The 72,089-nt window shown below is 41.1% G+C and overlaps 1 protein-coding gene across 3 annotated transcripts; it reads left to right on the top strand.

The window, feature by feature from the left end:
- Positions 1-11,842: 11,842 nt before the first annotated feature.
- cxxc4 (CXXC finger 4) lies at positions 11,843-71,139 on the top strand. Of its 3 annotated transcripts, none has more exons than XM_063884422.1 (3): positions 11,843-12,137; positions 14,067-14,993; positions 70,964-71,139. In XM_063884422.1, exons 2-3 carry the CDS (start codon positions 14,181-14,183, stop codon positions 71,060-71,062), a joined length of 912 nt encoding a protein of 303 aa, XP_063740492.1. In that variant the 5' UTR covers positions 11,843-12,137; positions 14,067-14,180; the 3' UTR covers positions 71,063-71,139. The 3 variants fall into 3 exon arrangements, with proteins under 3 accessions (XP_063740492.1, XP_063740494.1, XP_063740493.1); XM_063884424.1 differs by lacking the exon at positions 70,964-71,139 and adding an exon at positions 37,363-38,361; XM_063884423.1 differs by lacking the exon at positions 11,843-12,137 and adding an exon at positions 12,200-12,397.
- The last annotated feature ends 950 nt before the right edge of the window (positions 71,140-72,089 follow it).

Below are 72,089 nucleotides of genomic sequence, written 5' to 3'. Positions count from 1 at the left end.
CACCAGAACATTTAAAAAAACATGTCCATGAAATTATGAGTTAAACAACATGAAATGGACTTCATCTTCAATATCACGTAACAAAAAAAGGCCTTCTCTCTACAGGGAGACCAATAAGCCTGCCTGTTTCTAGGTATTTTACCTAAACGCTACTCGAAATAATTCACTTTTGGATGAATTCTTGTACACATAACTCTCTACGCTGTGGTTGGTAATCTAATAGTCTTGTAAGCAACAGAAAAGCAAGCCGGGGAGCAGTTTAGTTAAGTCCAGTCTCGTTTTGAATACATCTCCTCAAAAAAAAAAACACTTTGGAACAGCGGGCTTTCAGCTCACTTTAACAGAGAGCATCACCATAATGATATTTTTATTCTGGGAGACATGGCCTAAATGATTTCATGTGCTAATGCAATGGGCTTGGCCATCCCCAAGGCAACAGCACTAGTCTCATTAGGGTTTCTAGTCATGAAAGTGAGGGAAAAGGAAACGCGCTGAATGGGGTCGTTAAATACATCATCAAAGAGGTGTGTCTCTGCTCTCTCGTTATAACTTAAGATAACGCAAAAAGCTCCCCGGTTTAGGGAGGGGGGGGGGGGGGGATGTAGGGCTGCATTTTTATTTTTGTATTTATTACTGAACTAATGATTTTTCCATGTCTAAGAAAATTATTTAATTTCGTAGCAGCTAAAGACACCAGTTGCTAGATTGGATGTTTTCAAGTTTAAAAACCCTTTTAGCTCGTATTTACATTATTTACACCTCCTCAATAGGAACTTAATGAGATAAATCCATAATAAATAACTACTTGTACCTGGATCCATGATTATAGGGGACAAATGATTAGAAATGTATTTTTTAATGATTACTATAAACACATTTGTATTCAGATATATATGCTATTATGATTGCTCCTAACCACAGAGGACACTATAACTCATTTATTATTAATCTCACTCCATTAACATCTGCTGTTTAAATGAACTTCTGCAGGATAGAAGATGAAGAAAAGACGTCCTATGTGATATACATTGTCTGCATACATCACATGTCCACTAGAGGGCAATGTGTCCAATGCATTCAGTCAGATGTCACACGTTTCATAAGGACGAGAAACCACACAAAGAGAAATGACAAAGAGTCAGTTATCACACCGTGTGCAGATTAGAAGAGTGAAGCACCCTGAAATCTGATCATTACCTTGATATGAAATAAGGTGGGTTTTTTATCAGCTCTCCTTCAAGGTGTCACATTATTTTTTGCCGTTGCTCTTTGCACCTGATTATGGAACAATTTTCAGGTAGTGTTTTTTACACTGTCCACCTTACAATGTCAAACTGCAAATTAAATCCAGTAATGATCCAGCTTTCAGTGGATGATTTATTAAAAAGAAAAATTAAAAAGAGGATGAAGGATCTAAAATACAGTTTCAAAACATGTTTTACCTGTTTATTAGTATGACTGTAGTAGAGGGATATTAATTTCAAATCTGTTGAATGAAGAATATAGAAAATGGCAATAAAGAAATCAGATTTAGTGAAATAATAATCAATACACTTTATTTCATATTTGTGTTTCCAACAAAGAGGAAGCTGGCTGCCTTCTCTTTCAGTATCTTTTTCTATTCCTCTCTCTCTCTCCTTGTCCCCTTCGTCCCCCCTCCTGCTATCTGCCCCCTCCTCCTCCTGTGGGATCATGGGAATTGTGCAAGTAGCGTGGCGTTCCACGCTCTGCCCGCGGCGCTCCGGGAGGAGGCGTGCAGTAATGACCTGCTCCTCAGCTCGCTCGCCATCATCGCCCTCACAATTAATTCCCGCCTTGCGTTCCTTCGTGGTGGCGGGGGGGATGAGAGTGTGGGCTCCCTCATTAGAGCTCCTTGTAATGTGTCTGGCATCAGTTCCCATCCTGCCACTTCTGCCCTTCCACTGCTGCAACCATGTTTGTTTTATAGATGCATCCCTCTATGCTTTCCTGCCTCACAGAATGACTGACACCCAGTGTAAAAGTGAGCCTGGTCTATGTTTCTTATCCATCAGGGTCTCTAGGAAACACATGAAAACACCTTTCACATGCATGACATGGAGGAGAATATTTTCAGCAGGATATTCCAGGTTCATCCGACCAGTGTGGGAGCTTTCACAACAAACACAATTCATGGAAATGTCCACTGCACTGTCACATCAAAATGCCTTCATAAAAGCTGGTGACATTTTGAACGATTGGTCAAACCAAACTCAGGCTCAACACTGAACTTTTAAAACCAAGTGGAGCATGGTCTGACCTGGATTTCAACTCTGAGCTTGACCAGGGACATTTTACAGTTACAATCAGAAATGTACTGGGAGTGAAATTCAGACTGGGGCTTGACAGGTTATTTTAAGGGTGTGCCTTAAGGGCGCAGGCTAATAAATATTGGAAGTCACTTCAACAACACAACATTTTTTGTGGCATAAAGATAAAGTTATAATGCAGAAGACCTCCAATACATGTTAGGATGCCTTGTGGACACCTGCCTCGTGAGTTTGGGTAAGCATGCACTGCACCAAATCCGCCAAGAACACAAGTCACACTATACTGCCAACTTCTGCAAACTCGGTCACGCTTGGTCTTAGCTCACATGAATGGAGGAGGGAAAATAACACTTGGAAGTTAATTTACTTTTATTTTAAAATCGCCTTTACAGCTGTATCTTTCCCAATATAAGTCATTGGTAAAAGTTTGGGTCCCATGTCATAGCGTAACTGACACTCAAGTTGTGACTCCACCATTTGGCCACTATAAAAAATTACTTTGAAGCCAGGCGCATTTCATAGCGGCATGTTATATCCACACTTAAAAGATACAATCAAAAACTAAAATGCTCTCCCAATAAAATTGTGAAATCAGGTTTCAATCAAAACAAGGATCAGTCCAAGTTGGGAGGAGCCGCTAGTTTCCCCCCTCAATACCGAACATATTGGATTGGCCCGGCATCATGGGCAGCGCTGTGTTTTCTGAGACGGCAAGGGCCAGGCTGACCCATGCAACTGGGAACAAGTTCAATAAATCACTTTATAAGGTGTTAATTTGTCAATGTTGTGTTCAGAACTTGTTGCCGCTGCCCCCAAGTGGCCAAAAAGCATTTCCGCAACATGTCCTAATGGTCTTCGAAATAGGCCATAAACACGTTATTCCTAAAATTAGTTATTTCTACTTTGAAGATTACTTCATTTATATCGACAGAATATCTAAGATGCAAAAAAAATGCAACATAATACAAGTTAACAAGGTCCTGACCAAGACGGCATCGTTTTTACTGCTGTTTGCACACATTTTAGAGGCGCACAGTGAGCAAACACAAAGCAAAGCAAACACTGTACATTACAATGACTTGTCCACAGTCATTACAAAAAAGGAGCATATGCAATTATTTTGGGAACACTGACCATAAAGAAACTAGGGAACACATTAAGTATTCTGCTTGTGATGTATGTTGAGGACACAAACTAAGACACCATAAGCTGAAAGTATTTAACAGCCCTCAGAACAAAATGTCACGCAATTATGTCTCGAAAGTCGTGAAGACGGGTAAGTTTGATATTTGAGATTCAATTTCATTTAATATATTTATGTAGCACCAAATTATACCCAATGTTTTCTAAGCTCTCCTTATACTGAGCAGGTCTAGTAGTTCTGCAATAGATGAGTTTTAGACCTTTGGGGATAATAGTTTTAAGATGTCATGTATCTTAAAACACTCATAAAGTAGGTGAACTGTCATGGTAACTGGTGGGAACCACAAGGAACACTTGCTGTATCAATAAAGCTCATCCTGACAATACCAAGATTGTCAGAACCTTGTAAATACCACGAGCAAAGAGGCAGCCTTCTTCACACAAACACTTGTATGCTTCTTGATGCTTCTTGTAACAAAGGGTTCATTCACTGTAACAGTAGTTCAAAACTCTGTTGCCCTCCTGCATTGGTTTTTAGCTCAATGATATATTGTGCAGGAGACAGATTCCGCATCTGCAATTGTTGACTTTATCAAAGCCAAGGCTGCAGCTCAGGTTGAGTCACACAGATAAATAGAGGCTAGTTCTGGTTGAGAGTGACGAGAAGGGTCTTGAGTTTTTGTATTTTATAAAAAAAATAAAATAAGCTTTTAAAAAATGCATCTTAAGAGCAGGTGTAAAGCATCATAGAACATTTTGTAATCAGATGTAATTGGGTTGAGTGCAATCTTAGCCAGGGAAAAAGCAATCTGTGCCATTTGGATAGAGTCTAACAAGTTAGAGAGGCACTTTTTTGGGTTTTGCCTTTCCTGTAGTGGGTTATATACGTTTTCGTGCATGTAAATGGTCTGCAAAGGCTAAAATCCCAGAGAGGGAGCTTACATCCCACAAACTCCGCTGCCTGAAAACGCCTCCATTGTTTGTCTTCTTTCTCTGGGACATCTCTAAGCGGTTGACCAAACACAACAGAGCTGGCCAGCTAACCAATCAGAGCAGACTGACTGACCTTTTTTGAACAGTTAATCAAACGAAATATCTAAATATGTCACAGTACAAAATACAAATCTGAATCTGAAGCATAGTATGTCCTCTTCAAAAGGTCCTTCAACTCACACTCTTGCTGTCATCTCAAGCGAGCATTTATTCATTAAATACAACTTTATCCAAATGCAAAGGGGCTGACCCAGAGCAAAGGAAAAGCAGAAGCCCTTGCAGACACAATCACTTTCCTTTACTTGACCTGGTGTATGCATGTTGATAAGTCCTCATGCTAAATCAATTTGCATATCAAGTTGTGATGTGCTCCGATAATGCTGGATTGAGATAACGAGAAGGCTTATTAACAACAGGTGTAAGTGCATAGGCTTGCAATCAGATGTCATTATAGCCAACCCAGATACAGATCACATGTTGATAACAGGTGTAAATCGGATCTTCCATTTAATTGGTCATAATTTAATACATTGGTGTCAAAATTGCAACATTCTAATAACCACCTGTCGAACAACTTCCGGTTGTGTAATGGCCAAATGTTAACACATAAGTCTAACCAGTCCGAGTGCAACGAAAAGTGGTGTGGATCACTTTAAATGTCACACGCTGAATGTGACTTACAGTTTTTAGAGTTGCTCCCAAGATGTTTGGGTTTGCATAAGCTGTTTGCTCGCCCTCGCTGACAAATGAGCGTGTGTTTGCACACACATGAGCACAAAACCAAAAGTGTCCCCAATTTTAAGGACACTTGGAGTAGAATCACTTGTCTGATCATTTTAGTTTTTGTGTTTGTTAAAACAGATTTTTGTGGGAAAACTGCCCAAAAAAAGGACACATATTGAGAAATGTTTTAAAATTAGTTCTGCACTGTAGAGTTTCTCAACTTTTGGTTCTAGATCCATTGGAGGTCTCTTGATAAGTCAGTGGTTAATGTACCTGACTGGGTGGGAAATAGAGGATCCTTTCTCTAAAATCTATTTAAAGTTCCCACTTAGAAAACAATCATACTGAATTTCACATGATATGAACATGAGAATGTGGGGATCTTATAAAGGTCACTGGCCAGAAAACGTGGAGAAACTTAAATAAGTAAAAGTAATCTTTTTGTGTTGGTTATTGGCAATAATGTCTTGGAGTGAGATGGATTACAGCTGCCGAAACAAGACAATGATCAACACTGTTTGACACTAATTCCAACAAAGCACAGGTTAGTTGTTTTATAGACACCTAACCCTTTCACCACACACTCCTGTTTATTGTCTCTGGCCAGTTTAATACCTTCTGACATCCCCAGAAGGATCATTATTGTCTGAGTGTTTACATTCATGTAGCAGGACAGCCCCGGGATCGGTGAGAGCAAATATTGATTGTGGGCGGACGGTGGCTTTTAATTCCAGCTGCTGACCTTTGTCACCTGCAAATCCTGTCTGTGAGGCAGCAATCATTTGTGCACCGGAGCCAAAGATAAATCTGGTCCTCACAACCCTAAAACATTAAAGAATAGTTACATGTTTTGTTCAGCAGGATATTCTCTGCATGCCCTTAAAGTGATTATAAGACTTCGGAGGACGTAAAGGTGTACTAAAGGTATGATCAAATATAATAACAATAACTTAAGTCTAAGACTAACTCCAATATATTGAATGCGGACCTTTCACTTGAGATGGAGTACTGACATTGTGGTATTGCTACAGTAGTGTTTTCACCAAAAGTTGCTTGGGGAACCATACAGCACATGCCCCTTTCACCAGTTCAATATTTCAGTATTTTTACCCTGGTGAATTAATACATTTTAACAAAAACACACAACACATCTGTTTAAATGCAGGGTAATGTATACCTTTGCTACACTACTTGTTCTTGAACTGAACTGTATGCATCTCCCACTGCAGATCACATTCAAATAAATGTGTAATTGGTTATTTCTCAGGCTGCGGATTCAACCCTGAAGAGAACACACCTAAAAAGACAGTTTATGTAACACGCTCATAAACAGTGATGGATGGATCCGAAGAGAGAATGCAAATTTTACAGTTCTTGATAAAAAAAGAAATATCTTAAAATAAAAAAACCCAGAAATCTCCGGTGTCGTTCCTTCTTCCCGAAGAAAGTTTGAAAAGCAGATCATCTACACAATGTGACTGTGTGCTTTCATTCACACGGCCTACATGCAGACGCAGGGCTTTCTATCTACATGTTACTTGATGTTTTCTGTGCAAGGTGCTGTCATCGGTACCAGACTCTGCCAAGAGTCAGCTTTCTTACAGCAGAGCTACTAACTGGATAATTGGGGGGTGGGGGGCTATACACTCCAATTAGCAGGCGATGCGAAAGGGAGGAGGGATCACTCGACTGTATCCGAGGAAAGCAGCGTAAAACCGGGTGATACATATCAGATCGCAGCAAAGGCTAATGTGTGTGAGCTGAGGGCATCATATATTACAGCCTATAGGAGGAAATGAGTCAGGTCTCTAAATAAATACTGCCAAGGTTGCTGCTGCACTGTGAAGCATCACTGCCAAACCCGAGATCTCACACTGTTTATTTTCCTAAGTTCCTCTCTGTCTTCCCTCTCTTTCTGTCAGTGGATTTCTCTTCCTGATCTAAAGGCCTCAGAGGAATGCTGTTTACCATAACAGACTGTGTGAGCCCATCTGAAACACCTCCAGGAGACACCGTCAGACTCCTCCCTTTTCCTGGTCAGATTTGTTTTCACCATTATTCCCTAAACAAACAACTGTGACTATGCGTTTTCTTGGCTTGCATACAAAGATATATACATCCTGCACATGCCTGCAGACAAAAACAGGTGGAGATATAGGGCTTATCCCTCTATTCCACCCTGTATTTTTCAACAAAATAAGCCATTTGACTTCTGTAGCAGCTAAATCATAAAGAAATGAACCAGAAAATAAACTCAAACTAAAATGTCCACTGAGGGACCAGATAGCTTATCTTAAGCAGGGAATTGATCCAATGTCCAGGCAAGAACGTCCTTTGTGTTATTCCAATAATCCAACAGGATAATGACAATGTTCTTTTTTGCATTTCCTGTGGCTTTTCCTGGTAAAAAAAAAACATATGCACATTTCGGTGTGCAAATCCCAGCTCCACCTGTCTCCAATAAACACTTAATCCTCCTCTGTCCAAAGCTGCATTCAAAAATAAAAGCATGACAAATCACTTTGACTACCTAAGTAATAACAGTAAAATCAAGATATATTTATTGTAATCACAAACTGCAAGAAAATACATGTCAGACTTTTAAATAACAACATCAATGTAAACACCACTATGGGCTTTAAGAAAATTGTGATTTTCGTTGGTACTATTTTCTGATTCTGTGACGATTAACGAAGAACATAAACTGCAAATGAATCCATTCATGTCCCAATTGGCACTTTAAGGAAGATGCGCTACCACTTTATGGAGGATTTCTAAGATGCAACCATCAGATTCATAAAGGGTTAATAATTCTGGTATTTTGTATGGATAAGAATAATTGTTGAGTTGTAAATAGTACGTTCGGCCATCAAAATCCTTTGTTGATTTACATTTAAAACTAAAGACACATAAATAGACATAGGGCTTATTCCCATCTGGTTTTGTGTATTTTTCTTGATTTATCTTTAAGTGATCAATTAGTTGTTTAATTGAAATTGCAGTATTTTCATATCTCACGAGAAGAGAAAGGCAGAATGGATGTATCTTCACAGTTTCTTGTGGCAGATGTGAACGCAGTGCTCGCATCAAATTGAGACAGATGAATCAATGGATTCACACCATCACCACTCAAACACCCATGTCTTATGACTACGCTCCTCTGTGATTCTATTCCCATCGACTAAATGCGGGCTACGTTTAAATCTCGGGTCATGGTTATTAATTACTCCTCCCAGTGCAGTTGAAAGCCTAGTGAAAGGGGGTGGGGAGTAGATGCACGGGGAGCGAGGCGGGAGCACGCAGGCAGGAACAAAGGCCCGCCACGAGGGTTCATGCCTCCCACTGCTAGAGACCCACATACTGCCGTGGATCTGCAGACGGAGGTTAGGACCACCTAGGCAGATTTCCCCTGGGGGCTATTATCGCCCGGAAGATAAAATGAGTTTCAGGCAGAGGAGCTTCCACACACACAGATGCAAAGGGTCTGATACTGCTGGGTGTAACGCTTCAAGGATGGTTCCTTTCTCTACTTTGTAATGTAACTGCCAATCATGTCTAAGAACAAAAGAGCTGATTCATCATTATTTTGGGTAAAGAGAAAATGATTAAAAAAAGCTCAATGTGATTTGTATAGTAAATACCTTCCAAAGTAAGAGTTAATGAGCTGGAAAGGGGGAAAAGGATAACGTTACTATGAGTTGAGGTTAAAGGCAGACAGACCACACTAATTACAAGTATTTTCATATTTTTTAATCCAGAAACTACATTTTTTATAAAGGTACACGTATTCAGACTACGAAATGTCACTACACGGAATATCTGATAACAAGGTCGTTAGATAACCACAATTGTAGTGGAATAATAATAAATTTTCTGTAAAGAAATGTTGAGTGTTTGTCAGCTGGTACTTACGTCTTTACTCATCACTTCGCCTTGAATAAAGTTAGTATTGTATGGTGAATGTGTTTTTATTGCTTGAATAACCTTTACTCTACCATTATACTGAATATCAAATACAAGGACTGTTGAATGAGAAAAATAAACTATAGTAAGAAACAACCTTTAGCTTTGGCATCACGTCTTTTTCTTTTCAAACAGTATCAGGTATGTAAATAATGTCTTGGAAAAAGAAAACACTTTAGAAAAGTTAGTTTGCTCATTCCATAGGTACATATTATACGTGATGTTGTACATAGGCACTGAATGGACGTACCCCCCTGATGGTGAATTGTTACTAAAAGCTAGGTCCCATGGCAATCATCTATTTATTCAAGTTTATCTTTTATAAAATCACACTAATCAAGAAGTAAAAGAAAATTTGAATAAAGCTCCTGTGAGATATGACAAAAGGTGTACTATGGTAGGATGAGAGTTACAGTCGGATGAGGGAAGTTCTGTGCACTCAGTGATCACAGCTTACAGGTGCGTTGACAGACCTGACTGTATTTTATGAAGTCTTTACGACTCCAAACCTTAAAACCGTTATATTTTGACACTTACTTCTGTCGAACTGTTTCTGTTAACACGCCCACTCGCCGTCGCCGCCGCTGCTGCTGCTTTGGGGCTTCAGTGACGAGTATCTGTTGCGTTCCTCAAAAAAGTCTTTCCAGGCACGAGTTGTTTGTACGTCACAACACCCCCGATGATTGACAGCCATTGAGAGAGACATGTTCTGGCAGCTGTTGAAAGAAGAAGAGGACATTTTAGGGTCAAGGTCTTTCATGTCAGGTCAACACAATCACCAAAAACAAGACCTAAGCCCACATTATCACATTACATGTCATCTGCGCAAGGAAACTTCCGCATGCTGACTGCAGAGGCTTGGGATTGGGCCATTGACCTTCTGATTAGAGGTTGCCCATTTAGCCACAGCCACCAGCACCCCCATACCATGTGTTATTAGATCAGCATCCTTGGCATCCCAATTTGTTTAAGAACGAAATCTCACTTCTAGAATAAGTTAGGTATGAACAGATCTTTACAGATAATCGTAAAACATTTAGCTATACCTCTTCTTTGTCCTCTCCATTGCCAGCTCTCAATACATTCCTCAAAGTGTAGCCTTCAGCTGCCTATAGGCCTGTGTCACACGGCTCACCTGGAGGGGCTGCGTCACTTAGAGATGTGTCAGTGCTGCTGTCACTGTGTTTACTCTTAAAGCTGAAAGCAGAGGCAATGCAGAGATTGTTTATTCCTCTGAGGCATGATGTCATTTTAAGTGATTTATTGATTTGATTCATTTGACAGGAAAAAAAAGCTGCTAATTGGTTTAACGGTAAAGTACCAACAATTAACTCGTATAGCTTCTGATCGAGCAGCAAATAGGAATATTTAAAGGCTTTTCTCGTTTTTATATGATACAAAGGTTAATTATTGTTGGTATTGGTGCCATAAAATAAGTAATTTGACATCAGTTTGGGCTATATATTTCATAATCAAATAACAGGAACAAGTTGATAATCTTTTTGACCATCTGACCATTTATTCTTAGCTACAAGTGACCTGGACCCTAATCCATCTCATAAATGACTGCGTAGACCTGCAGATTTCATGGATCAAACCCTTCATTATAACCTTATTAAGATTAATAACTGCAGACTTGAGTTCTAACTAGAAAAGGAGAAAACCCATAAGCATTTGTACATGTGTTGACGATATTTATAACTGCATTAAAACAAATGGAGTAACCCCAGACAGTGGGATTTGTTTTTCTGGTTTATAACTGATCTAAAGAAAAATTCTAAATGACTTTTTAAGAATGAGTTACGCCCTTAACATAAAGTGTTAGTTTGTCTGACCTTATAGTAAGCTACCTTTTTCCATTATGCTGTTTCAGTGTATAATCTTTTTGTAGTTAGTGTACGTCATAATACAAAATTACAAAACGTGGTGTTTTTCTCCAAAATCCTTTATATGGTTACGCAAATCGTTGTGTAAGGGTGTGAATCAGTAATGAGCCTCAGGGTGGAGTTACAGAGGTGAAGGTCTGGTGTTAACTTTTTTTCTGAACTACACCCTTAGGCTCATAGATAAATGCTGATGTGAGAAAAAAATAATCCGGGATGCTGCTTGGAGTAATAATTTCCTTTTAAGTCATAGCTTATAGGCTTCAACATGAATGAACGCACATGTGACACACACACACACACACACACACACGCGCGCGCGCGCGCGCGCGCGGGCTCGTGGAATAAATGTGCCATGCGTGGCCTTGTTGTCAGCCTGTGGGAGCTGTAGGCATGGGTGGCCAGCAGGCGGGATTTATAATGGTGATGAATCCCGGAGGTCTTAGTAATTATGGCTGTCGCTGGACGGAGAGGGGGGGGGGGGGGACAACCCAGCGGAGGCATTTTATCTTAATCACAGCTCAGCTCCATTCAAATTAATTTGACAAGTTTTCCCAATCCTTATTAAAAGACGCATCTTACAAATGACAACCCCCTCCTCCCTTATTTAAATGCCTAGTCATGAAAGAGATATATGAAAAAATATTTGTTGGAAGAAAAAAAAGGGGGCACTATAAGGTTGCAGAGATATTTCCCGGTGATATTTCCCCCCCTGCAGGGCGCCCTGAGCCATCCATCCCTCCCACCTCCCGAGTGTTTCTATAGTAATTTCCAGCCAATGATCAGTAGGTGTCCACATCCCTGCTTCCTCACCTCAGCACCAATCAGCCACACACAGCGACAGGAGACACGAGCGCAGAGAGCAGGCAGACACACAATACAGAGGAGAGGAAACACTCTGCGATTTTTACCCGTTTGGCTTATTTATGCACTTTCCATAACATTTTTTTTAACGTGACAAGAAAGTCGATAAAAATGCTCCTTTTGTTTTGAGCGCGCACACATACACACGCTCTCCCCCGGCAGCTCGTGCGTCTTCTCCCATCTTTGCGATATTATCCCCCCACGTATCGCCTCGCGGTAATGTGCCGTCACACGGTCGCAGGCTGGTAGCACCTTGGGAGCTCTTCTCAACAGGAACCTGGTAGGTGATGCTCTCCCTCTTCCTCCCTCTCTCTCCCTCTCTTTCTGTGTCCGTCCATATTTCTGCCGTCCACTTGCATGCGTTTTTACCTCCTTTTCCCCCGTCCGGATTGCGTGGCTGCAAAGTGATCCAGGCAATGTCAGATTATTTTTTATAGGGTTTTATTTTGTCTTCTTCCCTCTTCGGATTATCTATGCATGACTTTTGCTCTGAATATCTACCAAAGAGTGTAATTAATGGCTTCGCGGTGCAGCACAATGGTTCGTCATCGGACGTGGCTTTCTTTTTTTTTTTTACTTTTCTTTCTTCAATCTCCTTCCCGCACTCTCCACCTTCCTCCTCTCTCTCTATCTCCCCACCTCTCCTTGTGTCTCTCTCCAGCAAGTATTGAACATTTCTGTCTCTCTAAACTTTGTTTACAGGCTGAAAATCAATGTCCGTGACTTGATTGCCTTTGGGCTGCGTATTTCGCTCCGGGGGTGAATTGATTAAGTAATAATGACCCTGAGGAGGGCTGATCATTAAGCCGAGGAGGGTTTTGTTTACTGGTGGCTGCGGGTTGTTTTCGGATGCCACGTCGACATTGAACCTGCAGAGCTTGTGTTGGATGATGGATAGGACTCTTGGTGACACATTTTTGTAGAGAAACAAGAATAGTTAAAATAGAAACAATTCTGGGTAGTTTAGTGTGTGTTAGAAAGTGCAGTGTGAGATGCATCATTTCTGGAAAAGCCACTGGAAGTTCTTCAATATTTAGATATTTTTCAGGTTTAAAAGGAGAGGGACTTTACTGTTTAGGGGTCTTTAATATTTCCACCCATATATCTCCAGTGCTATGTATATTTATACTTCTTTTTTTTTGGAGACAGCTGCTGGTTAGCACCATGGAAGTGATTTGAAATGCTTTAGTGCTCCAGCAATGGATCAGCTTTGGCAATTAAGAGAGAAAGCCCAGAAAAAGGTAATGGAAGTAGGGGGAGATGTGTCTAATGGGCTTTTATCTGTGGAAACCAAATCCAGACACACTGGTGGAGAGAGAGAGAGAGAGAGAGAGAGAGAGAGAGTGGGGGGGGGGGGGAATAGAGAGGTGGGGGGTGGGGTGAATGGAGCAACCCCATACATACACACACACCTACAGACACACCATCCTGAGGCAGCTGACACTGTTGTTCTGGTCCATGATCTGGATGTAAACTCACCGCTGGCTATCTGTGCTGTCATTGAGTTAATGTAATAGAGCTGACCATGAATGAATACCAGGTGCTCTTAAGAGCTGGACAGAGTCGTGTTTACATGGACGAAGTCACCTCTACTATTTGGATTAGATGGAAAATGTGAAAATATTAAAACTTCGTTCCTCCTGGCTCCCAAAGCAGATTATTTTTAAGAGCTTATATTGCCAGCCTAAGGTAAAAAATCTTTGTGTTTGTAGCTGTCTTAATCTGAATCGTGGTGGGGCTCTGCTCTAACTTTTCTAAAATAGTGGTATTTTCGATTGAATATTACATTTTTATGTTTTGATGAAGCTCACTCTTGTGTATTAAAATGCATTATTCATTCTGTGAAGTAGACGACTGGACTTTCTTTAAAAAATATGTAACAATACTTTGACAAGACATCTTAAAAATATGTTGAAAACGTGGCACCTTCTTTGAAGCATGCTAATTCTTGTCCCCATTATAATAATGGCATGGGGGTCTGTCACAGCTATCACGTTACTGTCACCAGATGAAGATCAGTTCTGAGTATTTGTGATAGTTACATTAGAAAACGTACGGCGTAAACAATGTGTCACGAGATTCTTCAAATGTTCCGCTGTTATCTTTGGAGAAAAGTTGACGCAGAGAAATGAAAACTGATGAGGATGAAAACATTTGCCTCTTTTGTGTGTAACTGTTGTTTTTTTGTGTGTTTGTATTTTACTTTTAGCACTGGAGAAGATACACCAGGATGGTATCACGCTGTTGGTAACCAGCTCCAGTTCCACAAAGGCCGCTGTAACCTCACTCTCTTCTCCTGAACACTGACAACCATCCCTCAGCCATGGCGAACATAAGCAATGCGCTTTGCATTGAAAACGTACAGAACGCAGATATTTCTCTCTTACAAAAGGATAATCTCCAGGATGGTGGATTAAGCCAGCTTTTGGATTATAACGCTGAAATGGAAAGGTACAGGTCTTTTGCAAACTTTTATAAAACCAATGGGGCATTTCCACAGACTGCTAAGATTGCCCGCATCACAACGCCCATTTTTCCCAGTGCCAGAATTGGCATGTCCCCTTGGAACTGCGATAACGCCATGCTCTGGGGAAGGAAATCAGCGGCAATAAACCCTAATAGGACCAGCATGCATAGAAATGACTCCCAGAGGCCGGGGAAGCCAGAGACGCTGCAAATGGCAAATAATAATTTCCTCTCTACCTTATCCCCCGAACACTGCAGACCTTTAGCAGGAGAATGCATGAACAAGCTGAAATGCGGCGCTGCTGAAGCAGAGATAATGAATCTCCAAGAACGCGTTGGAACTTTTTCCGCTATCCCGGCTTTGGGGGGCATCTCATTACCTCCCGGGGTCATCGTCATGACAGCCCTTCACTCCCCCGCAGCCTCAGCAGCCGTTACAGACAGTGCGTTTCAAATTGCCAATCTGGCAGACTGCCCACAGAATAATTCCTCGGTATCCAGTGGAAACCCAGCGAAGAAGAAAAGGAAAAGGTGTGGGGTCTGTGCACCCTGCAGGCGGCTAATCAACTGTGGTGTCTGCAGCAGTTGTCGGAACCGCAAAACGGGCCACCAGATCTGCAAATTTAGGAAATGTGAGGAGCTGAAGAAGAAGCCAGGCTCGTCGCTGGAGGTGAGAACCGGGGCTCTGCTTCCCCTTCTTTTGTTATTATCCCCTTGCACTCCAAAGCATTAACCTTTTCATCCAGTCACGTTCTAAGCCCTTGAAAATTGTTTCCATGCCCACCCATGCCTGAACATCCCCCCGGCTTCTCAAATCTGCCTACCCGCCTAGCCTAATTGGCAGTAATTAGGGGTGTTTGTGTGGAGCGCAAGCTGAGCTTGGCTCAGACACCCCTAATTGCTGCCAGTCAGGCTGGGGCTGGAACGCATCCGAACAACCCCGAGCTTGGCTCAGCTCCAAGCAGGGCTGGGAAATGGTTTTCAGCAGAGAGCCATCCCTCTCTGCACCCGGTCATTTTAACCAATTATGGAAACCGTCTCTGGATGGGGAGAATCAATATCCCACAAAGCCTCAGCCTCCGACCACCAAGAGATGGTGAGAGTGATGGCAGGGCTGCTGATGGCGCTTCTCAAAACATAACCCAAGTTCTGTGTGGGGAGGGGAGAATGATCTCTCCCACTGATCCTGTATGAATTGATTGTGAATATACAGTAGGGTTGAGATTAAATCATTTTTGTATTATATTTGTGACATTGTGGCCAATTATGGATCAATCTAGGGCATACTGCATACCAAGAAAGATGCAGAAAAACACTGTCACTTCAGAAAGAGAAAGCATTACACTCTGGCTTAACTGACAGGCAGCAAGAGGCTTCATTAGGACACAATCAGAGGGCCATGTTGTTTTTAAAGGTTCGTTTTAATTGATTTATTTAGGGCCTGACATTTGGTTATCAAAGGCAAAGACAGAATATGAATGCTAAGTTGAAGGTATGGCTCTCTTCACCCTGGAAGTTTGAACCTGCTAAATGACTAAACTTAAGCTTGTGGGGATGAGTCACCAACAAATGCAACCTGAGGGTCTGATGATTGGCTATTAATTAAGTGATTACATAGAGAGGGAAAAGAGGTTAATTATAAAATATCACCTAATCTAGTCATGGAAAAACACCATGTATGGATTCCTTTGTTGATTGTGAACTTTTGCCATGATTGATTTTTAAAGAAAAACACATTTTTGCAGATTCCATCTCCTCAAGTTCATTTAGGAGTTTTTCTTATATTTTAATATGTAGATAGGACATGTGCTTGCTCATTTCAAGAGAAATAATGTCAATATTTTGTGATTGATATTGTGCCTGAATGCAAAAAGTTGCATCTTATTAACAATTAGTGTTTACAAGCTCAATGTGCAGACATGTTTTTATTTTTTCATTTGATTCCCATCATTGTCTCATTTACAAATCTAGTGCAGGTTTTCTGTCAAGTGACTCCCAGTTTGACAGCCAAAGCTAATATCCCTGATTAAAATCTTAGTTACTTTCCCCAGGCATCAAACACTTTCCTATTTTGCAACTTAATACAATTCAAGGACTAAATCAGGGTGTTTTTTGTTTGTATGATAGGGTGTCAGTCATATAAACACCAGCTGTGTAGACAGGGCAGGTCGAACCTACACAGCTGTATTTTCTATTTGAGTTACCATCTCAAAGTTTTGAAAAGTTCCTACCAGGAGGAACTTTGGTAAAACATATCTACACCTCCCAAACAATCTGAAATCAGTGTTTGTAAGAATCTGAATTTAATCTTTTTAAAGAAGCTGCCACAAAACAAGAAGCCTTAAAGAACTCAAATAAAGATGAATGAAATGACCTGATCACGTCAAACGCGATCAAATCCATTGAGAGCAGCCATAAAAAGTGTCATATTGTATGTAATCATTTGCAGAGTAGCTTGAATTGAGTTTTAGAACAAGCTGATACACAACATGTGTTGGAATGTTTAATACAGAAGGAAAAACTCTTATTGCAAAATGTGATCAAATCGGGGTTTAAGAGGTTAAATAATGGGGGTCAATGATTGGTTACAGGTGTGACGTGTAGACCATCGATGTGACAATCGGATGCTTCTTTTACGTTGACTCTACATATCTTGTACTAACAGGTGTCCTGGAACAGGTGTCCAGGAAGCTGGCCTCACATTCATAATGCCTGGGTAGACTCACTTTTGGAAAACATCCATTTGCAAAGACGGGTAGAATTACCGAGGGTGTGAAAACCCCTCAAACAAATCCACACATGCTCTTAAAAAGCTCCTTCAGTAATTCATATTATGGACTTCTCCAGCAGTAATTGTTATTTTTGAGTCTGCATCTGTAATTACGGGCGCACCTTCTGCTGCGGAAATGGGTTGGAGTTTAACGGCATCTCAGAGGTGTGAAGATCTGCTTTTGCTCGGACAAACTTTTAGATTTACAGGGAGGGCTTTTTTTTTTTTACTGTTGTTGTTGCTGGTGCTTATAGTCTCTCCATAGTTGAGTAAAGATTGGATTTAGGAAGTGTTAGGAACCAGGAGGAAAATGTACAGCCCATGCGTGCAAATTCACATGTGAACAGTCCCACGTTCACACACTCTTTAGCACACACACAGATGAACACAAACAATCTTACCCTGAGAAAACACACACACAAAACAGTGTACCTCGCGCCTTGGAAGAGACGATAAGCTACTGGCAGCCAGTTAGATTTGGCTGTCAGTGTTTTCCACATGGGAATCACCCTGAACTAATTATATCTTAAGCAGCGGTGGAAAATGCAAATCAGAATTTTACTCACACCCCTGAAATCGGAGAGCCAATTTAATCTAATACCCCCTTTAATTTAGCGCGCTAATGCAAGGCCCTAGAGAATTGCCCCGTGTCACTGCTGTGCTGCAGATTCTGCTCTTGCTCTGTCTCCGTGCTGCTCTCAGGCTCCAGGATGGATTAGTCTGGCAGAGGAATCTCATCTAACCTAACATTTCCCGAGCCGTTACCTTTGCGTAGCTTGAGCTCCTATGGCTCAAAGGTCCTTCATTAACTTTCAAATGCAATAATACCTTGCGTGTGGGCATGCTGCGCCCTAACCTCTGTTTACCTCGCCTGTTTACCTCGACTTTGCTGATTTCTGCAGAGAGAGTCTCAATTCTGTAAATGTAAAAGTACTGCCAGCTTGTTCTGCTCCACAGATGGATTCACATTGTAGCACTGAGATTAACACGGTGTGAGGACATCCATGTGTGCTTGTACGCAGTGCTGGAACGTACATATTACATCTACTCAAAGTATCGTAGACTTTGTGGTACTTGTAGCTGAGAATTTTCATTTTAAGATATTCTACATTTCTATTCTACTGCATTTTAAAGTCAGTATTGAAACGTTTACACCGTTACATTTATAGTACCACTTTAGATTCTTTAAAAATTATAATTATAAGCCACTACAAAATGTGAATATACAAATAAATAACCATTGACTTATAATTCTAGGTCAAAGGCATTCAGTAGTAGTAAAGAAAGAAGTACTTTTACCAATAAGGCATCAATAATCCTAGTGCAGTAATTTCATTTATTGGATTCTGAACTTTTAATTTTCGTCATTTAGTGCGTTTCTTTTGCAAATACTTTTTGGAACAATTTGAGTCAGAATCAGAAATACTTTATTTATCCCAAACTGGGAGATTTTTGTCGAATGCTGGACTTTTACTTTTAATAGGGTATATGCTACTTTTACTTTAGTATTTGAGTATTTGTTCCAGCACTGACTGTATGATTCCTACTCTTTTTGGCTTGTGGTGCCTTAAAGTGAAGCAGTGTGTAGTTCTGACCCGTTATCAAAGGTTATAGTTTGCTGTGCATGTGACCTGAGAGCAGATTTGTCCATTTCAGATCGTTGCATTGAAGGATTTATATGCCTGAAGCGGTGAGCAAAAAAGGTGTAAAAATGACAGGATAGACAGAAAAATTAAACATCATTTTGTGTTAATTATCTTGTGACCCTACATATTTATCTTGGGACCCTGAAGCTGTTCTGAGGTACTTTGTATTCAGCATCCAACAAGTGGCTCAATGGTTCCACCCTGTTCTGAAATAATGAAATAATCTTAGAAAAAGTCAAACATGTTCTCACTGCAGCCCCACAGAGAGGTTAATTATGGCCTTTGAGGTATTTTTCAAAGTTTATAATACAAATTAAATATATAATATCAGTTTTTATTCCAATTGAATTCAATTTTATCTGAGACATTTGACGTGCTTTTAGGCTAATGTAGGAGGTTGCCTTCATAAATAAATAGGAATTTCCACATTTCCACATGTTTGTGGTTGTCAATCAGACTCTGCAGTTATCTTTCACAGAGAAATGTTAAGAAATATACTCATACACCCTTCCTAAAGTTACATTTCACTAGTAACTATATCATATTTAATGGGATTTTTTTATTAATAGTATGGATTTTAAACCGAACTGACACTGAGACAAGGAGAGCTATCGTGTTAATGTTAAGACATAAAATAATACTACATATAGAGCAATAATAATAAACGTCACGGCTAGGATAGGAAATAAATCTATGAAAGGTCTTTGAGAGGTTGAGTCCAGTACAATAGCTGAAGACGTTCGTGTCTATAATTCATTATGTTGTGCAGTCAGATGCTTAATTTAATCAATACAACAACAAAAGTCTGACCTGGGTAGTGAAATCTTCCTGGAAACTTTCGTTCTACGCCCGACAAAAACCTTTCCAACATGCGGATTTGAGGTGTAGACTCAGCATGTATTATTTAATGTTTGTCTCAAGGTTTTCCTTGTGAATGACTCAATAATGCAGACTTTCCATCAGGAGTTTGATCCCTATAGATAGGAAAGAACAACCCTGCTTAACTTCATTTGATTAAACCACAGGATTTTTTAGAGACAGCTCACTGTGTTGCTGACTATATTGACAGGAACACATTGACTTAGACAGCACCTCTGTTTTTTTGACGTCTATATAACTGCAAAGACAAAGAAAAATCCTTGGAATAACAACATTCAGAAGGCTTCTATTTGATTAGCAGCATAACACGGTGTTGGAAAAAAGCAGGAAAAGGGCAAAATAAAATGTAATTGAACGGATTCCTTCTTTCATTGAACAAATGTCAAAGACCAGCGTCAAGTCATGTGCAGAAAAACAGCATGCTGGAGTAAAGGGATGTTCTTTCTCCCCCATGCTCTTTGTGCAGGGTTGATATGACTACATGAAATGGGTGAGATGAAAAGGGTGGCGTGGCTGCCTTGAAACCTTTGCTATTGTGATAAAAGACAAGGCCCAAAATGGAAGGAAGCAGGACCTTGAGGAAAATAGCTCGGATTCAGCCCCTTAATGAGAGCAGGGGAGCCAAATAAGCAACGGCAGCCAGGTCTAATTTGTTTTAGGTGTGCTCAGAATAGATAAGGACAAATCTGTGGCCTTCACCCCCTCCCCCAACCTTTGCCTCCCTGGAGATAACACTGAGTGCTGCCAGCCAATCTCCGTGGGCAAAGAAGAGGGGGTAAAGAAATAAAAAAAACTAGGAAGGAAAAGCCTGAGGGACAGACGGCCTTTAGATCTGCAGATCTCTAACTTACTGGATTTATTCAAGCTTTAAAACTGCAGATTAATTTGGTCGCAGAGGTCTGGGGGAGTGTGGAAAAAAAAGAGGAATGAAGCCGCGCATCTCAACCTAAAGGGCAACCTTAAGCTCCTGTCAAGACAATAGGATTTTGCCATCTGAACCACGCTGCAGACCGCTTAATTATACACATCTTCCCTGCGAGCTAGCCTTAGCTACTTAAGAGCATGGGCCCCCTTATTCATTGTCATGCCCTTTTTCCCCTAGATTGGTCGTGCCGTGTGGATTTTCTGTCAGTTTCCATTTGCACAGAGTAGCTGTCCTCCTCAGGCCTTCGCTGTGCTCGGAAAGGCACAGCCGCACGGCACTGTTAAAGAATTCATCCTTTTTCGCCACCGCCACCAATTAAGGCCAAAGCGTAATCGGAGGCGTCTGGACGATGCCCTTACATTATGTGGTCTGTCGCCTCCTCTGCCCCTGTTTGATTTAACATCCGTGGTTCAGTGGTGAAAGAGGGCTCATTGCCATTGTCTTTATTATCGTGAGGAGAGCAGAGAGAGGGAGAGGGATAAAGAGAGATGGGGGTAGAAAGCAACCCAGCGGAGGACGGACAGCGTGAAAGAGCAGGTGCGGGAGGACGTTAATGTGTGGCACTTTAAATTTTAAACAGATGAGAATCAATTATTGATGCGGACTCTGGCTGAGAAGTTAAAAGGTATCTCGTCATTACTGCGAGCCTGCCTGACAAAAAGTGTGAGAGAAAAGTCTATAGCAAACGCTTCGTGAGCGCCGAGCACGAGGTGTTGTATTCAATGAGAAGGATTTCTGAAAATATTCTCTGTGTTTTGGCTCGAGTACAACAATGTTTACAAAGAAACCTTCCAAGACACATTACCTGAATTAGGCTGAAGTGCAACAAGGCCAGTCGTAACATGTTTGAATTGATCTAAACCTAAGACTCAGATAATAAAAGCATGATATTTATCCATTTTCAATGATTTATTCACACATTCCTCTAACAGGGATCTTGCTGTTTCTTGTTTGGCGTTCATCATACACCTAGCTAGGGCTTGGCGGCACGTAGAAAATAAAAGATACAAATATTTTTGACCAAATCCCTTGATATCGGTATTGCAACATATGATACAGTTGACCTTTAGCGCATTCACAAAATATTGGCACAATGTTCTTTATAACTAGTTTTCAGTAATGCTCATATAGTGACGAACGGGTCGAGGTAAATTCAAAAATGTCAGATGGTTGCAGCACCTTCAGGTTTATTCATGGGTTTTTCGTCCCTTTACTCGCTTTAATTTCCTATTTTGTGTGAATTTGTTCCATTATTTTCTGTGTTTGAATGACGATTGACACTTTTTCTGAAAGTTTTCTCCTTTTGCTTCTATTAGTTTGGACACTTTTAAAAACAGAGAGAAGTGACGGCATTGTTTACGAATGCAACCAGCGCTCAGACGGTAGAACAACTAGATGAGACTGGTCTGGAAAATGACATAATGTACTGTAATGCAGCTTCTAAAACCAGGATGCCAAGATATAAGATAATCTCTACAGTAACATAAGACAATATTGATATAATACCAGTATATTTTCCCGTTCTTCACCTAGCCATAAGCTATATTGCTACATTAGCCATGAAAACAGTAAACTACACGATGCAAAAAATACATGATTCTCCTGATGACACTTTTCAGTTTGTTTCTCTTAAAAGTAGAAATAGATCCAACAATTATGCTACCTGATAAGACAAGAGGAATATTTAGTAACAGTATAATTATTTCCGGATATCAACTGGAATATCTCTGCAGTTTTAGGCTGGTTTTACTCATGAATTACACTGATGATGATCGTGGTGCTATAGAGCTCTCATGTCGTAGTGACTTTAAAAACCGAAAAAAGAAATCAGAAACTATTTACACATTAATGTTTGTGATAAGTATAAGAAATAATGAAGTCTGTCCATAAAACATTGAGATTTATAATAAAATGCCCTCTTATTTTATGCAGGTATTAGTGTTGGTAACTCGTGCTATTCTGATGAACTGGGGATTAAACAGGAAGGCATGATTCCAGGCCTTTAGTATTTCTTCTTCTGGCTGTTAAATAACAACTTATGAGAAGCTAATGCATTAAACCCCATCCTGCAATTATGTATGTATGCAATTAAGACTATTAGTTGATTGCTAAGAGGATCAAAAGTCACCACTAACTTATAATGCAGGGTTAAGATAATCATTCTAAGGTGTAGAGGACTGCTGTCAAGTGATGGTTTGTATTTCTCTCACTCCCTCAGTCTTTGACAGATCACTAAATTACAGTTCTTCTATCGATTTCTAACATGTCTCCTCGGGTCAAACCTTAAAATTCCCATTGCTGCTTGTTCCCTGCATTGGCTCTGGTCGACATGATGCTTCTTGTTGCCTATAAGATGATGACTACCTGATGCTAGACGTTGACTGACTGTAGACCATTATTATAAGCGCCTTTTATAAGCAATTATTTTCAAAGCAAATCCTGATTATTGATTGATTTCTTGGCTTCAGCTACTTTTCTAGTGTTTTAGGAGACTTGAAACTGGTTTCCGATGGGTAACCCATTACAATAGATCTTCCGGTCTACTCTTAAAGTGATCTTATTAGTGGGTGATAATGCAATGATGATAATTATGAAGAGGATCTCTATAATTAAAGCTTTTCCTTGTTGGTTTTGGTGCTTGCCGTGATCTCAGCAAGCCACATTTTGAAGATTGGCAGGAATTAAAACCAGGAAAAACACAAAAGTAAATGAGCACGTCTTTAAAAGAAAGATGTGAAATTGGTATTTGTTTTTGCATCTGTCGCTTATTCGGCTATATAAATTACAGGTACATTCAAATATATACCATAGTCTGAAAGAATAGGCTTCTGTGTATTGCTCACCTAATCATAATCCTAAAAATGATGAGAAAAAATAATGGATATCAGATTTATTTTTCCTGTATGAACACTTTGTTATGTAAAACTCTGCTCTATGTTTTGATCACACCATTTAAAATGGGTTTTTTCTTGATCAGTAACTTATAAATCTTATAATCTCCTAGAAATTCTTCAAACATATGGAATATTTATGTATATTTGATCAGTTAAAGCAAAAAAACAAACAGCAGAATGGTCCTTTAACGGTAACTTATAAAGCTTCTTGGTGACGAGTTCGAGCTGCCGAAGGAAAAAAAAACTCCAATCTTTGTTAACGTCATTTCCTCCAGCAAAACAGATGAAATGTAATATACGGGGTGGAAGAACTGCGGGTCTGCAGCTGCACTGATGAGTTTATATCTATAGGTTAAAAGGCAGTAAATGACAGATGGCTTTGTGCCGTTCAAAGTGGATTTGTGAGTGACAACAGGCGGAGGGAGAAATCGGTCAGCGTGGTTTGAGCGCTTCAGTTTTTCTGCAAGTCAAATCCTCGCACGCTGCCACCTATCTATTGTGGCTCTCACCTTATGAATATTTCATGACGAGCATCTGACACCATGCCCAGAAAGATATTTCATGTTTTTTTTTTTTCCTGATAGAAACCCTGGGGTTAGAGAGTGTCACAGAGGCGTGAAGTCAGTCTGTGTCCCCCAGGCGAAGGACGGGATTTATGATGCGCCGCTTGATGACATCAGGTGGATATTTTCATTCCTGAGCAGAGAGAGAGCCCCCTTTGTCCTCCACAACGACTGATAAACCATTGAGCTGTTCGCTGTTTGTTGTCACTCCTTTTAAGATCTGTCTGTTGAGAAGAAGAAATGATTTCAATCTGCTCAGAGTGCAAGTTGTGTTTTGACAAACTGTGACCGGTTTTCCTCGTCTGATCACTGCGGAGCTGGAATGACTAAGCAGGGGGGAGTCTGCTTGGATTAGCTTAAAGTCTATATTACATTGCCCACTGGCACCATATCGCTCTTGTTTTTGTCTTTGTTAAGCTTCACCTTCCAGTTTAACTAAAGCCTACTTATGTAATTCCTCGTTTTAGGTTGCTTCCAGTGAAATATTAGTCTCATGACTCTCCCTTTAATCCTTGTTTTTCTACCACAATAGGGAGGGAGGTTCTCTTTTGACACACGCCTAGAGAGCTGACCTGACAGTGTTTCTTTCTGAAGTCAAATAAAATAAAACTAAATTAAGACTTCCTTCTTGGACAGCGTTGGATTTTGGATTTTTGGATTTTTCCAGCATATTGACATAGTGGTTTTCAACCCTTATGCTTCATCCTCCAAAGATAAATAAATGTTCAAAGAGACTGAAACCGAGCTGGAAAGAGATGCAAACAGTTTCAATATATATAGAAAAAGAAAAAGCCACATCAATGTATATTAATTGCAGCTTTTAATTAAGTTCAAGGTCTACTTATGCTCATTTTTTACCACTTATGTGTCCAGCTCCACTAAAATGCTGATGTTTCTACTTTATTTGACAAGTCGTGAAACAGTACAAAAATACTGTGATTCATAGGAGGAAGAAGAAGACAAGAGGAATGTCTTTAAAAATACAAAATTGCATGTAGTTTGTTTTTACTGCTTTCCGCTCCTCTTTCAAATCTTGCAACCCTGCGATTTTTCCTGAGAGTTATACAATCGGAAGAGCCGCTCTTGTATTTTCCACCCATTTTCCGAGATGTTATGTAACAGAAAATGTGACTCTCCTGGATAATGAAGGTTTTTGTAGAGTCGTTAAGAAGTTAAAGTAAGCAGTAATTCACCAAAAAAACATTGATTAGAAGAAACATAAAGAATAAGATCCTATTGGCTTCGTCTTCAGCTTGATATGGATACAAGTTAGAGGCAGTAAATCAGATTTGTATCAAAAAACAAACGTGTTGTTATTTTAGTGAGCAAAACACAGAACCACAGATGCCAATTTCATCCAAAATGAACCAAAATCTGAAAGGAATTTAGGAGTTTGTAACAGATTTAATGCACCATTTTACACACTTGATCCACCTTATGTTAGTTGTTGTTTTCCCCTTCATTTATCAAGGGAAGTTTCACTGAGAGCAAAGCTTCCTTTTGCAAGGAAACACCCGCTAAGTTACACACCTGGAAGCCGCCCCCAAACAACCACAGTGTGACCCGCTGGCCTCTGAGCAGCTCCACTGGACCAGACAGGGGAGAAGGTGTATCTCAAGGACACACTGGGGCTAATGAGGCGAGGCCCGCACTATTTCTTTAACTTTCCCCTCCCAGATTCCTCCTGTTAGGGAGCAAAACATGAATTTCCTCACACAAGCTCCCTTACTTCTAGAGTTTAGGCCACAGCTGTCCACTTAGTATTGATCATTTAATAAAAATTCACAACCCAAGCTGTAGAAATACTCCAACTGTGAGTCATCTAACATCCATCACTATGCAACACTAGCGCTTCTATTGGCTAGCGCTACAACCCATTATACATGATAGGCTAAGGGGCGGGGCATCTCTAAGCGGTTTACCAATCAATACAGAGCCGGCCAGCTAACCAATCAGAGCAGACTGGGCTCTGGTTTCAGACAGAGGGTGAAAAGAGGTGCTGCAGTACAGGCAGTATGAGAAAAATGAAGAGCTTTTTGAACATTAAAGCATGGAGACATGTCACTGAGAGACACAAAGTACAAATATGAAGAAAAATGTGTCCTTTTTAAACAAAACGTTGTATTTTTCCATTTACTGAACCTATGATGACTTGTTTCCAGTCACTTTTACATTTTAAAATACTTCCCTCATGTTGTTTCAAAACCAGCATCTCTCGCCGACACATTTTGCATATTAAGTAGCATAAAAATATACAAGCAGAGTTAAGGTGCTGTACAGTAATTGACAGGTGCCAATTAGCCGTACATATTCAAAACCTAAACTTTTGTTACTCGCTGAATTTAATGCACAGATTGATTTGAAGTCTCCATTACGCAAGTGCAATTAGAGATCCAACTTCAACTGTGTGTATGTCCTAATCCTAACCTAAATATTATGTTGATTTACAGTAAATATGCAGAGCTCTGCATATAGACCTTCTGAGTTTAAGTTCTCCCACACAGATGCTGAGAAATCTGCTCAAAAACAAGAAGGCCTGCTCCTGCTTTGCATTTCAATTTAACATTTCAGAGAACTGGCAGCATGTTGCCTCGCTTAGCCTTCGCTTCGTTACACCCACATGGCATCTCGCCGTGCTCGCTGACGTCTTGCGCTGTTCAAAGGGCTGCGACTTGGCTGAGGAATTGGGGATTTCCATACACGATCCCGCAGGTATCTACACTCTCAAACGCGTGTCCTGCTCATCCTCCCCCCCGTCCCCCGACTCCCGTGCTGCAAAGCCTGCCCTTCTCCCCGTTCACACTGCTCTGATTTCCCCGCGTCTCGGCGCTCAATTGACCTCGCAGCGGCATCTCTTTGTTTTGTTTTCCTGAAATCTCAGCAGCACCTGAAAGCCTCTCTGCTGTCTCTCGTATAGGGCATGCTCCCAGAGGAGAGTTAGCTTTGTAGCAGCCTGGTGCAAAATTGTGATACTTGGACAAGAGTACTTAGGTGAAGCAAATGGAAATTGAGGCAGGCACTGTTGTATTTAGAAGCAGGTAGGTGATCCCGGCTACAGACGGCGACCTCTGACCCGAGGGTGCTGCCTCCGTATCGTCCTACAGGGTTCGGCTCAGCCTCCGCCTGTGTGGGCAGGGATTTTCCATGCATGATAAATGGAGGAGGCATGGCGTCTGAGCTCTGCTTCAGCGGCAGAAAGTCGCTCCCTTTTTACCCTAGATATCTCTCACACTGTATTGTGCGAGATGGTACTCTGTATTGCAGTGTAAGAGTAGGTGTTATTTTTAAAGCATACACTAAACACTAAAAAGGACCTTTTTCTCTGCCATGTCTCCTTATTTTGACAACAAATGCTCAGGATTTACTGGACAAAAAAACCTCTCGAGGATAAGCATTAGTTATTCATATAAGGAATATTTAATGAAGACGCTTGTAAATATTCAACCCCTTTAAATACTACAAATTTGCGTTGCCAAAAACAATTTGAAGGAAACATAACCTGAGATATCCCAGGTCTGCAGAGGATTTGTAGGGAGGTCGGGATGGATGGTGGGGTGTGCAAATCCCTTGTGTACTGCTCCTCCAATGTCTTAGATGTGGGAAACTTTTACACAGATAAGGAAAGATTATTTATATGAAGAAGAACGGTTTACGTAGAATTTAATTTAGGTGCATCGCTCGTATATTGACTGATATGAACGTCATTTTAAATGAATTACAACACACAATAATGTAGTTTGACACAAGTGTATATTATCGTATTTGTATACCACCAAGGGTAGTGTTGTAATGTATAATAATAATAAAGTAAAACACAGTTGTGAAAATGTAAATTGTGTCTTTACAGAAGATGTGTTGATGGTTGACAGACTTAAATATCAATAATCACTTAAATAGGTCCTTATATCTGCGTAAAACTGCATTAATGTTATAAACTAAGTTTTAAATGTTGGTCTTCAGCTCCTAAATGCTAAATAATGTTACGCCAGGTTAATACCTGTTTTTTTCTACAGTTAAAACCCACTTCTCTTAGTGATCCTATATGGATACTCATACATCTTGGCAGTCAAAGATGATGTCAATAAACTCAAAGCTAAGCACTTAATAAAAACCCAAGCTGGAGATTTACTTGCTTTTAACTACGCGGTTAAAATACTATGACGCTGTCTCACATATCCTGTGTTCCCTCGATCTTAGAGAACCACCTTGTCTGGTGTTCACCTGCCTCCCTGTGTTTCCTGTCTCCACCTCTACCGTCAATGTCCAATAACATCAAGCATAGTTGTGAGACAGGAGTAGGTTGTTAATCTCCCAAAACTTTAAGTGTACATTCAATTAAATCTCAAATGAGGCAGAGATCTGGAGTTACACTACAGTCAACGTTTCACACTTTGCATTTTAGGCCACACCTATCAGTGAGGGCTCATCAGGTGTTTTGCGTCACAGCTGATGGAAAACATCTGCTATGACATCACAGATTAGGGCGTGTCTGAAAAGAGCGCATGTGTGAGTCAGTGTGGATTCATCCCTCTCATATATTGGACTGTCTCCATCACCATACACCGGTTTCCTCATAATGTTGCCCCACTTACTCTGTTCCAATCCACTGTCCACCCAATGGCTCGCTGTTTGATAAAAAAGTGCATTTTCCAAAAGCCACTGAGCCTTGGCCCGCCTCGCTGCAAACCCACTCCTATGGAGGGGCTAGTGAAATATACGTCCTGCAGGAATACTGCACTGTAATTACATTCCCCCATTAGCATACGGAGGCTTGGAGTCACACTGCACTCAGCCTCCAGCAGCACTTTGCCATATGGTCCGTCTGCGCTTCTCAGGTGATATTTGGCAAGACTCTCGCAGAAGGTCAAATATCAAGTCAGAGGACTGTGCCAGAATTGCATCTATGCTAATTGCTCTCTCTCTCTCTCTCCTCCTCCGCTCTCTCAGCCATCTCATGCTCCTCTCTCTCTTTCCTCCCTCCTCTCCCACTGAAGTAAGTAATCTGCTTTAGGATGTTTCTGAGATGGAGATGGATTTGGTTTTCCTTCGCTGCCCCTCAGCCTAATCTCCCCCCTGTGACCACCCCGCCTCTCGCAGCCACGGCTCTTAAGCACACCATCATACACACCCCCCCCTCTCTACCCACCACTTCATACATGCCTAGTCAGCAAAATACTCCCAAATTCCTCATTACTCACAAACATCCGCAATACACTTAGCTTGATTTGCTCGCATAGTTGCCTGGTGCAAAGCTGGACCTTGATTTAAAAAAAACGTAGCTGTTTATTATTTCAGTCTAGGAATGCCATCAGGTTGTACTTGAGTTATAGAGTTGCGTTAGTGTCATGATCATATTCAAGAGGGGCGATTATTTGAATAAATATGCTATTAAAAGAAAAAGAAGGTGGAAATAACAGCTTATGGTAATCCACTAAATGACTCAATATCTCAGAAGTCCTCCCTGGTGATGATCTGTGTTTAATATGAGCTGAACAACTGCTGGTAAACGTCTGTAATGGTGGACAATATACAGAAAATGTAGTTCAGTACTGTAAGGCATGGAGATGTTGATCACACCTTGTAATTTAAGGTGGAGATGCATCAATCGAACGGATAATGAACACTTTCAATCATGCGCTTTATTATTTTTCTCACTTGTAGATAACACGAAAAGTCAAGGTTTTATTGCACATGTAAAAAAGAATGATATATAAAAAGAATAGATATGTTGCTTTTATCTGACACACCACAGGCATTGATTTACTGCTCCTCCTGCTAGCTGCCGCCCCATTACATCATAGTTCTGAAGTAATTTTGGGACACTTCTAAGAAACAAAATAAAAAACGGATATTTGGCAGATTTGTAAGAATGTGAGTATATTTATTTCAGCATTTTCTGAAATATTTCCAGCAGTATTTGATTTAGGCTTTCAATATACCATTATACTTAAGAGAACTACAGTCACGGCGGGACGAAACACTGCAATGATTCAAGAGAAATTGGATTAAGTATCTTTTTTTTCTTTAGAATTGGTATCTCTTGGGCTAATAAGGACATCATATTTTTTCCAAGTTATAATCCAAGAGAACTGTGAAAAATGTGGGCATTAACGTGCAAGGGGATAGTGCTTGCCTACCACCACTGTTAGCTGTGCGCATTTATAGGATCAGTTGAGAAATAATATTGAGTGGGTCTATTTAAGAAGCAAAACAACGAAAAAGCTGATATTGAAAAGATAATCTGTTGTTTTTTGTTTATTGGTAGTGCATATTAATCAAATATATTAGTTAACATTGACAGTATTAAGAAGCTTTCCTGAAGTAAACCTTTCTTTTATATCATATTCATCTTGTTATTAGCAAACAAGTGTGTTGTGGAGATGGATTTGTACGGTTCGTTTAACCAATTACAATACATCATTTCATCAGGCCATCATTAAGTTTGGTTGCAACAATTTAACTTGAAACTAAAGCTGTCAAATACATAACATATTTGGGAAAAAGTAAAGAACAAGTAACACAATTTTGAACTGGAGGAAAGTACTTGATTAAATCTACTTTCATTATAGAAACATCAATATAAATGTGCTCCAGCTATTACCTCGTGAACTAATGTAACCGAAAGATCAACAGAAGAATGACAAAATATATGAAATATGTTCAGTCCGTGTTTCGCAATAACATACATTTTCTCCTGTACCTTTAAAACATTTCAAATCACCTGGAAATGACAATTATCACCTGAATTAATTGGTGTATTTAAACCAGTTTCTAGTTTATCAGGCTGATGCTATTGATGATTCTCTATGCCGGTTTTATTCAAGGTTTGAGCCGTTGCGCAGTGAGTGTGTTTGTGTTACGGTGTTGTGCTGCAGGGCTGGGGGCAGTGGCGTGTGGATGACTAGATGAGTGGTCTGTCCGTGATGGCGGCCTTGGAGAGGAACCTTTTATAAACGGCATTGGGTGGCTCGAATATTGGCTACAAGCTTCAAGATGAGATTTCAACCCCCACCCTCCAACGCCTGTAACGGTGCAGGTGATGGATTGCTATACCTTCCAGGTTTGAGCTTGGCAACGCCCCAATATTCCTGCAGAATAAAGTGACAGGCAATATATAACACATCAGTTAGGGCTGACTGCACCACTGAAACTTTCCTCAGACCTGGCCCTGAGTCTTTGGCTGGCTCCAAAGTCTTCCTGACTCTGATGAAATATGCTCTTTCCTTACTCCTCTTCCCAGTTGGGTCCGCTTTGCCTCCTGTTTTCCTAGGAGAAATATCAAAGGCATTTCCCTTTATGTTGTCGTTTTACATTGAAATGATCACTGACTTCCTGTAGTTCTGAGGTGTCTGAGTTTGCAAGGTGGTATTAAACAAATTGGCAGACCTGGGTTTGCACACGTGATGCTGTGTGAAGATTATTTGTAATTACGTTGAATAAGAAGTCTGTGTCCAGACAGCTGAAGCAGTGTCGGCCGCAGTTTGTTTGTCGAGAAGACGGGGGCCAGTGGTATTTATTTATAAAATATTTTGTTTGCAGTCTGTCAAACCTGCATCCAAAAGGATTGCGGTTATGAAAAGTGGCCTGGTTCCCGGTCTGTAGGTTAATAAATAATGGGTATTGTCAGGGTAATGTATGGGCCATGTGTTATAATGAGCATTCGGAAACACATCAGCACCCTCCCACTGTTCCCACAGGCTGCTGTTCAACCACTGTCTCTCCCTGAGATACCTCCCGTTCTGACTCTGCTATTCTATCTGGATTGTTATGCCACATTAGACATTTTATTCCAGGACATCTATAACACATTTTCTTATATCCCAGGATTTTAGTACAGAATTCCTAGACAAAAAAATCCACCGGCAATTATGGTGAATTAAAAGTTTGTATAATGTTGGGCATGCTCTTGTGTGTGTGTGTGTGTGTGTGTGTGTGTGTGTGTGTGTGTGTGTGTGTGTGTGTGTGTGTGTGTGTGTGTGTGTGTGTGTGTGTGAGTGTGTATTTAGTGTGTGTGCTGATGGGAGGGAGGGGTGGAAGGGGGCTCTCTGTGACAAGGCTGGCTCGGAGCGTAGAGCTGAGGGTTAGTGCCAGACATGTCTCAAGAGAAACCGGGGCACATTTGCAATCACCCCGAGTTCAAAAGGGTAATTTATTCACAGTCTGTGGTTAAAGTAGGGCTGCTCAGAATGCCAGTGGGATTCTGCCAGGAAGCAGAGTAGTAGAGACACATTATTTTCATTTTCTCTTCCCTTGTCTTTTTTTTCTTCTCCTCCTGTCTCCCTCTCCTGCGTTTTATCCCCTCATCCTCCTCTTCATCGCCTGTTGTTGTTTCTGCGAGCCCTGTGTGGCGTCTTTTAACACACGCCGGCGAGCATATTTCACTTTTACACTCATCCGCATTGACGTCCCGGTGCTGATTGAATTTTGAGGCGCTGCAGCGTCTGCCATTATCATCCTCATCGTCTTGAGTGGTTTATCTCCGGCCCCAGCTCCGTGTGACGCCAAGGCTGCAGGGGAGAGGAGGGGCAGGGCCGGGGCTGGCTGGGGATTTGAGGACTGTTCGTGTGTTTTTTATTATTCTTGTGGAAAAGATAGGGAAGATTGGCCTTAACCTGGATGTTTAAGATTGCGGTTGGAGGTTTATGCTGTGTGTGCATGCATGCAGTGCCGCCGCTCCCATAACGCGCATTACGCACTGTGCGTAGGGCACCAAGTGTCGAGGGGGCACCACCAAAAATAGCCTAATGAAAAATCGTCATAATAATTATAAGGCCGAAATTATTTCAGTAGACTATAGAAATATGAGGCACTTTTTAGGCATACTACTCAAAGGTACCGATGGTGCCCCCCTCTCCCCTCCCCCCTCCCCTCCCCACTCACTCATCACAACTCATAATGTTTTTTTATTGGGGGGGGGGGGGGGGGGCATCATGAAGGAATTATGCTTAGGGCACCAAAATGGCTAGCAGCGGCACTGCATGCATGTGCCTCACAGAGGTCAGAGCAGTCTTAACAGAAACTGCTTTAGTCCGGTCGGTTTGTCTCTGATTTAACGTCCCGTTCCCGCTGTCTTTCCACCACCTCGTCTCAATCTCTCGACGTGGCTTCAGCGTTAACTGCACCTGCCAGGTTCAGTTAGGATCACAGGGTGTCATGGCTGCCCAGAGCTCTCACTCTGCCTGGCCAGAATCAGCAGAGAATTATTCCGCCACATGTCAGTTTTACTGTGTCGTTATCACCAAAACCCACCGGCAGACACTTAAAATACACTGCCTGCTGCGGTGGTGTGGTGGGGTTAATTTGAGGTCTGGAGAAATCTCTTCCTTCTGCTTCAGTCAGCCCAATACTCGGTCGTGTGCATTCATTGCCAGAGCGGGAAATTGTCTTCCCCTCGGTGTGTCGTTGTAGCCAGGTTGTTATGTACGCTCTGCTGCAGAGGCAGCGGCGTTGACGTGAGGCTGAGCTGCTGCCACGGCGTCTTGATTTGAGGTGAAACCTTGGTGTCGCTCCTGTGTCCCTGGTGTAACACTATCAACCCTTACCTCCTCCCCACATTTCCTTCTCCCTTTTATCGCTCTCTGACTTTTCCTCTCCCTGTTTTTCTGTATTCTCGTGTCTTTTCTCCCTCACTCTCCCCAGCGGTTGATGGAGTGATTTTGAAGGCGCATGCAGGTGGGGGAGCAGAGCTGTGCTAATTGAGCGTTCTTTGTGCCTGGTCACTGCAGTGTGCCGAGGCGAGGGGGCCTGGGAGTGAATCCAAGCAGCACTCAAGAGCCCCACTGGATCGATAATGCAGGAACTTAACAAAACAGAGACATGCCGAGTGCCCAGATCAGGGTCATTATTGTCTCCGGCGAGCCGCACTTCCACAAGGGACTGATCAATGTGAGAATATGGATCTAGATAAACATTCTCACTGCCCCTGTCTCTCCTCTTTGCCTCTACTGTTAGAGCATCATGTTCTAGACCAAGAGAGCAGAGCTGAAAGTGCCCCTGTGGATGCGCCATATCCAAGGCAGATGTGCACAACATGTCCACAGAATTTTGAGTACGTGCTTGTTAGGGATGTCACAAGTACAATACTTCGGTATCAAGTTGATACTGAAATTAAGAAAATGTGACGATACCTGTTTTTCTACAGCCCCTCAGGTACTGTGTGTACTGTGGGGGCTCGAGACTAACAGTCTTGGGACGCAATAAACTAACTATTGACGTGTCCAAGGGGGAAAACTACTTTCTTTACTGATAATGCTACATTTTAAACAACAAATCTGTGTTGAAATCAGCAGGAGAGCTAGTCAGCGATAGCCGCTAGCTGCTAGCTATCAGTTAAGGGTCCTAGATGTGTTCAAATGCAATCTTGTAAACATTTTTGTGAAGCTTGAATAAATATACTTGTTTGATTTCACAGTGAAATAAAATAGGAGAGGATATTATAACCATACCCTCCCTATAAGAACAGGGATTACATGTTGAATTACATAGGAATTATTGTTTTATGGTTGTTTAATATCATGGTATGGAAATGGTAGCTTGGTTTTATATGCTGCAGTACACCTAAGGGAGGGAATAGGACCCACAAACACATTCAAATGTATCAATACATCTTATTTCCTTACTGTTTTCCCGGGGGTTCAGGCGAGTGAAAAACTCAAAATAAGTCTAGGGTCAAATTGGTCTTTTGTATCTCATGCCACTCATCCATCACATATCTATATTAAAAAAAAGGCAGTAATTACATGAAACAAGTATTTATCAAAGCCTAATTGCCTCCAAAAGTGAGAAAAAATAACACAATTAATGGCGCTACGATGACATAACACGGGTGCAGGCGTCAGCTCGTTGCAATTAAGCAAAGAAGAAAACATGAGATCTGCGAGAGCGTCTTGACCCATCAGAAACATAATGGTGTTTCATTTCATCCGTGGCTTTAAATTGGTGATGATGGTATCCTGCTGTTCTGGGTGCCTCCATTATTCACTTGGAAGGATAATAGTAATTGCTTAATGTGGTGTGGGAAAAAAATTATATGGTAAATGGTTTGCTACCCACATTGAGAGAAATGTGTCCAAAAGAAGTGTTGTTGTGCGAGGCTTAATAAATAGGTGTTGATAGCCTTTAGCAGAGCTTTTTCCTTCAATCTATTGTTGTTTTTATTAATGAACTGTAATGGGATTATTTCTTGGTTGATACTCACTTAAATGAGGGAAAGTTTGTTTAGTTTTCAGTTAAAGCATGAACCAGTGTTTCTGATAGCAGCATGGGCCCAATTCAAATGTTTAAAAGGTATACATGTTTTCTGAAGTTTTGACCATTTATTTAACTTAAATCTTGTCTCTAAAAACATTCAAATGAGGAATCTAAAACGGCTAAAGTGCTTCCTCTGGATTTGGTAGTTGTGTGTCCGTCTATATTTTCCAAAGTTGCCTCTAATGTTAACAACTATAAATGTAATGTCACTTTAAGTGGGACGAGTGCTGCTTATAAAAAATATGGCTGAATTATACGGCTGGAAAGATTATCAAAATAATACAAAATATGGCAAATACTGTAAGTGTAAATTATCAAATTGTTCATTTGTCTCTTCGGTTGCAAGTTATGATTATTTTCATTAAAACCTAAGGACTTGTTTGCTTTATAAAGGGTCCAAGTAGTGTGAAAGATCCTTACACGTTGTCTCAAAATGCTTTCTTTGCTAGGTTCATACCCTAAGATATTCAGTTTCCTGTCAAAGAATATTTATTTCTTTGACATCACTATGTCACACTCGAGATTCTATTGGGTAGCGCTCCCACAGTTTGTAGGCTAAGGGGCTGGACCTTCACAACAGAGCAGGTCAGATAACCAATCAGAGCAGGCTGGGCTCTGGTTTCAGACAGAGGGTGAAAAGAGGTGCTGCAGAGTGGATTCGAGGCACAAAATACAAATATGAACCGAAAACAAGCATAAAAGGTCCTCTTTAAGACAGAATCCTTACACATGTTCAAGTAAAAACACATTGTTTCCTTTTTGAAATAAAAAATGCTTCAGTCATTCATTTAGACAAGTAGTAAAACGACATGATCCATTTCCCATCCTGTGCAGTTATGAATGCTTACTGTGCATACGGTCACATATGTATGAGCCTGAGAGTAGGAGTGTGGCGCTAAAGCTCTCATCAGCAGGCCTTTAAAGAGCCTCCGATGACACTTGGTATTAAAATGTCAAATTGCCCTCCACTCAGACTAAAGTGATTTCAGTTGTGATTATGCACTATTTCCCCCCCGTCAACAGTGTGAAAAAATAATCAAAAAATGTGCTAATTGGTCATGGGGATTGGTGGGAGACTCCAGTATTTTATGTCTTTGACTTCCAAATGAGTTTGGGTTAGGAGAGGCTGTCACTCCGGCATAGAGGTTTTTAGGGAAGAAGAGTAGGAGGTGTGGGGGGGGGGGGGGGGGGGGGGGGAGGGAGCAGGGGGGGCTGCTGGCGCGAGCTCAAATTGAAATGATGCACTGTTCCCCCTCACTGCGGCTAGAGCTTGCAGTAATTAAATGCCTCATTGTGGCTTCTTGGGAATTTGTATTGAATATTTCATCCGGCGTAATGATTATTTGGGTGTGGGTGGGACGTGGATGTAATCACCTTGGCGGAGTCTTTGATGAAATACTTGGATTGGTGGTGGTGCTTTATGGCCGCTTTAAGAGCCCTTCTGGGTTTTTTACTTTTACTTAATGTCCTGCTATTTCAAAAATGCTGTTTCCAATATTATTGATTTTTTTTTAGCTTCCAAATCTGTAATTTCCAACTGTGTTTATGTTTTAGTTTTTTATACGTGACATGATTTCTACACAGCCTTAAAACCTGCAATAGGGTGAATGGTTTGCTACACATTGGAAGGAATACATGTGTCCAAAAGAAGTGAGGGTGACTGCTGTTGTTGTTGTTGGAGGTGTAATAACAGGTGTTGATAGACCTTATTTCTCGTCACTGTAATGTAGTAATTATTAAGTTACCGTGGTGGGATTATTTGTAAATTGATACAAAGGCAAATTAGTACCCTGAATCATTGGGTTTTCTTTCTGTTAGCGCCATGAACCGATTCATAATAGAAATTTGGGGGTGGGTGGGACATGGATGTTATCAATTTGGCCCGAGACTTTAATTAAATACTTGGATTGGTGGTTGTGCTTTATGGCCACTTTAATAGCCCTTCTGGGTTAAATCCTGCTATTTCAAAATGCTGTTTCCAATATTATTGATTTTTAAGCTTCCAAATCTGTAATTTCTGACTGTGTTTATGTTTTCTTTTAATGACATGATAACTGCTCAGCCTGGAAACCTGTCAATTAAAAAGTGTCCTTCACATTTTGTCGCCCACAGAGGACGCCGGTCAGCAGCGGAGAAGCTTTTCGGTGGTTCTTTTAGAGAGACGGGCCATGGCTGCCCTTATCCAGCTGCAGGAGGGCAGGTGGTACTCTTGACTCTCTGCCAGGAGCGCTTGATGGGTTCACTGAGCCCAAAACGCCCAACACATTTCGAGGAGGACGAGCGATGAAAAAGTGGACTGACGAAAAGATAAACGAAAACATAATGGTGTTGTTTTAACTCTGTAATTTCCTTTTTCTGTGTAATTATTGTATCTTTTGACAGTATCATAATGTATATTTTTGGTGTCTATGAATGTGTTTTCAGTGTTGTGGCTGTAGGTTTACAGCCAATCCTATGTAAAGGACTCAAACAGACAATCATACTGATTCCGTCAAAAACTGAAGAGGCCACAAGGATTGACGATAATACACACACTTAACTCTGGAGCAATAATCTATTCTGTTGATTATTCCTCAACCTTTCATTTCAGTTGAATTACTTTATCAGACTGAATCATCCGCAAGTTTTGTCTTTTATTTCTGTGAAACCGGTAATTTTGGATGCCACGCTAATGTTAGGACCGTCGCCGGCTGGAACGATGACATGAAGGACGGCAGCTGTGCTTCTGTCAGAGACTTGTAGACGTGTTTTTTCATTCGAGCGGACTCACTGCAGAACAGGGCACATTGTCTTGTGCGGTGAGGTGCATTTCTTTACAATCCAATTGGGCATCAATTGATTGCGACAGCACCAGACATTTACGAGTCACGCTGCTGTCTGGAGGTCATATTCTCGAGTACTTGTTTTTTTAAACAAACTTTGTCGGTCATCAAACCTTTTTTTTCTTTCTTTCACTTGAGGTTGTAACTGTCTAAAAGGTAGAGAGTAATGCCAGTAAAGGAATTGTATGTTATGTTTAAAAACCTTCAGAATTAGACTTAATTACAGTACTCTATACATATTGGACATATCAGATGTTGTTCTGGAGCTAAGGGATAGTCTGGACTTTTCTCCTGCAGAGTAAACACATTCCAAAAACAAAAATGATTCAATAAGTTACTCATTGTCTTAAACCCTATTGTTGCATGTGTAAATGTGTTTTGGTTTTAAAGATTACTAAGAATTTGTATATTGTTGTTGTGATGCTTTTATGTGTTAAAATAAAAAAATGACTTCAGTAAAAGGACATCTTGACGCTATATGTTGGAAGTGGCAGCAGATAAATCCACCAATGCAAAAGAAGAAGAATCAGTGATCAATTAAGGATCACCTGATTAAAAGAACTTCTCTCTTTTTATTTTCCTTCCCCGCCAAGCATCAACAGAAATAACACCCAGGAGGAGACAGGAAGAATGTAACGGCATCGGTTGCCTCCCCAGTCACGTAGTCCCTTGAATACTAAAACGTTGCGCCGAGAAGAGTGGTTCCCAGAGGCAGCAGACTTTAAAGGACTAGTGAAATCCCATGTGGTTTGTCATGCTGGAATACTCTTGGGAGGGGGGGGGGGGATAGGAGGGTGGTGGGGGTGACGATGGGGGAAGCGGGTGTGAAGCGAGACAGGCTCCAGAGATAGCTCGAGCAACTGAGCGATTGTCGGGTCTTTGGGTTTCAGGGGGTAGGGAGTAGTTATAGGGAGATGGGGGCAGTCGGAGGGACACATTTGGCAGGGTAGGTGAGGTAGGGAGGGGGTGTCAATGCTGAGGAGAATGAGCGGAGAAGGAGGAAATCATCCGGGACCGACTTCTCCCCCGACTGAACACGCTCGCCATCACCCAAATTGAGCTGCTCACTGGTTAGGGCCGGGAGGACGACTTCAAGTGCGCCGTGTTGGCGGCAATGCAACGTCTGCGGCGCCCCAATCCCCCTCGCCGGTCATCAGAGGTTGATAACGTGCATCATGGGTATGCTGGCGCACTCGCTCCCTGGCCGGTGAGATTAAATAACATCAGAGACAGCTCTCTCTAATCCTCTACCCCCGCCCCCCCCTCTCCACCTCCCACTCTGCGCGCTGGAACTGGGATTTAAAGTCCTCAGGCACCAGGGGTAACGTTCGTTTTCCTGCTTCAGACAGGCAGAGACAGAGGCTGGGGACGTAGCGACACTACATTAGCACGTTAGCGGGGTGTTGGGAATACACAATGTCTGGCGTATAAACATATGCACACTGTCAAACTTGCAAAATATATATATTGTTATTTGCAATTTTCCCTCTCTCTCCTACACATCTTTCTAAGGAAACAGATGTGCAATGTGTTCTGAATATACGAGTCCTCAGTTCTTATGGGTCTTAAGGTTTAAGATTATGTGGTTGGGTACACAAAAATCACATTTGGATGACCTAGTCTTCTCGACAAAACCAATTTTCCTCAAACTAAATCCAAGCAAAACATATTACTCAAAGAATTCTTGAAAGGAAAGGTCAATATTTGTTTGGGAAATTTGCTCTTTTTCCACAAGTTCAATATATATTTTAGCAGAAATAAAATAAAAACAACAGGTATGAAACTAGAGGAAAGCTAACCATTTAGCTAAGGAAAGATGGGAACACACCCAGCCTGCCTACCTCCAGAATTCAACAATAACCCCATCAACCCCTCAATCGATTGCAAGTTATCAAGCTGTATGTAATTTGTTAAACAAGTAAAACATTTTAATAAAAAGGAAGCTGCAGAAACCTTTAGGTCCACTATCACCAAGAAATAGTTACATCATGCTTTATTGGTATTTTTGTAAACAACCAACAATATATAAGACGTTGGGTTGCTGCTGATCGGCTAAACTGGGTCTAAACTGGGACTAAACTCAATGCACAGACTGGTTGATCTGTGACTCTTATGAAACTTGTGAAAATGGCGGCAAAGAAAACCACAGTGATTGCAACATTAAAATCCCATTACCGCAATTGTAAAGTGAGCAAATAAACCAGCAAATATTTTGGTGAGTGAAAACAGAATGAGCTAAAGGCAACTCAGCTAAGCCCCTTTCAATATATGCAGCATTATATATATTTGAGCTACTTCCTTATTAAATCCTGCAGCGTCATTTTCTTGATTAACACTACAGTGATTATTTTCATTTTCATTTTTTAGGGCACAGAAAGTGTCATTGCTGCTGTCCGAGATGCTTTAAAATTGGAGATGGAAGGATCAGAATCAGAATCAAGTTTATTGCCAGGTACGTTTACACATACAAGGAATTTGATTTGGTGTCTGGTGGCAGGAACATAAACAATCTAAGAAAATAAGTTGTAAAAGTAGGTACAAAATATAAAGATAATAAAAACAAGTCATTTTAAGAAACCATTTAGCATCAAAAAGACAATTATTTACACAACATGTATATTTGAATATTCAGAGAACCTTAAAAGCTAAAAAAACAAAAACACTTAGGACAATGAACATGCGGCAAACTACAGTGAATTGTAATGACGAGGATTTCCTTCTTCGAGTAAATGTCAACCAAACCTCTAGCTGCTCCATACTAGCACAAAATGTAATCCACTGGTATTCCAATAGGATTTTTTTTAGCAGTGAACTTAATATGAACCCGACTGTTTTCACCAACACAGATGTGTAAACACAGATTAAGTTAGCTGATGTTTAATCATTACTTTAGAGATATACCAGAGTAGCAGGTCAAATAGCGTCAAATTTGGGGATAGAATCAACTAGAATCGGAGAAAGCTGAAATGACACTCAGACAAACAAGTAATTTAAGGGCTTCGTGCCATCATGTCATTGCCACAGATCAGCCACTGCTCTGTAATGGGAAACGGTTTCTAAATTCGACCCAAAAATTCACAAACTGTCACTGTGGTCCACTGGGTGCCAGGGGTTAGTGGGCCAATCAGATGTGCTTACCCTCCCAGTGTCCTCAGCATAAACGCAGAGTGGCTGTGATAATCCCTTCAGGGACTTTGACTGAGAATGCTCCCTCACTCTACTGGCATACTTCTTGACACTGAGAAGAGGAAACTCCACACACCTTCCTGCAGGGAGGGGGCTTAGATCGGATACAGTACTGAAGGAATGTTGAATAAGACAAGTAAGATATCCTCTAAATAAACTGTGACTTTAAACCAAACAATATGATTGCATCTTGGGTTTTGATTTCAAGGTTAAAACTAAACCTCTTACTGGTTTGGGGAAGGTTACTCTCTCAAAAAGTAAGTTACATTTTATTTGAATTACTTTTTCATAACATGTTTAAAACGTGGGAATACTGATAGATGTTTCCTCAGTTCATTGGGCATCTCCATGTTGGCTCCCTTGTAAACACTGGTAAAGCTTTACACTGTACAGTTGGGCTGGAATGAAAGTTCCCCCATATTAAACAGTTTGGAATAAGATAAACTACATTAAAAAAATGACTGTGCCACATTACATTTGCATTGACATGAATAAAAACAGATGTTCTTTATGGGTTATAAAAGCAATCACACTCTTAAAGAATATTCATGTGGATAACGTTTTACGAAGGTCTTCTATTTCAACAGATTTCCTGAAAGAAGTCCTTTGTCCCAACTGATAATGAATAACAATACCATGCTTAATAAATACCCACGTGTTTTTATCCATTGCAGGTACATAGGGTGTTTTTGGAACGATGGGTGTAAGTTTTCAAGGTAACAGAGCGTCAGACAAAAGGGATTTTGATCCAAGGAGACATTTTTCTGTCTATTGGAGTTTCGGAATAATGGATCGACTACTTCTCAACACCCAATACTGTATGACCAACAACACAACAGGTACCTTGACAGATTAAGGAGAAAATATGGCTTGAGATCACCAACAAGCTGGGACACGATGAAGATGTAGGTGATATGTACTTGATAACGGTATATGGTCCCAGAACAGAACAGGGCTAAACACAACAGCTAGCATCTCATTTGGGGTCCAACATAGAAGCCCTCCTATAGAATATATTGATTAGAGCCCTTTTCCAGGTTTCAGAAGAAAGATATTGTTGAATTTCCAGCACTGAAAGGGGTTTTTAACTGACAATATGGCCACCCACCTTGGTGTAGTTCACATGCAATGCCCATTGATGTTATTGGCAGACGAGAGGTGGTCAAATTCAAAGAGAACAAATCAAAAAGACTTTCCAAATGAATGGAGCATGTCTGGGCGTAGGGACTGTCAGATTGGATGCAACAGATTGAATATTATATATCTTATGTAACCCATATTTATTCATACATTTTGATTAGTAACTCAACTTCAATTCCGTTATTTATCTGAGTAACTGTTATGGGTTTCAATTAAAACATGTTGTAATGGAAGAAGATGAAGTCAACATATGTAGCTAGGTCATTTCCAACACATCATTTGATCGACCTCTTCATAATTTGTAATGTTTGTGTAATAAATCCCAATTCCTCTCTTCCATCTCCATCTTTAAACATCCTCTTACACAACGCACACAACACTTTCCCAGACTGAGTCACTCGCGCACACACAGGAGGACAGAGAATGAGACGGGAGAGAGAGAGAGACGCGCAGAGCCTCCCTCTCCCCCTCCTCCCAACCTCGCCTTTCATTATTTATTTACTGTCTGCAGTTTTTCCATCGCACGCATATTGATGCGGAGAAAGCAGGGTGTGAGTGCGTGTCAGAATCATTTCCTGACGAGGGAGACAAGGTGGAAGTAATCAGCAGAGCGCTGATGCAATATGACAGCCCCTAGAACCGCTGGTACACAGTTAAGAGCAGGAGGAGAAGAAAAACATCCCCCCCCCAACTGAAGGAGGCGGCAAGATTTGCACAAGCGACATTTGGGTGGAAAGTAGCTTCACAAAGTTCTTAAAGTTTGGGGAAAGAAATCCAGTTTCCAGGGCTGTTTTGTCTCAGCGCATCTGGGAAGATTCTGTGTAAAAAAACCTCTGTATTGTGTGTATTTCTAAAACGTATTTCTATAAGGCCATTTAACAAGCTACATTAAGTATCCATTTGTTTTGAAAATGTTTCCAGCTTCCACTTCAGTTCAGTGCTCTTGTTGCAACCCTCAGGGAATTAAAGTAATTTGGAATATATGAAGTGGATAAGTGCTGGTTGCTTCAATCGTTACCAATGTCCAGATTTTTTTCCGATGAAAAGATTCCCCATAATAATAAAAGCAGACATTATGGAGGGGAAATTCAATCAAATAAAGTCAAACTTTTCGGTCTGTGGGTACGTGCTGTCGGACGGTCTCAGAAAGAGGCACACAGACAGGAACGATTGCTTGAGGAGATTACAGCAGGTGAAAGATTGTGTGTGTGATCTTAACTATTACTTAACTGTAACTAAAGCAAAGCCTTTTCTGTTAGCTCATCTGTTTTTTTTTCAACTGTAGTGTTCTGTTTCATCGTTGGTGTATCATGTAGGCTACTGCCTGAATATCCTTAATGAAAGGCAGCTTTTTACTTTACTGAGTCGAGGACATATTTGTGAAACTAAATATGTTCCTTTCCAAGGTTAAATCACTCTGTGGTCTTTCATAATAACTTACTGTAAGTAAAAGCCCTCTTACTGATCTTTTCTTTCTCTGTAATTCTTTTGCATTGTGTTTTATATTGAGTTAGCACCAAAGTAACAGACTGTGGCTCTGTGGTGAACCACTCGTCTACCATTCGAATGTTTGGGAAAACAATAACTGATAGTTGTTACAGTAATGTGGATGCAGTCACTAAATAATGTTAGGTGTCACCTTGTATGACAGCCTCTGCCTCTGTATGAATGTGTGTGAATGGATGAATGCTGACTTCAATATGTGAAAGCGTTTCAAAGGTTTGCAAAGACTGGAAAAGCGCTGTATAAATGCAGTCCACTTGGCATTAAATGGAAAAAATCGGATTAAATTGTTTAATATTGTGATACATACACTAGGTTACCGATTACATTTTGTACAGGTGATGAGTCATTTTAACGGAATACATATTTTAAGGATCCCTCTCAACACTGGACTCAGACTGACAGGCTCTGCAGAGGAGCCAGCAGTCGCCTGGCTGAAGTGATCTTTCTCGGCTAATCTTGTCTGACTGTACCTCTCTCTGCGGCGGGTGCAGATTGATTAGTTATCATGTAGCCATCACCGGGCGCAGTGAGACGGCCGAGCATGCACCCTCTTTCCCCCACTTCTTACCATGTAACACACCTGTTCATATCTCCTCCACACACCTGTACATCTCTAACCCATTCTTTTCTATCTCTTGTCTCTGTTATCACCTGTCTCTGTCTCCCACATATGTAGAGACACCTTCGCACTGCCTAACACACACATACAGTACTGTACGTTTAACACACACACACACACACACACACCATCTGCTCCTCCTGACAGGCACAACCTTCCTGGGTGTAGTAATTGATGAATGAGGAAGACGGTGCGTTTAGGGTCTCCCTGACTCTCCGTTTCACATGCAGACCCAAGAGAGCAAACAGGTAACCCCCTCCCACATGCACACGCACACGCACGCACACACACACACACACACACACACACGCACACGCACACGCACACACACACACACACAGAGCAGAGAGGTGTAAGCACGGTGATTGATTGATTGGGGCGGTGGGTTTCATGACGGCTGGCAACATTTCTCCACATCATGTCAACGCCCCTGGCAGCCAGAGTCTCAGAGTGATCTCACAGGAATTAGGTAATCAAAGTCAGCGGGCTGCAGGGCGCTGCCCATGTGACGGCATAAACAGATTTAGAATAACTCTGTCTACTGAAGATTATGTTTGAATACAACTAAGTTGAATCAGGAAGAGAAGCTGTTGTTATTAAAATAATAAGGAAAGGTAAAAGTAGCCTCAAATTACTTACTAGATTTTTCAACTTAACATATGTGCAGATTGTACATTTTGAAGGATTTTGTCCAACAATTTCCTTTGGTAGCCTCTCTCTAAATATCACAACACAGAACGCAAAGGCTTCATTTGAGCCAGCCAGCGTTAACGGCCTCGTCCTTAAACTTCAGAGCAAAAAACATTTGCGTTTCTTATTTTGATTTAAAATTATTCTGTATGTTTTACTTACTACACGCTTGAACAGTACATAAACGTGGCTCTCAATAGGACTCTGCCATATGGAGGAAAATATCATGTATTTTTTGATAAAATACTCGACTATTGTAGGGTTGAATATCGAAGAAATAATAATAATCATGTAGATAAAATCACTTGATGGATAAATATGAACAATATAGCAGTGGTAAGATAACACATGACATCACGTTGCTGTAGTGCAGCCTTCAAAGCCAGGGGAAGAAATGAACAGTTATTATTATTAATTATATGTTGTGAGATGTTGGAGGACCAATACCGTCACTTGTGTAAATGTGATCCAAAACCAAGTGACAAAATAGGCCTTTGCCCAAACTTGGTGCCCTAGTGAAAAAGATGGTGGTAAATGCAAGAAAAAAGTCAAAACTGAAGAACGAGACACAATGAGTGTTTCAGTAGCTTCAGTAGATTAACATTGTTCTCAATAAAACAGAAAATTAAACTGAATGGAGTGCCAAGTAGCACCAACGACCTGATGCATCCCCTCATCCCCATATCTGCCTCTCCCAACGTGCAATCTGTTTTAGCAGATTGAATTTAGCAGCACGAGGGACGCAGGACGCAATCCCTCGTCCCCGGTGTCATGTGTTTAGCATGTTAAATCCTCCCACCCTCCTCACTACAACTCCTCTGCAGTAAAGGGATGTTGCACCACCTGGATCCGAGGCACTGCATCGCTAGCTAAGAGAATTACACTTCCTTCAACACATTTGGCAAAGTAAATGAATAGTATGCGAACAAATTCCAGGAGACATTGTGTGATTTAAGGCATGCGATACAGCACAAAGTGGCCTCAATACATTTACTCTTCTCTGAATCATATACAGTGGGTGTATCCTGCCTTTGACATGCCCAAACAATCATTCCAGAACATTAAACAAATTCAGATCGTGATTTAAAACAATCCATCAGCGGTTCAGACAATGCAGAGAATATGGATTCAACAAAGCAAAGTTATTGTTCTAACTTAATGTAGAAACTGGCAGTGTGACAACATGTCATATTTACATTAATGAAATGTCCAATAGGGAACCAATTCATAGGAATTTCGCCCAACATTTTGATATTTGTTGTGTTCAAGTTTACATCCAAACTCATAGCTTGGATTATAGCACAACGGAGACAAACTGTATTTCTGAAGATGCTTTCATTCACTTATCCCTCAAGGTATCACTCATCATTCAACTTATCCACCTGTCCTTTCATCCATGCATTGACCTCTCTATTCATCATCAGACCGTCCATCTATCAGCTGCCTCACCAACCAACCACCCATAAAGTCTAGCCAAGTGAACCAACTCATTACCTCTTTTAAAGTCAAAATAAAAAAGCACCACTTACTGACCAGAGCCTCATAGCGCTACATCAAACCAGGGCTGGGGAATAGATTGAACTCATATCGTTTTCCTGATAAGAGACTATACATTTTATTGAAACATTAACATGGACAAACAGCTGTCTTTAAAATAACTGAAGAGCAAATGTTCAAGAGCCTTTAAAGGGGTCATAATTGTATGTTGTTCCTCTACTGGGACATGTCTCCATGCTTTAATGTTCAGAAAGCTCTTTATTTTTCTCATACTGTCCTGTGCTGCAGCAGCCTCTTTTCACCCTCTGTCTGAAACCAGAGCCCAGTCTGCTCTAATGGTTAACTGGCTGACTTCTTAGAAATGACCCGCCCCCTTAGCCTATCGTGAACAATGTGTTGGGGCGCTAGCCAATAGATGCACAAGTGTTACATAGTGATGTCACTATGATACAGAATTGAAGAAAGGAGTCCAATGGAGGTGTTTCAGAAAGGGAGAGGATGCTAGCCTTTGTAGATCATTTACATGCACCAAAACCTATATAACCGACTACAGGAAAGGGTAAACCCCCAAAGCAAAATAGAGCCTATTTAACATACATTTCATCTGAGATTGAGTCTGCATTTAATTTTAGGATTGACTGGTGCATAAAATAGTGCTTCAGTCCAACCCTAATAAATCGTGGCACCCTGTGTCTCCGATTTGACAGAAACCTATTGGCTGTTCAGGTCATGGTAGGGGTCAGAGACGTTGTTGGTAAGCCTTAGTGTATTCTTATGGTAGGTTGATTTATAGAGTTTCCTACAATTTTTGAGCAGATTTTGAATTTGTTGAGCAGTTTGGACTTAGATTATGGATTTCCTCATAACCCAGTATGATCCAATCCCAGTGATGAGTAAACCATAGTTTTTGTAGCTGTTTGATTATTTTCTTTTACCCATTTAGTCATGATATCCACCTTATTGATGAATATGTAACAAAAACCTCACATACATAAACACTGTTGTTTGCTATTGTTGTGATCAAGGAGTTTGTCCAAAAATATAAAGATATTTGGTTTCCCTCGTATTGCCCAGCACTGCATGAAGCTGTGGTTACGCCATCTGCATGTGTGGTGAGTGTGGCTGTGGAAGAGGAGATGGGGAGTGAGGAGGAAGGACAGGGAGGGACCAAGTGTCAGGTCCCATTGGGGTCAGATGATGGCGGCTACATTTACCAAAGCAAACAGCCCAGAGGAGCAGAGTACTTCACCTGTCGCTGTGGATTACTCCATTATCACATCTACCAGTCTCACAGTGTCCTGTTCCAACCACTCACTATTCAAAATTAATACAAGATGCAGAACGCAGGGTGCTATAAAATGTTTAACTGCGGCAGGGTTCACCCTTTAACAGAGCCATTGAGATAGCTGTGTGAGAGGAGGTTACTGTAATTGGGTGTTCCTAATTACAGTAACCCTTGCTCAAAAGGAAAAGACTTTTGGTAATGTAGAACAATTCAAGTTACATCCTATGTTAGTTTGATACACTAAACTAATCTGCTTGTTTTCAACAATATTTCTCCCTCTTTGATCAGGTGAATGTAAAGATATATAGTAATGAAACACACTTTAGTACATGCTAAGTGCTGTTTTACTGAGCAAATACCTTAAATGTGGATGTTTAATTTACTAGAACAAATGAGTTGCAATGCATGAGGTATGGTGTTGTTTACAAATCTGCCTTTGACTGCTTGATATTCTAAAATGTATATGAATGTAAATGTAGAGACTATTATACAGAAAACATCACAGGATAAAAAATGTGTATATTCAAGAATGGAAATACAGAAATGGAAAACTTAAAAAAATACAAATGCACTGTTCAGGGGTTTTCCCCCCCAAAAAAAGAGGTATCTAACGTCACCTCTGGTAAAAATTACGGCCCCGCACACTGTTGGGTGAAAATACTGCATGAGAGCGAAGCAAAAAATAATAGTTCCTTCATGTCTTAAATCTGCTGAGTCATATTTTGCACCTCAAACAACAAATAAATCCAGAGTTCCGGTTTCTTTACTTCCTCTGCAGAACAAAGGAGAGTAAAAGAAACTAATTCAGAAATCACAGTTTCAGTGTAAGCCTGCTGCCAGCCACTCGTCCACCGGCAGACCCACCGGACATCCATCCCTTATTATTCTCTGTAAAAACAAAGCTGTCTCCGCCGTCTGACGCTCTAACAGACACGATTTTCATATTTGTGGAGTAGTTATACAGTTCATACCTGCAAACTCAGAAGGGCTGAAAAAGGTGACAAACTAAACCGTTGTAGGGGGGTCTGGGGGCATCCCAGATTTTGCTATTTTAACATGCAAATTAAGCATTCTGGTGTACTCCCATAAGAAAATAAAGGGAAAAGACAACATTTTCTTATGGTAACAATGGCACATTTATTGACCCATAAACTGATCAGTTAAAAACATTTTGAATGGGAAAGCATTCAGGACAGGTCAACAGTAAATCCCATTGGCCAAATTTGGCAACATATCAACGTAATATTATTTTCATCTTTTCATCCTGTTGGCCTGGACAAGCCTTTCAAGGGCCCGTTTTCGCTGCTTGGCAATGTGCCTCTTTCGGGCCACACTATCGTTCTCCACCACCTCTGCCCTATTACTAGCAGCACTGGTAGCTGGCTGGCAGCCAAACTCAACCCTCCTTTCTCTGATTACAAGCTGATTGTCCTGTCGTTGGGCTTTGTCCGTAGTTCCAGCTGCACTAACGTTAGAACACAACCTCCTATCTACCTCCCCAAACTTCAAATCATCCCTTCTGAACATTTCCACCCCAGTCTGGTTCCTGGTCTGCAAAGTGTATTTAACAGTCTGCACAGCACTGAGGGTGGAGATCTTCATTGACGTTGATCGTTGATCAATGATGGTCCCCATGACACTGAAGGAAGACTCAACCAGGGCACCATGGAAAATTGAGAGGGCAGCCTTGACTGCCTGACACAGTGCAGGGTACTTCCCTGTATTGAAGACGACGGCCCACCACTTGACAACATCCTCTCCATCTCATTATATCCTGCTCCGCTCCGAGTTATAGTAGTAGGCTATTCATGGGAAACGCATGAACAGCATGTTAAGATCTCGGCCAAGTCGTAATTAAAAGCAGTTCTTCATTATTTAAGTGAAGCGGCGGTAACGCCAGTGTTAAACAAGGTGTTAAATACGCAAATGCCGGTTGGTGTGCGTACGTTACTGAGTGTTTATCGGTCCACGGCCGTAATGAACGTGTCGCATTGGTCCATATGTAATGCGCACGTTCTGTTGTTCCCATTGGCATAAAGCTATTGAACATTAATTTTAACAAAGGATACGGATAACATAAAGCCCACGGCAGTTTTGTCATTGTATGTATAGCCTATATTTTTATTACGCTATCATCATTCAACATGTAGAATGAACGTGTAATCTATAGAGTCGATTTACATAGATAATTCACAACCATGAACCTAATCTGGATCTTAAACCTGCCAATTGTTACTACATATAAAATATGTTTTCGTTTTTAGATCGCGTGTTTCAAAGGCATCTGCGTCTTGTGTACATAACACAGCGCAATATGAATACTGTCATTTCCAACAGTGAAGCGTTATATGTGCTTACTGTAAACTAACTCTACACACGGTCGCCAGCGTTTGTAGATTTTGTTCGTAACTCCAAACTTTTCGTAGCTACTAAAAAGTTGATGAATGCGAAACCGAAATAATTGATCTGAACGGATCACGGATCAATGATGATCCGTTGCACCTCTACTAGCTACTCACTAAACCACACGGGTGTGTATTTGTTCATTACGTGTTCGTTTTCCTCCCTCTCATATCTGACCACAATGACATAGCCGCCAGTAATATCAGGTAACAGGACGGATGCTGTGGAGATCAGCCTTCACAAACGCATTCTGTTCGCATTGAACGAGGTGACGTAGAACTGGTCTAGCTAGGCTAACTTTAACACAATTCACTGAGGTTAGCTAGCAACCTAACAAGCTGATCAGCTGAAGCATGTTAATACACTTTATTTGGCTCAAATAATTTGACTTCAGCAACGTTAAAATTATACAGCATACAATGTTTTTGCCAGATTAGCTGCTACTAGACCTACCTCAAACTTGTATCTGTAACGTATCCCGAAAATTGTCCAGAAGAACCACTCGCTGACGACTGAGCACTCCACTCCAAGAGGGACCGATGGGTAAAAACGCGCGCTGTGGTTTATCTTGCTTATGATTGGTCGGTGGTCGTGGAACGCGAGTCATTTGAACAAAGATTTTATTTATTGTGAAGATAGCAAACTTGTTTCTTGCTCATTATACAGTCGGTTATACAGTCTACGGTTGGTCGGTCAGTCGTCGGTCAGCCCCCCCCCCCCCCCCCTAAAAAAAAAACTCTTCGGATCTAAACGATTCACATCAATGACATATTTTGAGTTGAAAACGGCGAATTTCACCGAAAGGTGACTAGTTTGCAGGTATGACAGTTGTTGAGGAACAGAAATATTGTTTCTGGCATTACTTTAATACATTTATGGGAAAAACCTGTACTTTGGTGACAGGACACAGCGCCCCTGTTACCCGGTTTAGACAAAACCCTGCTGCTGTGGCTTATATGAAATCCGTTTTCAGGTTCTTGTTTGTATTTTGTGCTGTGTTTACATGCCTTAATGATCAAAAAATGCTCTATTTTTCTCATACTGCCTGTGCTCACTATGTTACAGAAGTGAACAAAGGATGAAACAGGTGTGTTTTTTCTTTTTTGATTCATGTATGCAGGTTTGTTGTCTTTGAGTACTTAGAAAAGCATTTTATGAATGAAATGTTTTCTTATTTTATTTTTTTTAAGGTGTTGAGTAACAACATTTCAGGAGAGTATGCCTGTATCTGAGTGGCTTCAAGTGGACTTTTCTGCACCGTACTTTCATTCCTGCAGCAATATTGAATGCCAGGGCTCTCCTAATAGCACTGTGGTTTAACTCGGCAGCAAATAGAACACGGGAAATGGCACAAAAGACATTTCCAGGGTAAAGATCCATCCCTGGAGAGAGGAGTGACACCAAGGAGTCCCTCTTCTCCTTCTCAGCAGCATGATTAATAACCCCTGTGCCCCATAATCTCTCCATCATCTATCTATGTAAATGCCCCCGGACCTGCAGCGCCAACACACTTTGACGGATGGCTGTTCCACGGCATTGGGTTTGGTGTGTGTGTGTGTGTGTGTGTGTGTGTGTGTGTGTGTGTGTGTGTGTGTGTGTGTGTGTGAGTGAGTGAGTGAGTGAGTGAGTGAGTGAGTGAGCAAGTGAGCGAGTGAGCGAGTGAACATTTTGCATATGTACGCAGGCGTTTCGGTGTGTGAGGGTTCTTGTGGATTGAGAGGAAGAAATGATAGAAATCACATGGTCTCTCCGCCTTGTCACAGTCAGTACGGCCTCACACACACACACACACACACACACACACACACACACACACACACACACACACACACACACACACACACACACACACACACACACACACACACACACACACACACACACACACACACTACTGTTTTCTGTTACAAACGGAAATGAACACACACATTGGGAGAGGACGCTTGCATGAACAAGGCACAGGGGAGGTTATCATTTACTCACACAAGAAGATACAAGAGACCAAATTAGATCTGGCCGAATACCGTAATGAAATCTCATTTTATCTCTTTAGCCTCTCTTTTTCAGCTATGGCAGTTTCAATAAATAGGTTGAATGGGATTAATTAGGCATCTCAAAGCACCATTTTAAATATTACATTAATTATTAATGCTTGTATAATTTGTTATCCAATGAAAGTGTCTCTAGTGTGACGGTTTTTGAGGATTAGACTTGTTTTTTAGGACAGCAGTGGCATACGTTTGTCTCATTTATTGGAGTTAAACAACCAGTACATTCTCGGGCATGAACCTGAAGAACAGGACAATAACCTGGGCGTTAGTGATCTTTCTTTTGAATTCTGGTTCAAATGTCCGGAGACTTGATGCTAACCCATAGGAAGTGCACTTTGACATCTCTTTTAGGAAATGTTTAAAGTTTTCGCAGCCCTGCAGAGAGTCGTTGCCCGGATAATGGTATTTATGGATGAGGAGAGAGAGAGAGTCAAAGAGAGAAACCATGAATAGTGGGAGCGAGTTAAGAAGAGAGATAGAGCTCTTAATTGGCTTAATATTTCTCATAGTGAACTGTATCTGTCATAACCAGGGTGTTAATGGTTCCTACACACCAATTAGTATGTAATGCATAAACTGGTACTAAGTCAGAACCAACATGTCTGACACGCACAGAAGCGCAAATCTTACTTTATCTCCATTAAACACCCATTTAAGCACAATTGCATCAGCAAGTCACGTTTTTGCACCTCTCTTTGCCACCTCTAGAGATTTTACATTGACATTTTTTTTTCTGGACATAATTATTGTTTATTTTGTCGTAAGGCTGACTATTTGTATTCCCGAAAAAGGAAGATGTTACCATCATTTTTAAATAATAAATAATAAAAAATGTCATGGTCAAAATAACACTTGCTGCCATTATCAGTACAACAGCACATTTCCCTACAAAAGAAAATTAAACATCTTTAAAAATAGAATAAATTACTTATTTTTTGAGACATTTTTTAAGTTGGTGTTCCATTTTGACACAACAAACGGTACAAAACTAATAAAAACTGTATCCCAACAAATAATTGCACATGTTTACTTTATGGTTTTACAAGTTTGGCTCATAGTTGTCGTTCAACTACGGATCTGAAAAATGTAACCATTATAGGCATTCATAAAGTGATTTCTTATTAGAGTTTCGTAAACAGCTGATGAACAGATCTTTAAAGTGGAACCAAGTGGAGGCTTAGAATTGAATAAATCCATATATGCTTTGTAAAAGGTGTACAGAACCACAGTATGATTCTCGATGAGGAATTCAGGCTCTGCTGGAGTTCATAAAAGATAAGAACACATGGTTAATTATTTTGCATCCTCTACGTCTGTATGTGTTTCCTAAGTGGTTGCGTATGGGGGATGGTGAGTGCTGGTCGGGATGCTTGGTGTTTTTTTTACAATGAGATCCCTCAGGCAGATTTGGGCACAAAGACAGATAACATGAGAGTCATGAAAAGGTCAACGAGTAACATTTCCTTAATGCGCACCTGACTGAAGACAGCAGGGAAATATCAGAAGAGAAATCAGATTCAAATAGACCCCGCTGCAATGCATATTTAACCAATAAATCAGTGTGTGCTAAATAAGAAGAGCTGCACAAATGCTTGAAATTGTATCCAAATCACAATATGGACTGGTGCAATATCTACAGTAACACAATATTTGGTAAAGGAAAAATATGTACAATATCTTTCTCAATGACGTATTATAGAGGTGCATTAAAAACCCTTGTTTGGTACAGACCCTCTTTAATCAAATTGAGCCATTTTAATAGATTTTTCAATGATAAAGGGAATTATTTTTCAGAAATTATCAATTATTTCTCATATAGGCAATCAAACTGCACATGCAATATCAGTCAAAATAAATACAAACTGTTTTAAATCCAACTCTTGCAGCCCGGTTAAACCACATTTACAGTTTATGAATGGAATATATGCAGCAGTAAGTCCTGCATGCGTCCATCAGGAAATGGTACATTGATGATTATCTCCCTCTGATTGAGATAAAGATGCCAGGGACAGAGTTGTCATTGCTTTGGTTGACTTCATTATTCTCCCCTCACAGGTTGAATATATATTCTCCAACATGTATGATGTCCTGTGGGTGTAACATACATAATGATTCGTGGGACTCTTGTGACTGCTGCAAGAACCAAACACATCTTGACCTAATTCTGGTTTTATTGCAGAGGGTAAACCTGATCTGATTCGCTAATTATCAAGCCACCTCAGTCTTGTAATTGATAATTACAGTTGACTGATTGTTGGATAATTACAATGCAGCTGAAATGAAAACAGACACCTATTGATTAGATGCTATCTAAACGCTGTTTGGAAATCCATTACCTTTCATTATGCCACACCAACTATAGCAACCCTACTGGTAAATGTAAGGTTTTGAGTTACAGTTTGCCCATATATGAGGAATCCAAAAGTGTGTTCTTGTGCTAAATGCTATTTTGCAACATGACAATAATAATCTGAGTTAGAAACATGCATATTTTCACATTATTTACAATTTATTCCCTGATGTTTTTTCACTTTCTTCAATCCACTGATCTGGATTTGAAAGTGAAAATGTGATCTACATTCATAAGTTTTGTTTTTCCTCATAGAATAATAAAGTAATCCAGCCCAAAAAACGCGTATTGTTAGAGTTCAGATGAGAGTCGCTCTTAAATCACCTGTGTTTTTGTCCATTAAAACCGAAAACAACTTATAAACTCCAATTAATTGATCGTATTTTGAGGCGGAATCTACTTTTAAATTGACGTTTGGTGTTTGTTTTGTCCTTAGTTAAGAATATGAATCTCTACTACCAGGGCCAATTAGATGCAGCATTTACAATTTACCAAAGACATTGAGTTTACAGATGATCCACTCATGCATCTTAAACCAAATCAGAAAATCAGGACTTCCTGTCACTTATTAAGCCAAGAGCCAATCAACGCAGTTCTTCCTACACGAGGGAAAAAAACATGGTAACATTCAAGGATAGAAACATGGATACAAACCCACAGACGGGATGGTTTTCAAACGTGTCATTGGCGCAGACTGACTTGATGATGATTGCCTTGATTTGAATGTGAGAGAGACTCTGGTTTCTGCTTTTGTGTTTACAAGTGAGTCACACATGAGAGGAAAGTGGGGGATAAACATCTACGAACCAACAACTTCCACAGAAACTGAATATCTCTGAGTATCCAGAGGCTGGTCTGCACCCAGCCAGCACTCCAAAGCACCTTTTTCAGTGAGCCGCCCTCACACAGCTCTTCAGAGGGAGACATGTTGTTAATAATTAAGGCTGTGGCTGGAGGCACAGGGAGGCTAAACTTCCTCTAACAAGTGGCTCTCTGACAGCGCAGACATATGGCTCTCGCTTCCCATATTCTCCTCAGCCCTGCAGACTTGTGAATTTCACACACGTTCAAGGCGGCGGCGAGAAACCTCCATCCTGACTGCCAAAGAACAATAAATCAAATTCCTAATGGTCGGCAACAATCGGATAATTATGAGCGTGGCTGCGTGGCACGAAAGGGAATTTTTTCTCCTTCAAATGGAGTTTAGTATTAAGCCTGATTTCTTGCCAATGCATTACCTTCAGTATAATAAAGCCCACTGTTTTTTATTTGGAGCAGAGACCTCCCAAATGTAGACACAAACTGCATGCAGAAACTATAGTAGGAAATGTCTCCACACTGTAAAGAAATTGTTCTGCTTGATGCGTTTCACCTGGTCAATTGAGTATGAAGGATAAAACTGATGAACAAATCCTACAAAAACACAATTCATGCCGATAGGTTTCACCTTTGTATGCGGTTTGGCTCCTTTGGTGACATGTTCCTTCATTACTGTGTCAACAATTTCTCCTCCATCATGACTTTCCCATTCAAATCCCAGTCAAGATTTGATTTTAAATTTGTGTTTCATATCCCTGTGTGAATCTGTACTGTTTTTCCTCTTCTCTGTTGCTGCATAATCCATCAAATTTCCCCACGGGGATTAATAAAGGTACATCTCATCTTATCTTAAATAAACTGCACCCGCCATTATGCCTCAGTTGAAAAGCATCTCGTCTCAGTTTGCAGTTTTTAACCCTTTTTAAGCAGGTAGTAAGCAATGTAAATCAAAACTAAACTAAATGCAACCAAACTAAATAAGTTTCTTACCTGATTTAAGGAACAATTTGACATTTAGTATTTGTGATACGTCAAAAAAATTCCCATTAAAAAGGTAAAATGATAAAGTCCTTTCATTGTATAGGAACGCCATATTTACCGTCATTCCGACCATATATGTGGGTACTGTAGTTTACACACCCTGTTGCTTTAGTATTAATTAGCCTAGCTCAAAGAGTGCCCATATTCATACAGCTCTGGAAAAAAACAAGAGACCACTCCAAGTGTTTCTTAAATCTCAATCTCTACATGTATGGCAGAAGTTGCAGTGTCTGTTGAATTTCAACACAGAGATCATTTAACTCAAAGACAAACCTATAAATAATAAAACCAGAGAAAATGACAATGCTGAAGTGGTCTCTTTTTTTTACGGGGCTGTAGCCTATATAATAGTGCCCAACAAATAGTCTACTCTTTTTTGAGTTTGGTAAAAACTACAGAGCAGACATTTTGAAAAAAAGTGTATATATTTGTGACCAATTTTCTTTTAAGATTCATTCCCTACAATAGGAGCACAATTGCCTAGAAGCTGAGAGCCACAGACAGAAGTTGGAAAGTACTGAGAGGACGACTGACATGTTGGTTTTGGACTTTTCATGAGATTTTCTGACAATAAGAAACAAACAGAAGAACACCGGCTTTCACATATACATCTTATTCTTCTTTTACAATAGTGCTTTGAACACAGTCTGAGAGCGCCTTCAGATAATATTTCGGTTTCCACATTGTGCAGTTGAGTTAGAAGTTATCTGCTCCCGGGACTGTAGTGAGAACCAGTGCCAGGGTGAAGCACATTAATGTCTCACCCATAAATAATGACCGCTAATGAGTCACGCTTGCCCATTAGAACTCATCAAGACCATTTTCTGTCCTTTACACAGCGATACAAAGTGGAACGATTAAAAATCTCTCACAATGACAAAGTACGCCACACAAGTTTGTAATGTAAAACGTTTGAGGTCAAATGTACTGAATTATGTCAATAAATAAAATCCTACGGTGGCTGACAAGTGCAAACGTACCCAAAACATTTCCATTAGGAGAAATGCAATGCCGTTTTAGAAATGATGGGTATTTAAAAACACAAATTTGCTAAAACGCATGCAACAGAAGAAACATCTCCACCAACGTGACAACACATGCGCAGCTTTTAGAAAACATTTGCCATCTCGACGAAGTGTGTGCACTGTTACTAAAAGCGCTGCATTAAGACAATGATGCAAAAACAAAACACTGCGAGAAGAAACCAAACACAACGGAACCAGGCGAAGCTAAAAAGTGACGCACGCAGCTGGCAGAGCTTGTTGACGTCCGGGGGATTATGAAATTGGCTAAAATATCAGAAGGAATTACGTGATTACATTGTTAAAATAAACTCATAAAACATCTTCGTTCCTACCCTCACCTATGGTCATGAAGGATGGGTCATGACCGAAAGAACGAGATCGCGGATACAAGCGGCCGAAATGGGATTTCTCCGCAGGGTGGCTGGCATCTCCCTTAGGGATAAGGTGAGAAGTTCAGTCATCCGGGAGGGACTCGGAGTAGAACCGCTGCTCCTTCGCGTTGAAAGGAGCCAGTTGAGGTGGTTCGGGCACCTAGTGAGGATGCCACCTGGGCGCCTCCCTAGGGAGGTGTTCCAGGCACGTCCAGCTGGGAAGAGACCGAGGGGTAGACCTAGGACCAGGTGGAGGGATTCTATCTCTTCACTGGCCTGGGAGCGCCTTGGAATCCCCCAGTCAGAGCTGGTTGATGTGGCCAGGGAAAGGAAAGTTTGGGGCTCTCTGCTGGAGCTGTTACCTCCGCGACCCTGACGGAAAAGCGGGAGAAGATGGATGGATGGATGGAACATACATTTTAGGAATCTTGATTTGCAGCATTTCGTGTATACAGCACTTTTAGTAAACGCTGCGCACGTGTTGTCGAGTTGGTGAAGACGTTTCCTCATTTGCATGTGTTTTGGCACATGTGTGTTTTGATATTCGGATCGTTTTTAAAAGACCAGCGCGTTTCTCCTAATGGACGTGCTTTGAGTCGTTGTAGCGCGTTTGCACCTCTCGGCCACCGTCGAATTGAGTTACTTAAGAAGCAAAAAGGATCAGAAACAAAAATATATATAAAGCATGCATCAACTGTACTACTTTTTCGGGGAGAATAAGCATTTAGCCACGGAGAAGAACCGACGTTTTGAGCAACCACTGCCTTCCTCTCTTTCTGTTGGGTGGGGGGAGGGGGGGACAAATCTTGTTTTGATGCTGGCGCTGTCAGGGGGCTAGCCAGAGAGGATAGTAAACACTGCCTTTGCAGAACATTTAAAATCAATCCTTCAGCCACAGGCCTCGCAACCCCCCTTCGTTTCTCTCGCCCCCCCACTCTCTCTCTCCCTTTCCCCGAGCCTTTCTTCCTCTCTCCTCTCTCTGTAATGTGTCTGCTGCTCTCTGAGAATAGAGGCAGCACTTAAAAGCTGGGCGTAGGGGCTGAGTTTTGTGACAACAGCTCCGGCTTTTATTACCATGCTGAGATGTGACCAGCACACCCCCCCCCCCCCCCCCCATCTCCCCCTCTCAACACCTATACCACCAACCCCAGAGCAGCACACATATAGACTGTCACACTCACACACACATACACACAGTCTCACACAAACACACTCACATCACCCTGATGAGCAGATAATCATGTCATTAGCCCGTGTGCGTGCGAGGCAGCGGCTCATTTGCCCGCATCCAAGCCGTTACCTTTGCTTATGATTGGCCAGAAGATTAGCTGAGAATCATTTTGTTTCCAGCGTTATTGCTTGATTAAGTCACCATTTCTCAACCAATAGAAACAGTCGAAAGATACTTGTGCAGGACGACCATTGACGGTGGAGGGGAATACTAATGTAGCATAATGATAAAGTATTTCTGTATACTTTGCTTTATATTCAGGTGAATTTCCTCTACTTTTCACCTGTAACTTTCTGTCATTGCTTGATTTTTTTCTGCAATTGTTGATTACGTCACCAATTTCTCAACCAATAGCAACAGTCGAAAAAGATACTTCTACCAGATGACCATTGACGGTGGAAGGGGAATACTAATATAGCCACATAATGATGTAGTATTTGTGTATACTTTGCTTTACATTCAGGTGGATTTCCTCCACATCTCACCTGTGGCTTTGTCTCAGTACGCGGTATCATTGGCTGAGGTTGCCGTGGTGTCGAGCAGCTGGAGGAGGGCATGTGAAATGTGACCCCAGAGAGGGTAACGTGAACCCGGGTCGACGCAGGCAGCACTCTGAGTTTGGTGCGCATCACCCACCACCTCCTCCATGGAGCGTTTCGTTCAATCTCTTTCAGCAGGTGGGGTGAAAGGAAGGTTTTTCCACTGCACAGACTGTCACATTTATCTTTTTGTTTCATGTCTACATTAAGGGATGTCACGGTGAAGGGATTTCCCCCCTATGGTGATATTGATAGATCACCGTTTTTAGTTTTTTTGTGCAAATTACTTGATTTTACCAGTTTTTTGTCCTCTATAAAGAGAGGCATTATTGGTAGATTTATGTTATGTATATTATTATTTTCTACATAAGAAAGACGAGGGTTTCAAAACGTTAATCACTGGTTCACATGTAATATCAGAACACTGAAGAGAAATGTGGTTTTTTTTCAGCTGAGACACATATTAGTATTATGAGGCACTTAATATTGCGTCTGGTAGCATGACATGGATGAAACGCGGAGGTAAAAGCGTCTGCATGAATTCTGGAACGTAGATGAACTCGCCAGTATATGTGTATGAATTGCTCTGAGTTGTTGTTGTAAGGCACTTGTACAGTGCATGTTTTTGTGGCATTTCTCCCGTCCCTCTTTCCCTGGGATTGGACAGCTAGGTAAAAGGTGACGAAAGAAGAACTACCAAATATGCAATCTCTTTAGATTTTCACACTGTTGGATGAAACAACAACAGGAACTTTGCATTTGTGGCATTCTCAATTGATAAAAACTAGTCAGTTAATTGGGTAAAACAGTATGTTTTCAGCAATGTGCAGCAGCACAACAACATATGAACTCTATGATGTAGTCATCCTCAGGGCCATTCTGTCCAGACCTATGACTGTAAATGTGTCCGGTGGCTTTTGGTGTAACTTCCAAAATGGTAGCGTGTGGTGGTGAGATGAAGAGTATTTCTACAAATTCTCTTTAATAAACGTAGAGTTTGGTAGAATTGTGGTTCAGACCAAGACAATAACTGTGGGATAACGGGGGTTTGACACAGTACTGTGAAAACACAACAAATTTGAAGGAAACAAATTATTAAATAGGGGGAAAAAATCTGGATTTCATTGAGTAGGACGAGTGACACAACGACACAACACACTATTGCTTTCACTTTATGTCCAGAAGACAAATTACTGGAAGAAATAGTTAATAAGTAACACAACCATCCACCAGTAATGTGTAAATAATCAGAACTCTGAGGCTATAAGGCGAGTCGGTATGTATGCTGTAAATAGCGTAGCTTTCTTTATCCCTAGAAATCAAAAAGCTCTCTCCACTATGACTGAGCGGCGAGATTTCTACGCTGCTGCACATTACTTCAGATGGGGGCTGCTGCTGGTGGGGGTGGGGAGGGATTTCTGGTACAAACAGCCATCAAAGATGGGGGTGTTTCATCCGAGTGAAAGAAGCCGCAGCAAGGGCCGGCTTTCATAGTTCATGAGCAAGGCTTACATAGCAAGGCCCCTGAAGACCAGCGCAAAGACGGACACGTTTCACCCTCCGTACTGAAGAAGCAGAAAGCTTTGAGACCGACGAGAAAAGAAGCATCTATTTTAATTGACATATTTTTAACATATTTAGAAGGGCATAAATAAGTTTTCTGAAAGAGTCGACTGGTATCGTTAAATATAATATGTTGCATGATGAAATCCTCAGACAATATGATGCATTATTGTACAACCCTTTAGCTCCTGTTGGTTCAAATGTATCCTGGAAAACTCACTGAGTTTTAGTGTGATGTTTATTACCTGTGATTGACTTCAAACTCAATCTTATGGGATTTATTGAGATAATAGGAAAATATCCCAGAATAAAATCTGTTTGCTGATCAAACATGAGAGCAAAACACATTCAAACTTAATTTCTGAACTCATTAATAAGATGTATGAGAATAAACACAGTAACATATATAGATCATTATGCTGAACTATTCCTTTCAGTTTCAAGATTAATATTATTCCAGGCAGATTTTAAGGTTTAAAGTGTGTCAGAAAAAGGAATTTAAAGACAATGTAAAAGAAATCCCTGAGTGGAACATGCAGAATATTCTATATCCCTATGAAATGAAAGTTAAAACCAAATCAATGTTCCCTTTTCTTTTGAATAATCAAAACCAAGGTGTACAGTATATCTCAGCAAGCATGGATTGGATGATTTGCAGGAAAAATACATCCACTGAAAACGGGACCCGTTTTTTTTAACAAACTCAACCGCCTGAAATGCCTGGAAAGTTCCACAGCTACACATCCTACATATACTCATACTATATCACACACTTTGAAAGGAGATAATGAAGGTTGTGCAGTGATTGGTCCAACTTAAAGAGGAGAGGTATTTGAAGCAATTGGATGGCTCTCCACTGTAGGCAATCAACAAGTAGCTGGACATTTATTGCGCTCCAGTCTTGATTGCACCGTAAGAAGAGAATGCACCAGCAGGAAACGTGCTGGGTTTAAGAGATGCACGCAGGCCTCCATCTTTGAGCTGCTCCGTCTTTTAAAAATGGTTTCTAGAGCCACATTTTTACAGCAACCTTCTCTCCTGTGCTACTCTCAGCAACAGGCTCCTTCCTCCAGCTGTCAACAGGTGTTTGTTTTCCAGTGGACAGGCTGTCCAGGGTTGTTGAGGAAAAATATATGAGGCCTCACAACACCCACTGCCTGGTGTTGCTCATAGTGAGGGAGTACAAAAACGCACACTTATGAACAGTGGTGTAGATTTGCAAATACTTTTGTGGTCAGCATTAGATTAATTGTATAAAGGAAAATATATATATAATATAAATCAATTATAAGCCGCATTCAAATGTTTGATTTTGTAGAATTCAACATCTGGAACAAAACCTGACGGGCCAGATATCCGTCATTATCAAACGTATCTTAACATAAAGTCACATTTCTCAGAGATCTTCAGAAGTAGGTCAATTGTATAGGGAATAATATAGAGCAGTCAAAAAATATATATTTTATTAAGTACATTTTATGATATCTTTGTCAAAATGATTGTCCAAGGGCAAAATGCTTATTCAATCTTGGTGTGCAGCCGCCTTAAACTAAAAGGATTTAAAAGCGTAGTGTTAAGGGAATATCACACTGATAGGAAATATGACAAGTGTCTGCTCTTTATAAAGACCGGAGTTTGTATATTTTAAATGTCTTTATTATGAATCAAATGAGATGTCCATTAAACTGCAACCCTAATAGTCAGTGGTTAAAATATTCCTCTCAAACATTTTAATTAATATCTAGCCTACAGTCAAAAAGGTTGCATCAAACACGCTCTTAAAGATAAGTTCAGCATTTTTGGAGAATATTCTTTATGAGCTTTCTCACCCAGAGTTTGATAAAAATATCACGCCACTTTTATATCAGTGTATGTTTGGAGCCGGAGCTAAGGGGTGTTTAGTTTACAATGCTAACATGCTGATGTCTATTGTTAACCATCATCACTATATGAGATAAGCGTGTTAGCCTGCTATCATTTGCTAATTAGATCATCCATGGCCGACGGGAAAGGCATTCGTTTTTGTGGAAGCAAACATTTCCGAAGACAGACAGAAAATTGTGTAAATGTGCCTTCTCTCTCCCAGCAAAAGCTTAGAATTATACTTAGGTGTTCTCATACTTCTTTGAAGCAATAACTTTGTGTATCCACAAATAAATAACAGGCATAAAGGACAAAAATCGGTCGCACCGGAGATTTTAAATTCGGTGGTATTGACGTCTCAATAGGTGTTTTGCTTAAGTTAAAACAGTGGCCATGTTGGAAAGTCACAGAGCAGTGCAGTCCCATCATACCCTATGATAAATATATACACACTATAGGGCATCTTTGGCAGATCAGAAACCATGTCTGTGTGTTTCCAAACAGGTAAAACTGGTCATTTGTGAAACTAAACTGGTATATTGTGCGCTGCGGCTGACTTTAGCTCGGTTTCTTTGTCGACGCCTGTTTGTGCTGAGAATTCCCAGAGAGATTATAGATGCCAAATAGAAATGCCATCTTCAACACAAGAAAAAACCCCTCTGTGAAATATGGAATTATATTTTTTTAAACGCTTTTGTTTTCTAAGAGGAAACCTTTCTTCATGCATGGCTTCCCGTCTACTGCACGGTGAAAAATGTTGTAACCAGGCAACAGGCATAACAATGACACAGGTGCTCTCCCTCTTCCTCTCTCCCCCTCTCTCTCTCTCATCCTGTGTTCATGAGTTTTCCATCCTCTCCTCAATAATGTTAAATGGCACTTGTCTTAAGTTCAGCATGAATTTGTTACACTTATAAAAAGGTTGCACCTCGATTATTCAGAGCATCCTGATCCGGTGTCTCCATTTCACATTTAGCTGAACGAGCTGGTGTGTGTTGTACTTTCTTTTAATTGTTTTCTGAAGCAGTCAAATATATGAAATGTCTCTTTGCGCCCTACAATAATTTGAAGGGGCCCTGTTCTGCTCATTTTCAGAATTCATAATTGTTTGTTTTTTTACCTCTACTGTGACATGTCTCCATGCTTTAATGTTCAAACAGCTCTTTATTTTCCTCATACTGCCTGTGCTGCAGCACCTCTTTTCACCCTCTGTCTGAAAGCCAGAGCCCAGTCTGCTCTGATTGGTTGCTGGCCCGCTATTGTGATCGGTCAACAGCTAAGAGAAGTCTTGTCCCTTAGCTTATCATGTACAATGTGTTGGAGGGCTAACCAATAGAAGTGAGAGTGTTACATAGTAATGTCACTCTGTTACTGAAGTAAACAAAGAAGGGGGGGGGGGGGGGGGGGGGGGGGGGGGGGGGGGGGGGGCATTTACTATATTTCCCATATATCAAATACAAAATATGGCATTTCGCACACATCAAGAATTTCAATTGCATGAAGGAATTTTGCCTTTTGCTATTTAAAGTATTTTATTGTTTTGTATATTATTGTGTCAATTAATTTGCAAGTAGACGAAAAGGGAGAAAGCTGCACTGAAATGAGGAGAAATTACACAAAATAATAAGACTTTCTAAACACAGATATAAACGGTTCGATAAAAGATCTTGTTTACAATGGAATGCATAAAATTCCATAATCAACAAGTTCTACGGCCTCGACGGTCCAACGGAAAACTAACACCCTACTGTATCTCTCAAGGCAGATATTCAAAGTTTCTTTCGAAAGCCCGGCGTAGTCCAGGCTCACATTTTTCTAAACAGCAAATGACAAACAAAGAGGCAGCAGAGGAAGAAAAGCGAGGGCAGAACTAACAGGCTGTTAACACCAGCCTGCGCGGCCGCTCTCCTCCGTGTCTGTCTCCTTTCTTGCTTTTCAGAGATGGCAGAGGCTTTGAGCTTCGTTAAAATGTCCCTCCTTCCCCTCCCCCACCTCTCCTTTCTCTCTTTCCCCTCTATCTCCTCTTCCCGTCTCTCTCTCACTCTGTTCTCCCCTCCCCTCTTGCTCCTCCACCCCCACCACCTCAGCTTGCAGTCTTTCGCCCTTAATCAGAAGGCTGCGACTCCCCTACCTCCTCCATCCTCCTCATCACCCCCATCCCCCCTCCTCCTATCCTTTCACCACCAGCCGCCACTTCCCTCCCAGCACTCTCTCTCGCTCTCTTTACATTTTCCCCCTCTCTCCCCCGCCCCCTCGCACACCGCCTTTCACACCCCTGCAGTTAGCGTCTGCCAAAGGCCGCTTCTGTTCATCACTCACCCATGCACTTAGCAACAAAAGATGTGTGGTAATTTCCCTGCGCGAGCGGCAGACCGCCGGCCCGGTCGCGGCCAGGGGGGTGAAGCCGCCGGGGGGGGGGGGGGGGGGTGGGCGGCGAGGTTCTTTGACCCCCATGTCACGCATGATCGACGTGGGGAAGAGTGGCGGGCTGCGGCTTCGTGACTGGCAGGCCGTGGAGACGAAAGGTGGTGGGCCGGGGAATGGGTGAAAGCACTGTCAAAGAGGTGGTGTGATGGTGTGATGGTGTGTGTGTGTGTGTGTGTGTGTGTGTGTGTGTGTGTGTGTGTGTGTGTGTGTGTGTGTGTGTGTGTGTGTGTGTGTGTGTGTGTGTGTGTGTGTGTGTGTGTGTGTGTGGTAGCTGGCGGGAGAAAGAGCAGTGCTGATAGCTTCAATCGGCCCTGGCCACCACGGTGTGTTTGTTAAAATGACTTCCTCGTGCAGCATTGTCCCCAGCTCTCCTCCACCTCAGCATCCACCCTCCTCACCTCTCTCTTTACAGTATCTCACTGTCAACCACAAAGATCCTTCTTACTTTCCACCCCAAAAAATTGCGATGACTGTAAATTATGTAAGTTCAGACACACACACAGGATTTCTCAGAAAAAGCAGCACTAAGAATCAAAACAAGAGGAGTCATTTATGAACAAAGGCAATGTGAGGTGACACACACTCTCTCACAAGGGAAAATACTGCTGAAGAAAACACACACACACACACACAACACACACAACACACACACACACACACACACACAATATGAAGCATGCGACTGAAATCAGCCACACAGGGAAAGACACATTACTGGAATTCTCAGAGTGCAGAGCCTTTTCCGAGCAATGAAAGAGTCATGGTGGGTGTCTGTGTGTGTGTGTGTGTGTGTGTGTGTGTGTCCGGTGTGTGTGTGTGTGTGTTGGGTTTGAAAGGGGGGGGGGGGGGGGGGCTTGAGTAGTGGTGGGTTATGGTGCGGGTGCGAGGACACCTCCATCCAATCTGATCAATGGCGATATTAATCTGAACACGAGTCAGCCCCGCCGCTCCGGCATTTGATTAAAACAGGGAAGAAATATGACGTAACCAATAAATCTGTTTGTCAAAATGGCACGTGGCTCGAGAGGAAAGGAAATACTGGCACAGATAAGGGCGCTGAGGGAGGAGGAGGGGAGGTTGAATGACAGGGAGAGATGGAGAGGAGGAGGCGGGGTGGCTGGTGACTGACCTCCTCAGCATTTCCGCTGCATGAGTGGAGCACTCAGGCTGAAATCTTCACCTGCTCGCCTCCCACTGCACTTCCAAACTACCTTTCCCTCCCCTCCAGACCCTCTCTTCCTCCTTCCTTTCTCTCGCTGTCTTTTTTAGTTTAGAATTGAACCTTCTTCCTTCGGGCTGGAGGTTAGTTGTCCCAAAGTGAAGAACAAAGCGGTATAAAAACAGTTCTGTTCCAGCAGTGTCACACAGACGCCATGGAGGCAATGCATATTCATTTTCTAACTTTGTGGATTCTCATGTTTGTACTAGTGGTTTATAAATGTTTTTATTACACGGCTAAGTTAAATACTCAATTCTTATTGGTCAATTTGAAATTTCAGAGGTTATTAATACTCGATAACACAGCGCTTCTAAGCATTGCCTCACTTTTGCTAAGTAAGGATAAAGGGAGAGAAGGAAAGAGGTTATAAGCCGACATGCTATTTTATTTCTATTGTAATGTACAATGCCTTGTGCAAAGAAAATCCCCAATTGGGATCAATAAAGTACCTCTATCAATCTATCTAAGAATAAGAGAGTGTTGGATGCCAGATAAATCCACAGAAGAAGACAGACAGAAAGTAAATGCTAACAGGGACACGGTTTGGCCTCTGGCATTGTTTAAGGACTTGTTAGTGTTACAGAAACTGTGAAGTTGGACAGGTACAGTAACATAAATCAGTGCTGCCGTTCACTTTCAGTTACTTTGTCGTTGCCGCAGTTCCAGATGTTGGATGTTTTACGGTGGAAGAAAAACTGTCAATTTGTAGTCAATAAAACTATTACAAATCCATATTGGGAGTTAGTTTGTTTAGTATGTGGCCGTGTAATAAGCGGGATAATGTGCACCGGAGCAGGGGGTAATTTTTTTAGAAATGTGTGTGTTGTTTTAGACAAGTGTGTGTCATAATGGATCCCTTGTCTTTTATCTGCAAAATAAAATCTACCTACAGCTGCAAATAAATACCCTGAACCTGAACCTGAACCTGTCTCTATCCCTCCCCCTCTCCCAGGGATAACACAGTAATCCTCCCATTCCTGTACTGGGAGCCTGAAAGTGTGTGTGTGTGTGTGTGTGTGTGTGTGTGTGTGTGTGTGTGTGTGTGTGTGTGTGTGTGTTTTGGGGCCTCTGATGTAAATAACTCCAGAGAACAAGAGCAGGCTGAAGTGTACGTACTGTACGGAAACATGCAGACCTGCCAACACTGCTAATAACATTTCACGCATCAACACCTGGATACAGAGTTATTTTCAGACATCAAAAAGGTCTATCTGAGTGCTACGTGTCAAAAGTTTACTGTGGAATTCGGTATAGGATAGTTTCCTGCTATTTCCGGGCAGCTTTTGTGCTACTTATTGTGGACTGGAAAGCAATCTTTAAAAGCTTAAAAGCAAAGCAACATAATCAAATCACGTTCAACTGAAATCTCTTGTGAATTTGTCGTGTAAAAAAGTGTACTTTCCATATCCTCATCAGATGTTCACTGCACAGTTACCGTGGTTTAAAGATGTTACAAACATCAACGTGTATACTATTTATTTTTGAGTGAATTTAATAACCTAATTTGGTGTTGCTTAAATATCAATCTTGACTCCCTAAAGGCATTCGTTGCATAACTTCTTATTTCGAAACAGAACCTCAAAAAATGACTTTGTAATCTGTGAAATGACCCTTATGTCGAGCTGTGAATGTCCAGGGCTAATAGCAAATAGTGTGTGATATGCCCTGGAAAATATATTGTGTTTGAAGTTTGAGTAAAACTAAACGATGGTTGAACACTTTAACTTGCAGTTTGTGGTGCATTTAGCTCAAAAAGTCCACCGAGGGGATCAGAGAAATGAAAGAAATCCCACGTTATTCCTGAGAGAAAGGAAGCATCTTGCACTTCCTGTCCTCTGTTATAAATTCTACCTTGCTTGATAGATCTTTATTTGAATTTGATGGCTTCATTGATATTTCAGCAGGCCTATATAGTTCTTATAAGTGTGCCATGTTTTATTTTAAATAATGGAAATTATAAAGAACAATCTTTCTACTTTTCAATCTGGTGTTGTGATTTTCCACTATCCTCAGTAGAAATGGGTTTCTGTGAGTGTTATGCCAGGAAGGTATATATATATATATATAGGTTTTTCTAGAAGCTAAAGGGAACAAATCTGTGTGAGTGGCGTAAAGTTGATGTGTTATTTAAACACTGTTGATGCAGTGGCACCTTAGCCCAGGGGTCAGATTAAACTGCCACACCCTTCACGTTCTTTAAGCAGAAAATACGGATTAAGTGAGATTTAATTAATCTGATCCCCCTATAAAGGCCCCTGAATCTCTCCACTTTTCCTTCTGTTGCAGTCGTATATTTACCCTCTCAGTTCTGACTGATACAGTCTGCAATGTCTACGTTATTCAAGCAACAACGACTTCCCTTATGCACTAACCACCCGTAGAGAAAATGAGCGCTACTCTTTTCTGTTCACACACATTCTCAATTTTGAGGAACTGCAGTTATGACATGCATTCATACAAAATGAGTGAGGGCGGTAAAAGCATCTAGACTGCTGTCTGAAGGAAACATCCCCAAATTACATCCTCTTTTATAATTTGAGGATGAACAACCGCAATTTTTGTTTTGGCGTAGCAAGAAACACACGAGGTAGTATGAAAACTGTTAATGTAAAAGTAGAAAGCAGAGGACGTGACTGAATAAAAACGTCCTTTGAAAACAACTACAAATCGGAAGGTGAAGTGGAGTGAAAGTCACTTCCTGTTTGCACAAAAGTCTTGAAACATTATCAAGCATTTACGAACGGTTCTGTCTTTAAATTGGAGAACAATGTAATGATTTTCATTTTGTAGGAAGTAGTCTTGTACACATCCTCTAATCTAAAGCCTACTCCACTCCTCACGGATATGGTTACGGTTTTTCCTCCCAAAAAGGGAACGATTGAAGCAATGGCAAAACCAGAGGGAAGTGGTTTGGTTCCTACAGTGAAGGGGGAACTGTAAATGTAAACATACCAAAAGCCCTGCTTCCTAGTTATTTGGTGACGTCAGCTGTACATGGGTGTATTAATGTTGAAGTTGCAAAACATTTAGCCCCATCAGTGACGCCCATTTACAAACAAAAGATTGACCCTTGAACATTTTCTCATCTGATCATAGAGACCAAATTAACATTACAACTACATCAAACTGCAGGTAATTCAAAGTTAGATTCGAGATGCAAAGGCTTTATTGTCATTTATACAGTAGCTACAGTGTAGAAATCAAATGTAAACGGTCCTCCAACAATGCAACATAAACATAGCAAAACCTAAAACAGAGCTTAACTGGGTTTTGTTTCAAAGAGCCCGTATGACGCTCTTTGGGGTTTCCCCTTTCCTGTTGTGTGTTATATAGGTCTTAGTGCATGTAAATGGTCTGCAAAGGCTTACATCCCACAGTGCTGTCCAGAGGGAGTTTGTCTTCCCTGCCTGAAACGCCTCAATTGGACTCCTTTGTTTACTTCCAAAACATACGGACATCACTACGTGTAGTGATTGGCTAAGGAGGTGGGACATCTCTAAGCGGTTGACCAATCACAAGTCTCAACCTGAAAATGAGCATAATATGTCCTCTTTGTCTTCTCACTAGAAATAAAATATCCATTTAGTAATCCATTTCATCTTCTTATCTGCATGTACACATTACAGTCCTATACTTTGCTGTTTCACTGTGATAAATGCAGCATGTTTTAGACTGACGGTAGAAAGGATATGTGGTTGTGTAGGTGAGTCTGTTAATTAGGTTGAAGATGACTCATGCCATCCATCCATTAAATGTCACTCCTTTAGTTTCCTCCTTTGTGCTGCTGGTCACCATGGACATGAGTGCCGTGAGAAGCAAACTCGTTTATTCGCTTGTTTATCATTTGTGTTAGTCCTAATGAATGTTGTAAAGCATGTAATTAAACCAAGTGGATAAAATAACATCTAAAAGACTTGACAACTTTAATGAAACAAGTTGTCCTGTAAAAACTCCTCATGTCATATAGCAGCAATCATCATCATCTTCATCATCTTCGCCTTGGAAGGCCAAATAAAGCTCTGTTTGCTTTCCTGATTTTACGTGAATCTCCCCCATCTGTGTACAGCTCTGGTTCCTATCGCCCGAACGGGAAGGAAACATCTCTGAAACGGGCCACAAAGCAAAGAAGAGGGATGAAAAGATTAGGAAGGATGGAGAAGGATGACAGAGAAGTGGAGGAGAAGAAGAGTGAGGCCATGGAGGAGGAGGGTAATATGGGATGTCACGTGACCCCTACTTCAACTCACTGCAGGGGGAGTCAAGCAGACAAAAGAACCTGTCAGCTTGCACGTATAAAAGTGTCCGTGCACACACACAACAACACACAACTGTAGCCAGATAAAGCTGAGTGGCAGAGGGTATGGATGAGGGAATGGATTTTTTTTTAGGTCAAGCTAAACCTTCAAACATCAAGGTGCCTGGTATAAATAACCCATCTACCAAGAGGGATATCTGGCCGGCACAGAGGTGGGCGGTAAGATCTTGACATCTACCTTCATCAACATCGTTCTGCTGTGCGGGTCAGGAGAGGAGGACGAGAGGGAAAGGAGAACCAGTGATGACAAACAAATACAATATATCATTTGACCATTTCTCTTTCTCTGCTACTCTTTTACAGATGATTACCATGGCTAAACGTGGAGGCTCAACTAACCCAAAGTTCTGTCATTCATGATTAATGTCATTTGGTACATAAAGTATTATGTTCTGTTTTCTTCAAAGGTGTAATACAAGGTTTTGTCTAAACCGGGGAACAGGGGCGCTGCGCCCTCATGCTGATTTTCCCCGTAAAAAGTTAAAGTGATGCCAGAAAACAATATTTCTGTTTGTCAAAACTGTGTAATTACTCCAAAAACATGAGAATTGGGTCAAAGAGAACGTCCCACGGCAGAGACAGCTTTGTTTTTACGGAGGATAAAAAGGGGATGGATGTCCGGTGGGTCTGCCGGTGGACGAGGGGCAGGCAGCAGGCTTACACTGAAACTGGGATTTTTGAATTAGTTTCTTTTACTCTCTTTTCTCTGTAGAGGAAAACCGTACCTCTGGATTTATTTGTTGTGTGAGGTGCAATATATGACTCAGCCGCTCTAAGATGTGAAGACACTATTATTTTCCGCTTGGCTCTGATGCATTATTTTTGCCAGAAAGTGGGCGGGGCCGTAACTTTGACTGGAAGTGACGTGTATGAACAA

The sequence above is a fragment of the Eleginops maclovinus genome, chromosome 5, assembly GCF_036324505.1.
Source record: "Eleginops maclovinus isolate JMC-PN-2008 ecotype Puerto Natales chromosome 5, JC_Emac_rtc_rv5, whole genome shotgun sequence".
Classification (NCBI taxonomy): Eukaryota; Metazoa; Chordata; class Actinopteri; order Perciformes; family Eleginopidae; genus Eleginops; species Eleginops maclovinus.
The sequence above is the reverse complement of the archived record's forward strand: the minus strand, read 5'-3'. Positions and strand labels throughout refer to the sequence as shown.

Excerpts from the sequence above, each read along its gene's own strand:
- cxxc4 (XM_063884422.1), top strand. The coding sequence starts at position 14,181 with ATGGCGAACATAAGCAATGCGCTTTGCATTGAAAACGTACAGAACGCA. Across the intron at positions 14,994-70,963 it reads AGCCAGGCTCGTCGCTGGAG|CTCTGGTTCCTATCGCCCGA; the intron begins GTGAGAACCGGG and ends ATCTGTGTACAG.